This window comes from Phoenix dactylifera, chromosome 5, assembly GCF_051530095.1.
Source record: "Phoenix dactylifera cultivar Ajwa chromosome 5, Ajwa_hap1_PhDact_Kaust_v1.1, whole genome shotgun sequence".
Classification (NCBI taxonomy): domain Eukaryota; kingdom Viridiplantae; phylum Streptophyta; class Magnoliopsida; order Arecales; family Arecaceae; genus Phoenix; species Phoenix dactylifera.
In genome coordinates this window covers 30,113,321-30,171,383 of record NC_143194.1, presented here as the reverse complement: position 1 = coordinate 30,171,383, position 58,063 = coordinate 30,113,321, and the positions used below count along the sequence as shown (strand labels likewise).

Sequence of the window (58,063 nt, the reverse complement as noted above, 5' to 3'; positions counted from 1 at the left end):
CAGTTACTTAATGCTATGATTATTGTTTTGGAAGCCCCATTTTTTATTCCAATAGCTACCGTATGGAATAATCAATTAGGCATATCTTGCTAAAATCATGCGAAATACAAGAGCCCATGTGATCCAGACAATCACCATTAGTTGGTTAGCTAAAGCAGGCCGATCCATCACAATAGCCATCATAGACTATAGTTGGTTCAAAAATCCTTCTTGTAAAATATGTGTTTGGACCTACAATTCAAATTGGGTGGCTTTCCTTTCATTTGCAAACTTGGCTATAATTCTCCACTGCACCCTTACCTTAATTATTATGCAATCCATCTTATTAGTTACAATGTAACTTTTGTAAACCGTCGCACAAAACTTGGACCTTCAAACCGTCAAGGAGGAAGCTGGCCCCGTCTATAACCGGCCAATCGGTTAACCGGCAAGGTCCAAATACCCGTTCTCGTAGTACGAAATCCGTAAAAAAAATCTTTCACATGACGTCATCCGCAGGTACTATCTTCGGCGGCTCGGCTTCTGGCGCCGAACCGAGCCATTTACAATCTCAGACAAGTATCTGATGTACCTGCGGTGTCACCTATAATCATTTAAGTTAACATCGTCCACCCATCGGATCTTCAAAAACTGTAACGCCTAGGGCTAAACTAGTGCAGAACTGCGCGTCCGCGAGACAGCAGAACGCAGAGGAAGTGTAACGCACGCCGGCAGAGAGAGATGACGTCAGCTAGAGGATAGAATATGGGCATGTGGCGAAACGGGTGACCACCTTCTGTAACGTTTTTTTCGTAACGGTCAGATGAGGAAAAACCTGTAACGTGGCGTGACGACACCCCGAGGGGAAGAAAGGGGGTGGTGGGTGGACGAGAAACATTAACTGCATTTAATAGAACTTGGTTTTGGAGTTTTGGAGTTCCACGCCTCAAGCAGTTATACTTCGATCTCCTTGGGTTTTAGTCATTTACAAAGACACCCACTTCATTTAATACGTTTCAATTAGATCATTTAAGTTTCAACGTGAGTCATATGTCACTCAGCTCTCCACATCAAGCATGCATCTTGATACACTACTGTAAGAATGAATGATTATGATCGATGACACATAAAAATGCACATGATGTAGAAAATATTTTTTTTTTGTCTATCCAAATTAACTAGCTAGTAGTAATAAGTTAGCAATAGTGATGTACATATGTTTATAAGATTTAACCATCTCTTTTTTCTTGGGAACCTCTAATTTGATCTTCTCGTCCACCATCGAGGCCTTGGCCATAGCTGAAAAGCAGGAGCACGAGGGCTTCCACGAGCGAGCTCTAGCCTCGACGGGTCAAGAACTCCCTATTCTAGGCGCATAGCCCTTCCACAAGAGCTCCAAGCCCTGAGCCTGGTCCTCAAATCCCTCAAGCAATAATGTATGGACCTCGCTCTTTTAACTCCTTGGAGCCCGTAGAAAGGGCAACTCGGAGTGCTCTAGGCCATGGGAAATCAAATGTGCTTCCGATCTATTAAAATTAATCGAAGCTTCTAAGGTCACATAATACATCACAGCTCTCCACTGGTCCAGCAAAAATACAATCGCATTTTGGATTATCGTTCACAGAGATATCAAGAGGAAGTGGCTAAGAGCGAGCACCGGATTTCACTAGAGAGGTTTGAGAAGTGCTACCCTTTGGGGCACGAATTCCATGAAACTCTAGACAACGATGGCATCACAACCCTAAATTGTCTAATTACCCCGGTAACAAAGAGTGCAGTCGAGCAGAATAGCTAGAGGCTCGAGTTTGACTTGAAAAATATCCAAGCTTAACATTTGACTCGAGATTGATTGAACCTCAATATCCAGCTCAAACTCGACTCGATAAAAAAAACAAAGCGATGCACAATATGAACTTGATTTAACTCGAAAACCAAATAAGTCGTACTTGTGCTCAAGTTCAAATTCGAATTTAGGCTTTAGTCGTAACAAAAAAAATATAGTTAAAACAAAATATAACATAACATGATATTTTTAAATTATTAAAATAATAATATCTATGTCATAAATAAAAATATAATATCGCTATATATATATATATACTCGATTAGGCGTGAAAGTCTTCGAGCCGAATATTTTGCTATTTGAGTTCAACTTGAAAAATCTGTTCAAGCTGTTCAGTTCGATTCGAGCTTGGTCATAATTGGACCTAAGTTGAGCTCGAAACGAGGCTAATATTTCATGCAAGCTTGTTGGCCCACGCATGCGGTGCGAGGATGTGCGGAATGAGGCCCAACCATGCAGCATGCCAAGCAAGCTGGGGTTCACCTGGTTAAATTCGATAGTGATTTGCTCGGGTTTCGCCCTTAAATCGAGCTCCACGATGAGCCAACAGAAGGTGTTAGCCATAGCTCGGATGAGGTAAAGAAAGGCGCATGGCATGGCAAATTGGGAGACGACAGATGGGGCTAAGTAAGGGATAGAGTTGAAGAGGATTGGTCCGTACTCTGGATTCGGTGGACAGTCGGTGATGGCTAGTCGATAGATGTGCTGCATATTACGTAGGTGTTTAATCTTCCTATTCGGATGTGGCCTACTATGGTTGATGCGGAGAGCTCGGGCCTTAGGGCACATGACCTCTTCAGGGCAGAAGAGAGGAGATGGGATGCAGTGAAGGTCTAGCACTTCTTTGGGGATTAGTTGGCGGAGTGGATCCTAGTCGTACCAGTGCCCAGGGGGGAGGACTTGATAGAAGGATCTAGAGTCAGACGAACATATCTAGGGTGAGAGCCAGCGACCTTGGAGAGTTGTATAGAATTGAGACACCTCGGTCGATGGATGGCGGCTGGCTTTGGAGGCTCTGTGTTCGCCCTTTGGTTGCTTTTCTTTAGAAGGTGGCACAGGGCTGCCTCCCAACTTTTTTAGATGGTTTTAAACAGACAGAGTATAAGGCTCCACTTTACCTGTGATATGTGTTGAGACGAAGAGGAGACTATTGAGCACGTACTGTTTGGGTGCCTGAGAGCAATCATGTTTGACAGCTAGCTGGAGGCAACTGGGGTTTTTTTGTAGTCTTTGACCATGGTTGCAACTTTCTTTGCTTACCTAAAGGGGTCATCGGCAAACCTATCACTGTTTATGGGGGAGTTAGCATTGCCTATATTGTTTATTATGTTTGATTGGATAAGATTGCGAGAACTTTTGAAGGATGGAGGCAGAGTCTGGGGGTTGTGGATGATAGGGCGCTTTTTCATGCAGATGAGTTCGCTCAGGCTCAGACTGACAGAGGATCTGGGATTGCTAGGGACATATGGGGCCCCCACTCAACTCTAGGGAGTGTCCTGGAAGATATTCGTCTCTTGGGAGCTCCCATTTTTGAGCTTTTTTAAGGTAAACTTCGATGATAGTATGCATAAGGATGGAGATTTAGAAGATGCTGATTTTGTGATGAGAGACACGGATTCCAAACTAATCACAGTAGAGATAGCCGGCTCTATGATACTTCTATATCTGGAGACGAGCTCAAAGATGCTTGGGAAAGGATCACCCATACGCAAGTCAACTTGGGCTAGAGCGTATCTACCTGAAAGGAGACTTGACGACTGTGATTAGGTGGATTAGGGTAAGCGATGAGCACCCTCTATTGGAGGACATCCGCGACCTTTTGAGGGACTGTGTAGCCTCCTAAGTCACCCATGCTTACCGAGAGGAGAACGGTGCAATTGATTAGGTCGCCTCGTATATTGAGCAACATTCTGGTGGCTGGCTTTGGGTAGTTGCGAGTTAGCTCCACCCCCTTTTCTGATTTTCTATATAGTTATGGTAGAACGGTACGATGCATCTAGCTTGCCAAAAATAATTGAGGGATCAAAGTGTAATTTTCCATTTACACTTTACGTTGTAGCATATTTTGTATGCTTTACGGATACACACTCAGGCTTTGGTTGTAAGAACTTTTGCAGATAACCCCAGCGAATTTCTTGTGTCCTGGCATGAATGACACTGAGGCTTTGCACGTGGTACTCATGGATTGTGAAATGCTGCAATTGTTTGCGCTCGATATGCCGTACATCCACCATGTTTTGTTAAGTTTATACATCTGTGATGAATGGAAGGGATGTACTCAGTCACAGACTCACATCGTAAAGGCTCAAGTCATTAGAAAGCGGGTCGGTTTTGGCTAATAAGCCTACATAGTACCTCTTTTATTAATTAATATTGGATAATAATAATTTTTTTCTTCATTCAATTTGGTAATGCCCTCGTAGTTAGCTCCTATCCAAAACCAAAAAAAAAAAGTTTCATCTATGGTCAGGATCTTATTTGATTCTACTAAGGCCCTGTTTGGGAAAGCTGTTGGCAGTAGAGCTGTTGGAAGTAGAGCTGTCTGAAGTAGAGCTGTTATAAAAAGCTATTTGCTGTTTGGTAACTACATTCGTAAAGTGCTGTGGTATTTTATTTTGTGTTTCGTAAACAAACTGAGAAAGTACTTTTGTATGACAAAATTACCATAAAGAACATTGCATAGTATTATACAACAGAACATAATAAAACATAACATAAATTAATACATAAATATACGATATAGTATAATATTATTGTAATATAAAATAATATTATGTTAATATAGCATAATAGTAATATAATTATTAGAGTAAATTAATATTTGGTAATATAACATAATATTAAATTATTTAACATAACATATTAATGTATTATGATATAATGTAATATATATTATATTTATAGTATAATACAATAATAAAAGTATAAAATATTATAATTATTAGTATAAATTAATTTCTCATAATATAACATAATATTAAATTATTTAAAATAACATATTAATGTATTATAATGTAATGTAATATAATACAATATTTATAGTATAATACAATAATAAAGGTATAAAATATTATAATTATTATTATAAATTAATTTTCCATAATATAACATAATATTAAATTATTTAAAATAACATATTAATGTATTATAATGTAATGTAATATAATATAATATTTATAGTATAATACAATAATAAAGGTATAAAATATTATAATTATTAGTATAAATTAATTTTCCATAATATAACATAATATTAAATTATTTAATATAACATATTAATGTATTATGATATAATATAATATGATATTATATTTATAGTATAATAAAAAATAAAGGTACAAAATATTATAATTATTAGTATAAAATAATTTTCCATAATAATTTTCCATAATTTCTCATAAAATAATTTTTCGCGGTCTAGGGATTCTTCTTCGTGGTCCACGCTCGAGGAGGACCTCAGCGTGGGCCGCGAGGTTGATGATAAAAAAAAATAATATATTGATTTTGGAAGGTATGGAAAAGGATTAAAAAAAATTTTCTTCTAAAATGTGGTTCAAGAGATGCATACAAAAATTGAAAAGAAAAATACCTTTTCTTACAAAAGGGAGTCTGACGGCTAGGGTTCTTGGCTCCAGCAGATTTTTAGGTTTATAAAGGGACAAACTATGTAATTATGTTATTTTAATATGAGCATTTTTGTCAAAAATACAGTTTTCCGAAAAAGCTGAAACAGCTTCCTCCCAAAAGCTCCAAATTGCAGCTTCCTCCCAAAAGCTGTTTTCAGCTTCCCGCAAAAGCTGAAACAGCTTTTTGAAAAATTTACCAAACACAGTTTTTCATCTAAAAGTACTTTTGGAGGGCCAGAAAGTGCTTTCTGGCCCTCCAAAAGCTCCCCTAAACAGGGCCTAAATCCTCCTAGATCTTTGTAATCCTAGGTAAAAGGCTTACATGACTCATAAAAGTTATGACCCACAATGGATATGGCTCTGATACCAGTTGTTGTGGTTCAAATTTGGCCTGAGGGTGACCACGCCAGACGAGTCGAGGGAGCTGCAGCTGGAGCGGAGGAAGGAGAGCTACTTTCGGCGCGAGGGCGTACCTGCACAAACCCTCACCGGTAGTTCCGGTAAGGGCCCTCCGATGCTCAAGTTAGAGTGGATCTTAGTTGGTCCAAAAGTCTCTTAGGTATTACCTGATGGAACTATTTATAGTCCCCGTAGAGGTGCCTAGGTGGCAGAGGTATGGCTCGTCCTTATCATGGGAGGAGATGGGTTTAAGACAGATGGCGCGCAGCTAGAGCTTGTTTGAGACGCACGGCATGGGCCATTCCTGTGAACGGTCAGACGTTGATAGGTGTCACAGGGTATGGCTAGAGCAGCATGGCATTGTCCTTGGTTGTTGTTGGCCAGTAAGCAAAGCATAGCGCAGTGAAGTTGTAATGTACAGCCACGTAGGTGGGCGTGTGCACGCACGTAGATGCGATCGTAGGCGAGGTCGAGCTCGATGAGAGGTCGTATCATATATTCAGCGAGGTCGACTTGGCGGGTGCTAAGGTCGGCTTAGCTTTTCCGATTCCAAGGTTTGCTCGATTGGGTACCCCAGCCTTGAGGGTTGAGGCGCGTTGTTGGATGGGGTGCCCCAAACTTGGCCTGGGCGTGTCGTCGAATATTAAGAACGCCCCGAGCTCGGTCGGGGGGCACTGTCGAATATAAACGCACCCTGAATTCGGGTTGGAGCTTGTCGGCGAATATAAAGGTGCCTCGAGCTCGGCTAGGGCGCGTCGGCAAATATAAAGGCGCCCCGAGCTCGGTCAAGGTGCATCGTCGCATAGTCCTGCAGTCGGAGAAGTTTTTTGGCTTACAGCCGACACAGTAGGACGTTTTAAGCTCGGGCCTGGGACGTCATTATAAGCATTAGAAGAGGTTGCTGCAGATCGTAGCAGTGGAGAGATCCGATCGAGATCAACTGAGCTTTCGGCGGAGTCCGAGATCGAGCTGGTTCTGAGCAGGACTGTAGTCCTATCTGGTCGGTGTTGTGGTCTGCCCGGCTAAAATGGAATGATTCCTTGCCCAGAGCAAGACGATCCATTGTGCCCCCCATCACCAGTAATCACAAATTCACAGTCTAACAGCTTTAGTTGTTAGAAATTCAGATTAATAAACTTACATGGTACACCTTTTATTAGCCAATATGAGACCATCACAGCTCGCAGCATGTGGAGCCAAACACAAAACAATATGATATTCATACAATAAAACTTCAACATGTCAGAAGTGACACAAAATAATAGAATTTTAACCGGGCTCTAACACACAGAGAGAGAGAGAGAGAGAGAGAGAGAGAGAGAGAGTGCAAGGCTTCTTGTCCTGCTCATAAGGATGCACGTTGATCGGGCCTTAGCGTAGCGTTTGCCTAGATTCAATGATAACATTGAGAATTTGGGCCAAGAAATGAAAAATTAGGCCTGAGGGCTGGCCCATGGACACCTGTCCGCCACTGCTTGCGTTTCATGGAGGCACTCGTAGGAACTGGATCGTGGGATTCCCACTTAATTTCTAAAATAACAAAAGTAGCAACATTTTTTACCAATTCTTGACAGCTTCAAATGGACAAACATGCATATTACCTCAACATGGAATTTTTCAAAAAAACGCTCATCATAACAATTCAGGTGGCTTGACATAATACTATATATCTAATAGTAGAAATTGTGTAATGGCTATTATTTAGCTATTGTTCCACAATAACAGTTTTATTTTATCATTTTTCATTGTTACTTCAGATACAATACTATTTTTGAACTCAAATATCCACCATGAGTGGCCAGCTATCCATTATTTTTAATTATAATAACTGTTAACGAGTGTTGCAACAGCCATGATTGTATTTCTGGAGAAACTAATAACCCGAAGCCAAATAACGTAGACAATAGGTGGATATATTGTATATAAAAAAAAGGATCTAAAACGTTAAGGTCATATCTTCTCGAAGTCTATGGATGCATTATGCTAAATGGGCCAAATCCCAAATAAGTCAACCTGGATAGCTGGCATTGTAAGAGGGTACCCAGTTTGCTGCACTAATCGGCTCATCGTAAATATGGACAAACTTAAATGACTCCAAAGTAGAGATCATCTTTCTTAATTTCTCCATAGTGAACTGGAGTCCTTGGAGTAGACCTGCATGTCAGATAACCAAATTAGAGACTTTTAAGATCCGCGACAGAGATGGAGGCCCAAGATGTCCCTTGGCTTCATGTCTGGTTCATGAAACGCCAATGAAAAGAAAAATAATTTTAGGGGAAAGATCTGCCAAACTAATCATCTCCGTATCCCTTACAAGTTAACTAAACGCAACTGTCAGCTTGCGAATCATCCCCGCAGCAAAACTTAGCATCGAAGATGCGATGAGATTTATGTGCCTTTGGGTTCTTAATGGAGCTGGTGGGATCTTCATTGTTTTTTTTTTTAGGGAAAATATATATGTGCCCATAAGAAAGATGGTTTTATTTTATATCATTGGATTGTAATCTGTTGACACGAGACAAGGATGGGCCAGCTTTGTTGTCCCGTCGTAATCCTCATCTAAGGTAGGCTCCTAATGCAATCGTTCTTTCTTAGACAAAGAGCCATCCCTCACCAAGGCACCGTGTGACGTGAGGAAAGGTACAAACGACCAACCTTACTCTGAATCTCTGGCCCTATGCTTGTCTTCGCATAGAAGGAAACACCAGCCACTGATTTGCGAATAAGAACGTAGTACTTATTTCTTCTTACAAAGCCTTACTCATATCTTTTTTTTTTTTGGTTTGGCCGGGTGGGGAGAGCGGATGGGATTGGTGAGAAGAATTTTTAAGCTATTGGATGTGTTGTACGTGTACCATCCGCTGCTCGGGACATCCAAACTATGATTAATGGTGGGATATTTTTTTTTAATAAAAACGGTAATTCATATACTTCTGAGTACATACTGTCAAATCAAAAGAAAGTAAAGAGTACAAGAGAGAAATATGTCAACTATCGATGTCCAAAAAAACTCTTCCGAATGCCGAGCGACGAAAGAGGTGACCTAGTTTACTGTCATGTTCGTCTTCCGAAACACATGTGGTGCCTGAAATACGCTCATCTCCTAAACCAATTTACGTGTCTCACAAATGAGAGGATGTCCATCACCATACATATGCGCTCCTCATATCCAATCGATCACCATGGATGAATCCCCCTCGAGATACATCCGCTCGGAATCAAGTACCCACCTCATATAGAAAATATCCTCCTAAGCAAGCCGCAGCTCTGCCCTAACTACCGTAAGTCCTGGCGTACGTTGACCACCGGCTGTCACCAGATAAAGTACGTGTATCGTAAGGCCAACGGGGCAGCAGATTGAATGGTCTTTTATGTGGCTAACCACTCTGGGAAGACTCTGTGGCTAGGAGAGAGGGGATTATTTGGTGCACTTTTTTTATCTTTTGATCTTTTTGGATATATTCGTACTCGATATATATGATACATCCTCTTCAAGAAAAAGAAAAAAAAAAGTTTTGGAGCATCACTTTTTTTGCGAGTTAGAAAGGTAATTTTTAGGTGGAGCTGCTTTGCCTTTAGGAAAGGGCCCCTTTAGGAAGCTTTATATCCCTCAAGTTGCTGCCACGTTAAATCTCAGGAAGCACCGAACTACTTTTGAGAGCCTCACAAGGGTGAGTAAAAAGAACTGCTGGTTAGATCAAGATCTTATTTTGGACTTCTAGTGTGCTTCCCTCTCACAATATCATGTTCAGGCCGGATATAGGGCATTTGGAATGAAATGGATTATTGAGGAACCTGGTCTTTCAATGAGACTGGAGGACAAGGCCATGGACCTGTTATAAGATCCTACTTATGCGCACCATACGTTTCTTAATGGGCACATAATTTTCCATGGCGCCTGTAAGCTAGCCATGTTTTGCCCATTTTATAATATCATCAATAAAATTTTAAGATGAACTTCTTAATTTCGAGCTCTCAAAAGCTTTGTGCATATATTGGAGCTATTATTTGCCACTAAAAATCAAACTAATAATTTCATTAAATATTTTAGGTTTAATTCTTGCATCGTTCGTCCAAAAATTTTAAACCTAGATAATTATAGTACAGGTCGAATTCTTTCCCTCTCCCTTTCTAAGAAATATATATGTATATATATATATTCCATGTTTTATCCATTTATTGGATACCAATCTTATGTTGATTCAAATTCATAGAAACCAAGCCTATTTGACATGATGCTCAAGATATTACTATCTTTTACATGCACACACTAGCAAAAAAACCTTATTTACATTAAATTTAATTTGATTTTTTTCTCTCTCTGGATTTTCTTTTTTTGTGATTATTGATTGGTAACATGACCTAGATGTTGCTCTTTTCTTTTTTTTCTTGAATGCATTCCAGATATTTTAGTTTGGTGAGTTTAACGTACATATCGGATGCTGGCTATATCTTGTGATGATGCATTGAACTTTAGATACAGCTCCTTACCATGCATCAATCCTATATATTCTTTGCATTAGAAAAGATTGAGCAGGTGGAATTCGAACTTTTACTTTTTCAAACTTTATAATTTGTAATCTCTCTGACATTTTCTCTTGACAATAAATTTAGAATTTGGCTCGGGAAGAAAATTTTACCAATCCATAGCTCATAATTTTATAAGCGGTAAAATTGAAATTTACAATCTACAGCATTATGAAAGCAGCCATGAATATATGAGGGCTCTCAGGGATATTATTTTTTTGTCAGAATATAAATTTATCTTTAGAAGTACAATAAACAATTAATTTCCGTTAAATAATTAGTAAGTCTATCACTGAAGATTGCTGTTAATCAAGAAGGAAAGTGACTTCACAAATACAACCTTATTTTTAATTATTTATTTATTTTTTTGTGTGAAGAGAGTAGTGGTACAGAGCTTACTCCATGCTCAAAGTCAAATCTATTTATCCATTTGCAAAAAAAAACCAACAAGATAAGGAATAATGACTTGTGAGAACGAACATGGCCCTCGTTTATATGGAATAAACGTTTTGTTGGCTTAAGAAGATGCCTTAATTGGATCAATCACATAACGCCACTTGATTCCATCTTTAATTCGCCATTTATGCACCATACCATGTGTTTATCAATGGGATGTGCGGTGATAATCTTCTTCAAAGATTCTAAATTTCAGTTCAGCTTGTACAATGTACTACTGTGAACCAATAAAATCTCTAGCAGCACAACCAATTTATTTCTCTCCATACTTATTATTTTTTGGTATATCGGCTGCTCACGCTAATCTCGTGTGATTAATGCCATCAAAATTTAGAGAAAGAAGACGACATAAAGATGAGAAACAAATACAAACTAGATTTCAAAGAATCTCTCCAAAATGATAGGCAGTGAAGAAAGCAATCCAATTAGTTGTTTTATTCGTAATTCGATATACATGCATAGTCGGAATGATATTGGACTTCCTCAGCATCCCATTTCTATTGGTACATAGAAATACGAAAATTATGACTCATGCAATTATTTAACCTTCCCACCTCCGGATTGGTTGAAGTCCGTGACCTTGTATTGAAAACATGCATGGCATCGACACAGGTCGAAATTTTTTCTTCCTGTAGCGGCACCAATTCCAAGACACCGACACTAATGCAAGCGGTGCACGAGGCAAGCGAACCTAGCCCCTAGTCGTGAGGCCGATTGAACCCCCCATCTCTCTCTATAATCTTTTATCCCGCTTTTCCTTTGGATGGCGGGGATATGGCAAGTAGTCGCGTTCCCGTGACAGACGACAAATACAGTCGGCATTGCACTTATTAGCTCACCCGCACCCCCCCGTCTTTTCACCGCCACCGCATTCCCTCCCCAACTTCTCTCCCCCTCGCTTCCCGTCCTTCCTATATTCGTTGCAACGCACCCGCGATCCCACAGAGTTTGACGCAGAATCGTGACGCCGTGAATCAAAAACCAGCATCGAATGGGGAAGAAGGCCGGCTGGTTCTCAACCGTCAAGAGAGTCTTCAAGCCCTCCTCCTTAAAAGACCTCGACCGAAGGGTCAGTCTCTCCCCTCACCATCCCCACGCTTCCAAATTCGATCTAAAATTGATTTTTTCCGGAATTATTTTTCCCAGAGGCAGAGGGGGAGGGAGGTCGAGGCGGAGGGAAATGACACGCCGGAGATAGTGTCGGTGGAGCATTTCCCGGCGGAGACGTCGCCGGAGGCCACGAACGACGGCGGCGGGTCGTTGGGGGCGGCAGAGGAGGAGGACAGGGAGCACGCGATCGCGGTGGCGGTGGCGACGGCGGCTGCGGCCGAGGCGGCCGCTGCGGCCGCGGAGGCGGCGGCAAAGGTGGTGAGGCTGGCGGGGTACGGCCGGCTCTCTAGGGAGGAGAAGGCCGCGGTTCGCATCCAGTCCTATTACCGCGGATACCTGGTACGTCGCCGATTCCCTTGTCCTACATCGTTTCCCCCTTTTTTTTTCGAATCAAAAAATTCATCTTTATGTGCGATTAACGAATGGAAACCTAGTTACGCAGCCTTTATAAAAAGAAATTAGGGAAAATGAGAAAAAAAATTTCGCTCAAGAGATGCAGGGCTTTTCATGTGAATCCGACGAACAATTGTGTGATATAACGCCACGTTTGCTTGGCACCATCCTCCATTACTTTTCTAAGACCACCCAACGGCCCCCAACACACACACACCAAAAAACCCCATCCTAGGATTTCCTAATTAATAGTTCTATTCTATTTTATTTATTTATTTTCTACTAAAATAATTATTTTATATAGTATGAGTACGAATATATATAATAAAATTAAAAAATAATAAGTCTCAGAGTTTTCCATGCAACTCTTCCTCTCCAAACTACCATAACAACATAATTACAAAAAATGACAATTAACAATGGCGAAAAAACAGCATAGTTATATAATAGAGAAAGTTATTATACTTTGAATTTTTATACAGATGAATATTTGGAAGCATCATATTTTGATGAGAAGGACCTACGGCTGCTTTCTTTTTAATAAAGAATGTGTATAATGGGAGTCTGCAAAATGGTTATTATTGCTATTATAGAAGTTATCATTTAAGATGGATATTATGGTAGTTATAATGTTATTATGACATCCGTTGCTTTAAGAATGGTCCCTGGTTTTCTATCCGCTAGTGGGTTTGGCAGACTTGCCCGACCAACAGGTGGAAAAGCTGTGGACCCAAAGGCTATGATTACTAGGTTTTGGGTTCAGATTGCAAAGGGTCAGGTCTGGTCTTGCAGCACGGATTATTGGAACTTGGAACCACCGTCAGGACATGGACCATACGGACTCGATCCGATCTCAGCCATGCAACACCACACTTGCTTTTAGTTGGTTCCTTGTCTGCTACATTAAGTAATATATAACTCTAATAAATAACCCTTCTACTCTAATAAAATAAGTTTTATACAACTTTTTTCAGCCTTTTGAGTATCAATTCCTTTTCATTATTGTTTTATGTTATTTTATTATAATTCGGTACCATAACCCTGTTGCTCTTCACGGGTTTTATTAATTGGAATGAACCTGACAAGATAAAAGGCCTTGCCTATGCTCAGTCAGGAAGTCCTGTTCGCGAAAATGGGCAGATCCTCTTCACCTAAAGAGCCTACATCGTCGTACGTGTTACGACTCGATTATGTTGCAAAATTCCTGCAGCAAGCACGACATGAGATCCAAAGTAGACTTTGTTAATTTCGCTTGCACCGAAAGCGTTTTGGTGTCAACGTTTTATCATGTTCACGTATAGTAAGAGCCTTATCGGCAAAAAATACGACTTGATTGGTTTGTGGCAGAAAAAAAAAAGAAAAAGAAAAAATATGGTTGACAAAAAAAAGAAGAATTTTTTTTATTTGATTAGAATTTTAAAATAAAAAACAGTATTTTTATGGAAATAAAATTTTTATATTTTATTGAAAAGAAAAATTTGCTAGGAACATGAAAAAGCTTTTCCACGGATAATTGAGATTTTTTTGTCAAAACTATTTTTAAACTATCAAAATCTAAATCTATAAATAAAATCTTTTTTTATTAAATATATAATAAGTATTTCATACAATTATTTAAAAAAATAGATGCTCAATCAAACATAAGTTATTTTAGAATGTACCATTTTTTTAGTTAATTAAATATATCAAATTTTTTTTTCAGGCATCATAATTTTAAGTATCGGCTTTCCAAAATATATATATATATATATTTTTTTTTCCCACAAATCAAACTGAGTTAAATTGTTAAAGTTCAACACTGCAACCACATGATGTACACTGTGTCAACAAATGATGTATGCTTCGGTTCTTTGTTTTTATTTGTTTTTCTTTTATATATCACCCGGCGAAGATCCTTGGAGCGATATTTGCAACCTGTAGGTGGCTGAACTGGAACCTTATTTTACTTATTGCACAAACTGTGAGCCATTTTGAATTTGGTCTTTTGTTTGACTGGTATTCTGGGATTGATCCTTAGCTGCACTGGCTGATTTCTTGTATTCTTTAGATCTTTGTAGACTACAGTTCACGGGTAGCTTCGCCACCCTTTTTTTTAATTTTAAGAGAGAGAGAACAAAGTGTTGAACCATCTTTTGGTTGCAACAGTCGAACCATATTAACATGGGGAACGTGGTACAGGCCCGGAGAGCCCTGCGGGCCTTGAGAGGGCTGGTGCGGCTGCAGGCCCTGTTCCGAGGTCACCACGTCCGGAAGCAGGCCCAGATGACGATGCGCTGCATGCAGGCCCTCGTCCGCGTCCAGGCCCGCGTACGCGCTCGCCGCATCCAGTTCTCCCAGCACTCTCGCAGCTCCCTCTTCCCCCGCCCTCCCTCCACCGCCACCAAAGTCCTGACCCACGAACCCTTCTCCGACTACCTCGACCACATCAAAGGTGGAGGCCGTGACCACCACCGCCACCGCCGCCAAGACTTCGCTATGGAAGAACAATACGAGGACGAAGAAGAAGAACAAGGAAGCCATCCCATCGGTAACAAAAGCCCCTCATCCAAGGACGGCTTTGGCTTTAGAGACTGGGACGCGGGCCACCAAACCTTGGAGACCATGAAGGCCAACTCCCAGCGCAAGCATGACGCCGTCATTCGTCGTGAAAGAGCCCTCGCGTATGCTTACACTTCACAGGTATCCATTTCTATCTTCAGTTGTCTCTAGTATGCAGTTAACACGGTACTACATTGACACACTTCATCTGTACACAATTGGCAGCAGCAGTGGAAGCCTGAGAAGCCCCAGTGGGGTTGGAACTGGCTGGAGCGCTGGATGGCCACCCAGCAGTGGCAGGCCAGGCGCGATGCACCGCCGGTGCCGCCTGAGAGCTCCTACGTCACGGCCACCAACACCGTAGACCTGTCGGAGAAGACCGTCGAGATGGACCTTGGACGAAGCCCATCCAATCCGGTGCACGATCGTCGGGATGAGACTACGGCGGTGCCGAGTTACATGGCTGCGACTCAGTCAGCCAGGGCCAAGGTTCGGAGCCATGTACCGGCGGCCAGGCGGCATGCGGCTCAGTGGAATCCGTCGACTGGGAGGGCGGGGTCGGGGCTCAGCAGGGAGTCGTCGAGCTCGGGAGGACCTGGGAGGAGCCCGAGCCGCGGGGGTGGTGGGCTCCGTGTTCAGACAAGGCGGCACACAGGGTACAGTCCGGATTCCAGCTACGGTGAGGATGACTGGACGCCGCCGGTGGGAGGGGACGGGAGGAGGGGCATATACGTTTGATGGATGCATGGATGCATGCATGCATGGGTCGTGTACTTATATCCGTGCTGTTGTTATCTATCATGCGTGATGATCGATCGAGTCTTGAGTTCTTGTTGGATTTGGATTTGTTATTTATATAATATTTTTGTTTTTTTGGTATATATATATATATATATATAGTTTATGCGCTGCTTGTGATAAAAGACAGAGCATCTTTGGATGCTGGAAAGTCGAAAATATTGTAAATATTTTAAAATAGTGAGGGAATCGGAACTAGTGTGGAGTGGAGTTTTGGGGAATTTTATATAAAATTAAAATGGCGAACGTTTTGTTTTCGTGCGATGTAGAATTTTTTCTATAAAAAATATGTTCCTTACCCGAGTTGCATTTTTGCCAATTGGCACATCCCCTTAAAAATGTCTCAATCTGGTCCATAAAATTGCAATTTTGATCGACAATGACTTAATTTTTATCATCTCCTTAATAAGATGGTTGCATGACTATCACATGATGGTCTAAATGATTCAAAATTTCTAAAATACCTCTCTGAAATCTAAAACCGTCCGGCTACTTCATCCTCTTTGACCACCTTCGATGGCTCCTTTTGCGGCATAGCAAGTGAGAGTGATGAGGCATAGTAGCAGCATCGACCACTTCGAGATGGTGCGAGCAGTGCAAACCTGCAACTTGCTGTTGATAGACAACAGGAAGATCCAAGCTTGGACCGTCGAGAAGAAGCTGAGGGCCATAGGCTTCTCCATCCATCGCGCCCTCATCTCTCACTTCCTCTCTTTGCCATTGCTAATGTCCTTTGCTCCCTCATGGCTCTCGAAACATCTTCATAGAATTGACCAAGTGAGAATGCCCCACACTTCGGTCGGCTTGATCAAAATAAAATTCATCGAATTATGCTCGGACTAGGACACAAATAGTTCAATAAAAATTGTGGTGATCAAATATAACAATGCCTCGCAGGAGCCAAGATGGGAGCTGAAACGTCACCCGACGATCATGGATCAGGATGCTTTACTAGGGTTGACCCAAAATCATGAAGAAAAGTATCCTACTCGTCTATCATCTCTAGAGATAGTAGAAAAAGAAAATCTAGATAGAGAGAGACATTATACAGAGAGAATAAAGAAGAGAGAGAATCTTTGTTCGGGTTCAATCAGGGTTTTGAGTTTGATTGTCAATAGCACGGGTCAACCTAGATTATTCAACATGTCTTGCCATGAATTAAGAGAAAAAACTTTGCAGAGAGAGAAAGCGGGGAAGAGAGAGATCGGAGAGAGGCATAGAGAGCAAGGTCTGTCTCCATCCAAGGGAAGAAAAAAGGAAGAGGGAGAAGGTGGTTGTGGTGGTGCCTCAAGCCAAGGAACTTATGGCTACCCACTATGGGTGGCAATGACTGGTGGCATCAGATCAAAACAAGAGTTTCCGACCCCCTCTTGAATCATGGAACTGAGGTGCCTCGGTGGTCGGAACTCTGGTCAAGGCCATAGCCATCAAGGGAGCCAGAGAGAGATTTAGTGACAAGCGCTGATGACGAAACAAATCAAAATCAATAAGAGAAGCGATCGATCCAATAAAATAGGAAAACATAGCACATCACCCTTTTCCACCAAAAATTCGAAGATTACCGACCTAATTGAGGCTCTCGACGACCCCAGAAGAAGGAGAGAAAGAGTAGCTTAAGAGAGGTCAGGTCCTTATCTGGTTTTCGACGGCGGTTAACCACGACAATGACGTTGACACAGTCGACGACCGCAGAAGAAATTGAAAAGAAATTTGGTGACGGCTGGGTTCTTCGGTGAAGTGGAAGAGGGATGAGTGAGGGAGCTTTAAATAGTGCTTGTCCATGATCAGAATCCGACCTGAAGTCGGATTTCGTCCGACCAACTCAAAGAGGAAGAAGACTCCCGTTAGGAGACCTCTTCTCTCCAGGCACGTGTGTGGCACATGCAATTTTTTTTCTTTTTTTTTTGTTGGGCCAAAGTGAGTGGGCCGGCCAAGTGGACCAGGCCCAATTTGCTGGATTTTACATTATCATTTAGGAGACATAAATAAGGATTCTAGTCATTCGGGAGTTTAATTGGATGAAGAAATAAAATTTAACGTGGCTAAAAGTTTAAAGAAAAAGGTTCAATTTGGAAGAAAAAAGTGTACACAATTCTTAGCGATGAGAAAGGCATGGGGTAATTAAATTAATTTTTTAAAAAATAGAGAAAAATATTCTTGATATAAATATTGATAGATGGACTCGAGAAAAAATATTCATCAACTTCAAAACTGTCATTTTACTATAATATATATATATATATATATATATATATATATATATATATATATATATATATATATATATATATATATATCCCGTGAACATTAAAATAGAAGGTAGAAAACTACAACTATGGAATAGGCAAGATGGCAAAAAGTTAAAGAAAATTTTGTTGAAAAATGAAAAAACGTGACATCTGAAAAAAGGCTCAAAGTTTGGCAAGCAACGAAAAGATAATTTAATGCATAAGGCATTGAAGGAATCAAAATGTCTCCTGTAACCAGGGGAAATTGTCAGGGGGTTGCGGTGGGGATGATCTCACATGAAAATTTATAATTATATATATTTTTGCTTTAAGAAAAAATATATAGAACCGGCCGGACAAATGATAGATGCAAGCCCATATTAATTAACCAGAATTCTCCATGACGCTGCCCCCACACCGCAGTGCTTTGTATCCATGGGTGGCCGCCAGCAGTAGACGAAGGATCACCAAGTAAGCATTGTTTGCTTATAAACTATGGAGTCGTTTGGTATGAGATGATCGTCCCATAATCAAAAATAATATGGATGAAGGTGATGAAATCACCGTATTTGGTTGCACCACGGTGATCTTACATGGCGGTGATCCTAAATCACATCCACTCTTCAAGTCACCGCCCAACTCGATGATGGAATATCTATCCTTGAGGTCGGAAATCTAAGATCACTCCAGGATAGTGATCCTGGATTGAAATTTAAAGACAAAAATACCCCTTAATTTTGTAAAAAAATAAATATATCAATATACCATCAATATATTATATCATTGTTATATATATATTATTATGTTGATATTATATATTATATTAATGATATATATATATATATATTATATTATAATATATTACTAATCATATTGTTATCTTATTATTATAAAAGAATAATTTTAAATTATAGTAGAAATATATTATTATATTTTATATTTATATAAAAATATTAAATATATTACTCCTATCTACCTTATTTTTATAATCAAAATAATTATTAATATTAAAAAATCTATTATAAATATAAATTAAAATATTAATTCTATAATGAAAAATAACATATTTTTATAAGATTAATAATTTATAGGAGTAATAAATATATTTTTATAGAATATATTAATAATTAATATATTGATAAATATATTAATATTTTATATGATTAATAAATATATGATAAGGGTTACTAAAAGTAGAATATGTGACAAAATTATGGCGCTATTATAGGAATTAGCATATTGACTTACATTTTTTATTAATGAAAATTAAAAACATATAAAAGTCTATCTAAGATATATTATAGATATTTATGGTATTATGTGGTCCGTGATCTTGAATCTCCGTAACATACCAAATAAGTTACTCATGGATATCCGGAGATTTTTAATCACTGGATCATGAACTACCGAACATATTGATCTTAAATCATTAGGAATCAAATTATTCTAGCATTTGGATCACTAGGAATCTTAAATAACTGTGGTGACCTTGTTTGTGCCGTACATCCCCCGATCGCGGCCTTCGTCCATTTTTATTTCGTCTTGCAAGCGCGCCACGCATTAATAAGTGGATTTCAGCGCCGCAAAATAGCTTCTGCTTGACTTGGACTCTCTCCTTGACGGATCATAGCCACGTCTGGGTGCCAACTTGGGCGTACCGTACTAAAACTTTTGTATTTGTTTTTGATATCCACGTGTCAAGCAGCAGAGCATGTATTGTGCGTAGTGGAAGGCCTTGTAGCGTCGTTCCCTGGATCCTATAAATGGGGCAAGCTTAGATCGTTTGGGCCGATGCTCTTTTTCGTTCGCTTGGTTTCCGGGTTACGAGAGTAAGCGACTCTCGTTCTGGCCCTCGTCGTTCTTCTATTCGCCCGTGCTTTTGGCTAGGGTTTCTTCGGAGCAGAAGCGGCCGTTCTCGATCGAAGAGGTGAGGGCGTCTTTTCCTCCTCCGTCTCCTCCCTCCCTCTCGTCTCTCCCCTCTGCCTCCTATTTTGGTCCGTCCTCAAATTTTCGGCGGAAAAGGGGTAAAAACTAGGGTTTATGCCTCCCACATCATTCGCCGGAACTGTTTTCTATTTTTCCCTTTTTCTTTTTCTCTCTCTTTCTCGTTCTTTCTCGTTCTCAATCTTTTCGATTTCTACCCTTCCCTTTTTTTTTTTTATTTCACCTCTTGCCCTAGAGTTTTGCGGTCACAATATATCTTCTTGCGCTTTCTGGGAAAATTTCTGGATACACCGGCTTTCATATAATCAGTGCTAAATATTTTTAATTTTTTCGGTAGTTTTCGGGGGCTTGATTCGAAAAGAAACGTTTTTGATTGCCCTTTCTATCATTGAAAATTCGGAAAAGTTGTAAGGGAAGAAATAAAGAAAATCGTGGATTCATTTTACGTGTGATATCTTCAGCTAGTGTGGACCATGACCTGTTGAATTCACAAAAATGTGATGGTTTATCCATGTAGGTAAGTAGTCGCTAATGTCTGATTGGCTGTCACAGAGAATTTTGGTGACCACTGGGTATGCTTTTGTAAACTATCAGGGATGTGCATTTAGGTATCAAAATTACTGCACATGTACTTTTGCCCATCAGAGAAGATTAAAAAATTTACCTTTTATAGGGTAGCCATTCTTTTGCTAGTGTTTGATTTTGTTTTGTTCTAATCACTATATAGTTTTCAAGTTACAACTGTGAATTGATTGATCGAGTAGTTTTTTCTAAATGCCAGATTGTAAGCTTGAATCCGTCTATGTATCAATAAAAGAAAGAAAGTAAGCCTCTATAATTTATTGCATCTATATTAAGTTATGATTCTGCTAAATAATATTTGTTTTCATTCTGGTTTCCGTGCTTTTTTATGGCTTGATGTATTGGTTATTTCTTTCTGTTAATAGTTTTCAACCTATTTTCTTTTCCTGGTGTTCCGAGAGAAGCAGGGAAGGGCATGTTCATTCCACTGATGCCCTATCTTCCCCCCTTCCCGATAGCTATGTTATATGTGTGAGGGTTTTTGCTGTTGAATTTTTTCTGCCATCGCCGCCAAATTCTCCACAAGAAGACTTTATGGCATTATTTTTTTTTCTCTTGAACTGGAATATAATTGCAAGATCTGTAACTAGAATTCATGAATGTGCTTGATAGCATGTGGCATACAGCTGATAACTTCTGAGAACTTGTCACAGTGAAACCTGATGATCATTTGATGAGTTTTGAACCACTAAGGATGCATGTTTTTTGTATGGAGAATTGCTGAAGAAACAAGATTTTTCCTATTTTGTTTTTTTAACAAATAAATGTTTATTCTTGATTGCTTAGTGTTATACTTTGAAGTTGTCTTATTGTGACTGAATCTTTATATAAAATTTTTAATTCATGCAATTCCCTTTCTCAAATGGTGGTGGCGGTGGGGGGTGGGCATATGATGGTTGAATGAATAAAATTTGTTATGCTCTTTGTTAGTTTTTCAAATTTCGTCCTGGTTTTCATGTCTTAATGAAAAACATTTCATTTCCATGTCCCACACAATTGGACCATATTTGTAAGTTTTGATCTTGCCTATCTTTTGGTTGATGTACTGGTTGTTTCTATAGTCACCATCTATTTTTTGTTTTGGTGTTCAAAACAAGGCACGGAGGTTTCATTTACACACTCAAAGAGGCCTTATTGAAGTTTCTTTTTCATGTCCTTTTTTTTGCATTTCAAGTTTGTCATCTTCCACAAACATTGAGCAGCTTAACTCAGCATATGACCTCTTGATTTAGAATTCAGCCAGAGTGTATTAAAAAAGCAGATAATGGGCTTGTAAAGGCTAGATGGTTTTAAAGCAGATAGTGGGTACTATGAACTCAAAGACACCTGTTAAAGCATATCAGTGTTTTCTTACTGAGAATAGATACCAATACATCAACTTCATGCAAAAAAAATGATAAGCTATAAAACATTATCAACCTAACATCAAATACCATATCCACATTCATATGATGTAAAAGGTCCATAATCTAATGACAACTATTATCATCTGCCAAACATAATAAACATATGATGAAGATGTTTATGATCATGTAGCATCAGCCAAAAATAAAGATGTCTGACATGCTAGGTGGTGTGTCTGCTGTGAAGCGGGAGCTCTAGCATTGGATCTTTGGTGGTGCAATGCTTGGAAGGATGCCTTTTTGTTTCTCACTCTTCATTCTTCTCTTCCCTTCTTCTTTCCCACTTTCTGTTCGATTAGAGCACAGAATAAGTGATGCGACCCTTCTTTTAATAGATATCAACATGTCAAATCATTGTCTAATTGCTGAACAAGTCCAATTAGGAACAGTCCAGCACCTGGTATAAAGCAACAATACAGCTTTTCACTCACTATATCGATGCTTTAGGCCCTTGCACTATATGAGGCTGCGGTGACACATGGCATAGCTGCTTAGGTGCGAAATCACTAAAGTGGATGCTGCAGCTGATTTTGAAAACAATGTTCATCTACATGCTGTATAGCTGGTTGCTTGCAAAAACAATGGATTGAGTGTACTAAATATGGGAGAATATTTGTAGGCTTGTTTTTGGGCAGCATGATCACCAAAGTGCATGATTTTTAAACAAAAGATTTAGAATTATGTCCAAACATTCTTATACCCAAGAGTTTCTTTAGAAGATAAGTATAAAAGGCAAATCTTCTTTAAGCTTTTGGTGGTTTACTACAATTAACATTTTGTGTTATTCTATTTTCTTCTTGGATTTAATTTTTGGGCTGTGATTGTTACTTGAGTTATCTAGTTTCTACGTACTTCTTGTTGCTTTGTCTTGGGTTTTGGCTATATTTCTAATGTTGAACCATTTTAATTTTTTTTCTCTTCTTTTATCCCCATCTGGGTTGATCTTGCGATCAGTTCTTCTGCTGATTACTTTCTATTAACTACTTCCTCTATAGTTCTCAACAACTGGAAAGGGCATGGGATTTCTCCCTACGCCTTTGAAGAGTTTATCGTAGTAGCATTTGTCTTCTGGAATTGGATTACAACTAGAATTGGAATACAACTACATGGTTTGTGGCAACAACTCATGGAAATATGTTGAGTTGAATGTAGGTAAATAGTTGATAATGTCTGAGAGCTTGTCATAGGAAAACATGACCTGTGAACCTGACTTTTTAACCATTAGACAAGTAAATGAGGATGATACATTTTAGCATAAGACTTTCATTATTGGGTTAAACGAAAAAAATCTTTATGCATTCAGCATTTTTCTAAGATTTGTGTTCGTCTCATTTTAATTGAGCGGTTATATATATATTTGTGACAATAAAACTATTTGTGGACTAGGCGATATTGTGTATGGGATATTTTGAGATTGATGTGATCCATCAAGCAGAAAAGGAAAGGATAAAATAGCTCAAATCAGTTATTTTTATTGTTATTGTGCTACGAATTTGCCAACTCATATCCTGCTTATGTATGCAGTTTTTTGTGTGTATTTTGTTTTCTGTTTTTGTGTGATTTGGCTGTTTTCTTAAGTGTAGACGTATATTCTTTTGCCCCTCCTTTTTCCGTTGTACTTTTTCTTTCATTGGGTGACTTTCACACTGCTATTTTTATTTCAGGGTTCCAGAATCAGATGTTCACGGCTTTTCTTTGTATTACACGTTCAAGGGGTCCTTATCATAGTTATTTTGTGCGTGTTATGGTTTCTGCTGTTGAGATTAGCCACCATATCCACCAAATCCAGCCAAACCAGAATAACCTATGTAGTTTTTTACTAACTGATTAGACAATGGTTGATGTTACATAGCAAGGTTTTATAGAAATGGGACTGGTTTGTACTTGTTAGAGGGTAGCATGACAACCACATGGTGTGAATTCTACATGACTAAATATCTGATCTCAGGATATCCTGTTAAATATTCTGGTTTTCGTATGTTGCTCTTTTTGTGTCTTTTTTCAGGCAAATCCCAGTGTCCATAATGGTTTTCCTTTTTCCTTGATTGATGTTTTGTTTCTTTATGTTGGTAATCTCTACCTCCTAATTTTTCTTTTGGTGTTCAGTGGCAGAGGGCATGGCTTTTCCATTTACACCTTCAAAGCGACCTTTTGAACGTAGCCTTATAGAACCGAATGGCAGGGGCAAGTTACAAAAGATCACATCTTCCATCACACAGCAGAATCAGTTGAAAGTAGTATCTGGGGCTATTATATTCCGGATGCTTTGCCCTGCTTCCAAATCTGGAAGTGTGATTGGTAAAGGTGGCAGCATTATAGCAAGGATACGCCAGGAGACTGGTGCAAAGATTAGACTTGAAGAAATTGTTCCTGGATGTGATGAGAGGGTAGTTGTTATAATTGGTTCAGAAAAAGATGCAGAAGTTGGTAAAGAGCAAGGTAAGGAAGGTGATGAAGATGCAGAAGCTGCTGATGGTGGTGATGATACCAAGGAAGGTGCAGCTAATGATGAAAGGAAAGAGGAAATTGATGCCATAGAGGACGTGAAATTAGAGAAGACATCTCCGGCGCTTAAGGCTCTCCTGCTTGTTTTTGAGAGGACAATTGAAGGTGAAGTAGAGAGTGATGGTGGCGATGAATCGAGCAACAAGTATTCTTCTGTTACTGTGAGATTACTTGTTCTTTCTAGCCAAGTTGGTTGTCTTCTCGGGAAGGGTGGAAGTGTAATCAAGCAAATGTCAGCTGAAAGTGGGGCCCAGATCAGAATACTTCCAAGAGACAAACTTCCTCTGTGTGCTTCGCCAAATGACGAAATTGTCCAGGTACAAATTTACTTTTTATATCTGAGTGTCTTTATGCATAGAAGGCAAATTAATTTTGAAATTTAATCGCAAAGGTTTCAGAGAGTGTGAATGATTTCTATCGGTCTTTCACTTTAAGGGTTTTCTAATTGGCATTGTTTATTGCATTACTCTCTCTCTGTCTTCTTTCCTTTTTTTTAATTAAAAGAAAATCTTTTCATCATTTGGTTGTTCATGTTCATCCTTGCTTTGTATGCATCCTTGGATTCGAGTCTTTTAAAGAAGCATACCTCAAATCCTTGCTTATAATATTTGTTGAATGATTAGTGTTCCTTTTTAATAATTTTCTGCAGATCACAGGAGCTGTTGATTCAGTGAGGAAAGCGCTCCAATCTGTTTCTCAGCAGCTGCTAGAGAATCCACCTCGTGATCGTGATTCATTTCCTGCAACTGTTCCTTCTGGGCCATCATCTCATTCATTTTCTTCTATTCCTCAGCCAGAAGGTCTTCCACCAGCAAGCTATCATCGTCCGATTCAGGGACCATCTTTTTCCAGTAGACCATATGATATTGCTGATTATCATTCAAGCATTGCTCCCCCTTTTTCTAAATTCCATGGAGGGGCTGCTGTGGCGGGCCAGCCTCCAGTTTCTCTAGAGCTACTAACTTATAGGTTGATGTGTTCCAATGACAAAGTTGGAAGTGTGATTGGAAAAGGAGGGAGCATTATTAAGACTCTTCAACACGAAACAGGCTGCGAAATCAAAATTCTTGAGACTGAACCTGAATCAGATGATCGCATCATAGTCATATCGGGTCCTGCGGTACTGGCCTTATTTTTTTTCTTCCATATTCTACTTTAAAAATCAACAAAATACTATATTTTTCTATTCTGATTTTCCTGTTACTTTTCTGGTTCTTGTTTGTGTATTTGCTGTATCATGGTCAATAGCTAGGAAGGGAACTTGGTATGGAGAGTTTTAGTGAGGTTCAACACTTACTAATAAATAGTTTTTATTGTAGCGAGAAATCTTTCAAACATTTAAAAGTGTACCCTTAGTTGAAAAGACATGGGATTTTGTATCTTCATCTAGTCCTCCTCCTTTGAAAGGAGTAGATTTACTTATATGTGCTATACTTTTTTGTTTTATTGTTACCACTTATTATTATTTTTACCACCACCACCACCACCACTATTGTTGATTGCCAGAAAGTGGTCTCTCTAGTCGTGTACTATGAAACCGTCAAGAACTTTACAGTGATATGCGTTAATCGTGAGGGCATGTGCTTGAGACCTGTTATGTTGCATCATTTTCTGACAACCATATCCAGGTTAGTAGCAGCCTGTACTATTGTTGACGTTAACATGAGTCAGATTTGTGTGTGGATCCATGTTCTTGACTCGACGAAAGGGAAAAAAAAGAAAAGGAGATACAGGGATACATGGAAATAATTTAAATATATTTAAATTAAATATTGTGTACATGAAAATATAAAATATATTATGTTTTAAGGTCTTCCAATATGCATGTTTCTCATTGAAGCTTCCCAATCGTCTTACAAATATTGGAACAACAGCATGTAGCAAATTATTGTAATACCAATATTCTTGACCAATATTGAAAAGAACAAAAGTTCACTTTTGACATTGTTGTAGTGGGTTATTCTCGTTCTTGGAGTTGACCAACTCTAACAATATTTAGAAGCTACAACTAAAATAAAAATTTGGCAGTATCCATGTGTTTTTCTTGGGTATATCCAATTATAGTACTTAACCGACACAAATTCTATGAGCTGGTTTGCATATCCGTGCAACATTGGCCTAAAGTTATTGTTAATTAGAAATATTTGATATGAAGCTAATTTGCCAAACCTTTTGAAAGTGATAGCTGTAGAAACTTTGGTTATTTGTATACTTAGAGTTGGCATATGATAATTGCCATGGATAATGGGAATGAAAGACTTCAATCTTGTCATGCACCCATAAAGGGTGTTTGAACCCGCATTTGTCAGTTACCTTATTTTCCGATGCTTAGATCTGATATTTTTTTCCTGCACAAGTTATCTCAAATTTTTTAGCTTATATATTTTGTGATAAGCTATATTATCTTTTGAGTTCTACATGTTTCCTCTGTCTATTGCCAAAGCGATTCATCCAATGAGTAGTTTCATGACTTCATATTTTGAAGTTAGCTGCTTGATTACATACATCAAACTCCTGCATTTTTTTATCTATGATAAGTTTTACTACAATTAGAGCAAACTCTTGTCCTCCTTGTCGAATCTGTGATTTTACCATGACTGGGGTGTTTGTACATCCTATTCGGTTTTAGGATTGCCCTTGGCTCTAAATTGATACAGTAAGTCAACAAATATGCTAGTACTATTTAAGATTTGCTCGCTATACAGTAGTGACTCTTTTGAAAAAGGGTGAAATTCACAACGATGAAATTATGTGATCTTATATTATTGTATATCACTGGCAGAGGGGATCTTATGGCCTCTTGCGTTTGAATCAACTATTCATATGCTAAATTCAAAGCATGACATGCCTGTGAATGTGTTACATGCCCAACATCATTCGCTAAAATGAGCTCCATTAACTTCCATTTAGTAGTATCATTTTTTTATTGGAATTTTTAATGAACCCACTTTTGGAAACATATGTACTTTTCGTCTAGGTTCACTGGTTGTTTATGCATATCATTAAACAATGCAAGTTGATTTTGCATTCTACTACTAAAGCGAGCATGCTTGCACTGTACTCTTATGTGCTAGAAAAAACACTAAAGAATGTGTTGTTTGTTTTGTTTCCTTTTTCATATGATGCCTTGTGTAAGAGATACCTTCTTATATGGTTGATTTGTATGTTCAGAAGGCTTCTATAGGGTGAGAGCTGTTCCTTTCTTTTTGTTGTTAAAGTAACATGGACCTTTCTGTATAATTGGAGTTTAACCAGGTCTATTTAGGTGTAAGATTTTTTTCCCACGTCAGTCTCTTTTTTTAAGGTTCTTTATTGGGCATAATTACAATCTAATATTTTGGAGTGGTGTAAGTTGAGATTGTGAATCCTTAATCTATATTATTTGGTTAACTTGATGATATGACTTCTTTGTTATAACACCTACCAAAACAATGTCTTGATAGTCACTATGCCTTGGGCGATCTTACGCAGGTTCAGGGCATATTTGCTTTTTTTTTTTTGTTTCTTGCTTGGGTTGCATTTACATTATCTATTCATTTTAATGAATCAATGATTTATATTACTTTGTGATTCTGTTAAACCTTGTAAGAGCATATGTTATGTGTTGTTTTATTTTATTTTTGAAATTATTGAATGGATCCTTTTTCTTGAACTTTTTCTTGCCTTGTTTAAGTGGTGCGATGCTGCTAGGCCAGTTGATATATATTCATGGTGATTTGCTAAGGGTCTTTCTCTTTGGATAAGAGAGGCATGACAACACTTGCTATTTCTTCTTCTTTTTTAGTTTTCTGCAAAAAGGCATGCTTAATGCATCGGATAGACAGTTTGAATTTGAATGAAGACTAATCAAGTATTCCTCTTATCCGAGGTGGAGTTCCATTAGCCTGATTGTGCAGTTTGTTGTTTCTCCTCTTTTTCTTTCTTTTACTTTTTAACTTGTTTATTTGTTATTTATCCAAAGTGACTTTTTATATGACTCCATGTATCTTAAAACTGATTAGTGTTTGAATGTCAACTTAAAATGGATTTAGCATGGGCACGGTCAGTTCGACTCATTGTTTCCAGGAATTTATAGGTGTCTTGGTAATGAATGCTATGCAACTGTATGCATTTTATAATTTTATAATTGTTACAGTGATAAGCAAGCTTCATTAATTTAGTTAATTGGTGTTTGTAGCTCCCAAATGATAGAATTTCGCCAGTGCAAGATGCTGTCCTTCGTGTGCAGCACAGGATCGTGATGGCTGTGCCTGATAATAAAGAGAATGCTCTTTTATCTAGGCTTCTTGTTGCTTCAAACCAGACTGGTTGTCTTCTTGGCAAAGGTGGTGCCATAATAGCAGAAATGAGGAAGCTCTCTGGAGCTCACATTCGTATATTGGGTAAAGATCAGATCCCAAAAGGTGTGCCAGAAAATGATGAAGTCGTTCAGGTCTGTCTTGACTTGTTGCACATATGTTCATGTTTGGTTGCTGTGGACCCTTTTTTGCCCTTTCATATGAGTTGGTCGTGTTTATTTTTCTCCTAGTCATTGTTCCATGCTTTTCCATCTGATATTTTATATGTAATTGCTATGTTTATTTGATTCATTCTTATATCAGCATCATGACATCGGAATTGTTTCATTTCAGATAAATGGTGAATTTGGAGCAGTTCAGGAAGCTTTGCTGCAGATTACTACTAGACTGAAGCATCATATTTTCCGTGATAAATTACCTCCTGGTGGTTATCCTACTTTTGTTGAGCAAATACCTCCGTTTGGTCCATACATGGGAAGGAGGGAATCTTCACCCCCCAGGTTGTTTTCCAATTTGCCTTCATTTCCGAAAGATTCTGTTGGTCGACCCTATGATGAAAGATCTGCATTTCCTCCTGCATTTCATGGTTCGGGTCTTCCTCCTAGTCTTGAAAGAGGTGCACCATGGGGACCACAGGTAATGAGCCCCTTTTTCGGTGTTACTAGGAAATATTCCTTTTAATGATATTTGTATTATTTTTATGTTTAGGAGTGTACTTTTGATGCAGCATGACACATAATGTATTAATAACATTTTTGGTAAGAAATTAATGCTCATAATTGTATGGATAGAAATTACTTTTGCATGAAAACGAAATGCTTAAGCTAGCATATAAACATGTAGGAGCTTGAATAGAAAGAGATTTGGTGTCCTCTAGTGCATGATCTTGTGTAGAGCTCAGCTTCTTGACATTCATTGTCTTCCCAGGTATGAAACTTTACTTTCCTCGTCATATTGTGAAGGATAAGGAATACTCAGTCTTTAGGCATCTATGATTTGGTCAATTTTGCAGCAACAGTTTGGATGACTGCCAGCTGGCAGACAATGGTATGTGTAGTAGAAGTAGTGGCTTGTTTGCTGATTTTCTGGTGGTGTGAGGGGATGGTTAGTAAGTGCATTGGCTGATGCTTTGAAATTGTTTAGATTCGTACTTATGTATATACACGTGCGTACTCAGATGCAAATATGTAGAAGTGATTGCTGATTGCCTAATATATCAAAATGATTTAGTTTTGCTATGGGCATCCTAAGAGGCGAAGCACAGGGTCGCACAAGGTTGTCAAAAGCAAAAAGGTGCCCATAAGATGATAGGACTCCCTTTTTGCCCGAGGCACGAGCGCTATAGGAATGAAAAGGAATACAGATGGCAACCAATGGGAAGGGGAGGCATGGAATTAGAATCGCAATTTTGGTTGCAAGTTTTGGAGATAAAACAAAAGTAAATGCTTGGGCACCCTGAAGTAGCTATAAAGTTCAAACATGAAGCAAAAGACCATTTTTGAAGACATTTTTTTTAAATCAGAACAAAAAAGTAATCACTAGGCATCCTATAGAAGCTTGAAATCTTCAGTCGTTATTGTCATAGTTATTGCTTTCTCTTATCACTTCTATCTTCACTAGGTTTGTAGTCATCATTCACCTTGCCTATCTCCTCCAAATTTACCTCCTCTTCAAGATCTGGTTGTGTAGTTGAAGTTATTGCACTTGCCATTGCTTTTACTTTAGACATAGGACTACTTTAGCCCTCTAATAAGCATTTCAATAGAGACTGAAATGCTCCTTAAAATGAAACACTAACATGTCTTTTGAGCAATTGGCAAAAGGGAACAAGAAGAATATGTTGGACATTAATGAAACACACCTCTCGCTTTGTCTTAGGTGCTTGCTTAGCCATCACCTCAGCAAACTCACCTTGTCTCGGCTGTTGCGGCGCTTTAGGGCTGCTTTGCTTTTTTGAGGGTCTAAACGAGCGCCCAGACCGTCTTTGACAACACCGGGATCACATACCTTTTTTTATCCTCTACTTCATAAGTACGCCTACTTTACTGTGTATAGTAAAGTACGCCTACTTTACTGGAGCCTTTTCATGCCGTAGGCCCTATAGCATTGTTTTTCTTCAGAAGTTACACAAGTGTATAACAAATGAATGCAGAAGTTTTTCAGATGTGGACTGTCATTATCTGTGATTGAAAAATAAAATATTTGACTCATAAAACTCAAATTATCAACTATTGATTGATATTCTGGCATATAAGCAACTAGTATTCAGCAAAATAAAAACACCTATGACATTGAATTTTAATAAACTGAAAATGGACTATCAAGCTCGATGCGGCCAGAATTGTTAGCAGTCAGCCCCTATTCTTTATTTATTTGCTTTTTTTCTTTTGGGAATATCCTTTAAAGAGATTTTCGTTCAAATTTTGACAACTGTTAGCTATTTTACTAGTGCTAAATCATTAGCTTCAGGTGTCGAACCGCTTCTAGTTATATAGTGCATCCCCCCCCAAATTTTTAGATAAGGAGTTCCATTTACTGCTCAATGTTGTCTGTAGGCAACATGTTTTGAAATATTTATGCATTTTTTTATTTTAAACATTTATATTTTTACAAAAGTTTTCCAGTGTTAGGACTCTTAGAGGCTGAAGTTTTGAGCGGGGCAGTGAGGGAACTAATCTTTAACAAATGTCCACAAAAGATGAAGAAATTTGATTATTACACTCATCTGTTTAATTGGTATACTTCTTCAGATTTGCTGTGTCTTGAATGAGGTAATCATGATGGAAATGCATCGATTCGAAAGAAAATTTTTTTATGGGCACTCCTTTTTTTTGACCCAGAAAAGAGGGGGGGTGGGGGCACAAAAAACTGTTCATGATTTTCATCAAGACCCACCAGTAAACAATCTTTTGTGCTGACCCACCAATTAAAAAAAAGCATTCAACAATTAATCTTTGATCAAACCTCGCTGACATAATTCAGGGGCCCTCCCTTAGATAGAACACTCATGGCCAAACACCTTCCCATATTTCCATGTGTTATTGGGATCATTCCCATGCATATGTGGTGCACCCAAAGTAGATAACTGATAGTTCATTCTTTGGTTTTTGAAACGCAAATATTGATTGCAGTATTCTAGTAATATACATAGATTATTCTATTTTGGAGACACATATTTCGTTATGGCATCTGAAATCCATGAATATACATCTCATGTTTAAAACCAAACCTGTGCATGTTGGGTAAATTCTCTTCCAGCGTGTCGACTTTCTCTTCCTTACTACTTCACTCTTCTATGTTAGCATGGCTGGTGTGACTCTTATTTATTGGCTATTTATGTTGGTATATATGACTTAAGACATGATCTGTTTTGCCTAACATCGATGGAAGGTATCTGACTGTAGAACTTTAAAACATGATTATCCACCCTGTGCATACTGTTGGTTTATTTTAAAGTGTTGCATGTGCATTAACATGGGCTACAGATAATTTGAAATCTTTATTTATGTAGCTTCTGTCAGTCCAATTTATGTAGACCCGTTGGAGTTGTCAACTATATTTCGGTAGATAGACAGTTCGGTTTGTTGATATATCCGCTATTTGCCTTGGAATAATTCTCTTTCTGAATGCCGGTAATGGATAGTCTTGTTGTTGCAATTATAGTAAAGTAGTAATGAACTCATGGTTGGGTTAGTGAGAGGAATAATAAGTGTGATGCATCTTGTAAGCCTAATATTTCTTTATTTGTGCAGATACTTTATTTCCTCATAGGAGGATCATGCTTTACCTTAATCTAACCAATTCCTTTTCATTCTTAATGGAATTTCCATTCCGTAAGTGCATGATGCACCTGAAAATTGTTAATAAATTCACTCTACACTTTAGTGACTCGTGAAATAAGGTTAACTGTGATTAAATGAGTATGGTTTTAGAATGGTAGTGGAGCAGCCGAAATATAGAAAAATCAGAAGAATGGCTTTCTTGTTTGGTTGATTGAGTTGTTGAGGTTTAGTTGGTTCACCTGTAGCAGCAAAGCATATCGGGTTGTGGTGCAGAGTTGTGTACCTTTTTTTCAAGCATGATGTATGATAAGGGTAGATGTGTTTGAGCTAGCTTGAGTTCATTAACCTACATACAAGCGATGCTGAGGATATGGTGAGAATTTCTTGAGATGATTTGGGTATTGGCAGCATATCCTATGGATGCTGACAATACTTGTAATTGGATGACTACAAATAATTTAAAGGACCTTTGTATTTCAGAGTAATTTGCTTGGATAGAATAATATGGATCACCAGAGAAGTTTGTTTTGAATAGCTGATATTCTTAGTCAAGCTTCTATAATGTGGGCATTTTGTTAACACATCACTGGCATGTTCCTGCATATATCCTCAAGATGTTTGGTAATTATGTATGACTGTTGATAATTTAGCACACAACCATTTGGCTTCCACAAGAAGATTTTGATATCCTAGTTTAGAAGCTCTTCTGCTAGAGACTTTGGATGGAGGGGGATGTATAGGTTTCATAGTTCTAGTTTTGGCTTGTGAAATGCATGGAGTGGAAGCATTTAATTTGTGGTCCCCATTCTTTTTGAAGACAATTTTTTTATATATGCAACATGATATGGTTGGTGCACTTCTGTTTTCTTCCTCTCTTAAGGGGAAGAGAAGTAACCTAGAAAGGGAAGGTAATGGGTGAACTGGAATGTTTAGGTTCTTTAGGCTGCATTTGGTAGAGGGGTAACTTTTGCAGGTTTATCCCCTTTACTGCACATGGGACAACTCTTTTGGCATCTGGTTGGAGGGATAAGTGAAGGAATAAGTTATTGTGTTGATTTTCATGACTATTTGGATTTTAACACGAGGACAAAATTCTCACTTTTTGTTGTGTTTAACAAATGAGTGGGGGCAAAATTATAATTGAGAGGACTTCCCCCAATTCCATGGAATACTTCTATTCCACCATTTCGGCAGAACAAAATTATTTGAATAAATGGCTTTGTTCGAATAAGGCTATTTTATGGCCTTTTAGGATGTTTGGCAGGATAACCCTACCGATAATCCTCCCAACTGGGGGGGGGGGATAACCCTCACTTATCCTGTCTGCCAAATGCACTCTTAGACTGATATTAACAGGCTGTTGTGCAGGTAAAGGAGTCTGTATTAGAATAGTAGGGATTCAAGGAATTTTGTGTCTTTTATTTTTTAAGGGCACATTGCTTGATTCATTGAAGAATGGTAGGATTAATTACTAACCCGGATGCTTTGCATCTATTTATCTAATTACCTTTCCTCATTCATAGAGTTTGCTTATTATAATTTAGGGCTGATCTGTCAATCTTTATATGTTCCTTGAAATGATATCTAATTCCACATTTTAATTCTGTATGAAGAACAAGTTCTACAAGTAAGACTTTTTTCTGCCTTTTGTCCTTTATTCTAAATCAATCCTGCTGATGGAACTGCCATAGGGTATGAGGGAGAGTGGTGGTCCCATTCCTATGCCTGATTACCGAGGAGGAGCCCCACAAAGAAGAATTGGTGGATTTGCTGGGTAAGTTATTCTCCCCCACTATTTTTTGTTTTGTTAACATTTTAGTATAATTGGACTAACTTATCAATCATGGGATTGCTTGTTTTTTTATGCAGTGGAAGTCAGCCAGCTGTTATTACGAACACAACTGTAGATGTTGTTGTTCCTCGATCTCTTGTACCTTCCATATATGGGGAGGATGGTGGCTGTCTAAGACGAATTCGTGAGGTTTGTCTTGAGATTTCTGCTGATTATGCTTGAAATCATATCTTTGATATTGCAAAATTACATGTGCCACATTTTCAGATTTCAGATGCAAAAATTACCATTACTGAACCTAGACCTGAAGCAAAAGAGACTGTGATTATAATATCTGGAATGCCCGAGCAGACTCATGCTGCCCAGAGTCTTCTCCAAGCCTTTGTACTCAGTGAATCAGGTGCACCTTGATTTGCCAACTGCAGAAGGTGATCTCTTATCCTTCTCACATAACAGGTATTGTTTGTTTTTTCCTCTCAGCTCTGTCTGCTCGCAGGAGACACTTTGAATGCTACATTGTGTTAATATATGAACATGTTGCTGCTGTAATTATGTTACTTATAGTTCTATTATTTTCTGGAGCTTGGGCTGTGTAGGTATCTAATCTGTGTATTTTCATTTGTGCTGTCACATATTTACACCCTCAGCTGAAGGCCAAGAAGCGTGACGAGAGCAAGAACATAATTTTGCAGATTAGAGACTATAAGGTTCAAATTTTCAGTGGGACACTACTAGGATCTTTTTAATTTTTGAAGGCACCAGATCTTTCCAGAAAGGAATCAACCAATTTGAAATGAACACTTAATATAGTTCACCTAGTTGATGTATCTTTTGTGACACACAGTGAACAGACAAACCAGATAATGTTTGAAAGTTGAAACCGTTGTGCAAGAAGCAGCATTGGCATTTGGTTATGTTGAACTTTTATTTTGAGAGATTATATGCTTGTTTCTCTTATTTTCATGGATATTGCATGCATCTAAATTTAAAAATAACATTCTTTCATGAAAGGTTTATTGCGTGACAAATTCTGGTAGGAACGTTGTTCCGTTCCAGATTTTTGAATTAAATAGGAGGCCTACACTGCAGCTATCATCCAGACTGAGTTTGATTTAAGTTATTTTTCTAAGAGCCGAACTGCAAGCATACTGTTGATACTGTTGATTATATTATGTTCTCCATGCTCTTACCCTCTTCTAGAGTTCTGTTCTCTCCAAACCTTTTCAGTGCAATGTTCAAATACTCTTGCTATCTTTATTGGTATGGGGTGGGATATCCATTTGAATAATGTCCCTTTGCTGGAATGGGATTTTGAATGGCTCATGACCTTTGGAGGGAAGGTTTGTTTCTATATTGTCCCAGGAAAATTATCAGAGAGATGCACAGTGTTCCTACCATCCAGGAGGTCTGTTCCCGTATTATTTTTGAGAGGGCCTCTAGGATTGATACTATAATTCTTCAATGTTTCGAGTTAAGTTGGCTATTCTCCATTCTAAAATTTTGAAACCCTACATGGCTTTGATATCGTTGTGCTCAATGACATGAGCTCTGTTGGTGGGTATAAGAGTTACTTCATTTAGGGGTTTCTGGGCCTTTTTCCTTCCTGATCAGAGGTCAGGATTTGACTTTTTATAAGGTGTTTTGAAAGCCTTGCAATCTGATAAGAAGTGCATGTGCTTGCTTGGTTTGTTTTTGTTATTTATTGAATTTTGAAGAAATGTAGTGGTGCCATCATCTTGGGCTGCCATGTAAGCTTGGATTTCTCTCAAATTTTATGACCAGTTGCTTTAATATGGAAATAAGTGTGCTCTTGGTGTCTTTAAATCCAAATGGGATCTCTTTCCTTATTTTATTTGGTGATTTATTTGTGGGAAACAAATTACACTGTTCGCCTGAACAGGCTAAGCTTTGGGCAAATTGCTGAAATTTGGGAGGATTATGTTGTTACATGCCTGGGGCTAGATTAGCACTAAATGCTTCAATGATGTTTTTTTGCTCTTAAGTTTGATGCCATCCTTTGTTATCTTTGTTTTCTCTTTTGTTTTGGATTCCACCTTCTATTGTTATATGCTCATTTTCCGATTCTATTATCTTACAGCTAAAAAAAAGTGTAAGATGCTTTTTCGGCTAATTATTGTCATTTGGATGTATGTAGTTTAATATATGGAGGTATTTCTTGACTTTTTTCTCCCATGTTGAGCAACTTCTTTTGTTAATTATTAGTTCTGTTTTGTTCATTTGGCAGTTCATATACTTTCCAAGCTTCACATAGGGACTAGGAAGCTCACCAGGTTGCAGACTGAATATTTTCTATGTGTCCTCCATGTGAGTGGAGCTCTTCTGCCCCATTAATTTTTGGTTGATAATATTCACAAGCGTTATCTACTATACCAGAAACTGATATCTAACTTAGATGCTTTTTGTCTTGCCTTAATGATATGATCGACTTGCTAAATTTAAGCGATTCACAAGTAAGGAACTTGGTCGATTGTATAAATCAAAAGCTTTGGTTCGCTATGGGGTGGTTTGGCTTGTGTAATAGTGTTTTTATCTACTTGCGATGTCAAGCTTTGGTGCCACTTGAGGTTCTTCAGTTCTATTATGCTGACCATTTTTGAGGAGGAAGAAAAAGAACTCTGGTGATCTTGCTGATTCTTAGAAAGATCTGAACATCTCATACTTAGCTAGCTAGAGTTGGCTTTGCAAACTTATGGGAGTTTTTTGAATTGATAACCCTTGGCAATCTCGGGAACACATTACTGCCTTGATGATTTTAGGATATCAAGGGGCTCTCTGTTACTTAAGCAGGAGAATTAAGTGTCATAAATATGCCGGATTTACGTTACCTAGGTAAATCGCAGAGTTCTCCTGATTTTACACATCCACTTGTCAACATCATCATGTCTCTTATGCTCATTTTGTAGTGCCTTGACAATCATCAAACATTTCAAACTGGCTTTACTAGATCTTAGGTACTGAGCCATTCTATATGAGACTCCAATGTTCCCCAAGATTACTGGAGTAATATTAGCTTTTGGAAATGTATAGATTCATAATCCATTTATCACAGCAAATCCAGTACATTCTAGTTATTCTATAGAATCTATACAGTTATATAATAAGAGGAACCACCCTGAAAGTCCTTGGTTTGGTTCAGCTTTAACTTTTAGTTACTAGGAAATTTCACTGAAGATTAATAACTTGAACTTAGTTCTGATTGTAGAATAATAGTTAATATCCCTATGAATTGTCAGGAGGGCCTCACCACATGCTTTGGCTTGTTTTCCTGCTAAACTGTTAATCTGTGATGAGCACTCATTTTACTGAGAACCCAAAATCTGAACATTATGTAGGTGACAGAACTTTCATCTCATAGATATTTTTCAAAGAATGGTACAATTATTAAGCATTTGGACATTGTTAATACATTTGCATGAAATAAACCAATAGATTGACATGAGATTATGGGGCTATTTACCTTGCTTTAGGATCTTTTGATCATTTCTTCAATTCTACTTTGAATTGCTTTTCTGTCAAGGGTATTTTTTCTGTAGTTTTCCATGTTGCGGTTGTATCCTTATCAGTGCTGCCGTGTCGTTATCCAGAAGTCCTTGTTCTTTGTTATCCAGAAGTCCTTGTTCTTTTATGCGATGTTTCTTATGTGGCAGATAGTAACTCTGGTATTCTGTGATAGCATTGAAGGTGTATTCCCCAGGTTTGTTCTGCATGAAATTTGCTCTAGAGTACTGATAAGTAGTCAATTTTCTTATTTGGAGTAACATAAGCTAAGCAATGATTCATATTCACAATCCAAGAAATTGCATGACAATTTTTAGGTTTATTATATTTACGTTGTTAGATTATTGCATTGCTATTTATGAATCTACTTGGAAAATAATTGAGCATCAACATCAACAAGGACTTTTTAGACATGAAGGGTGGTAGGCGTAACTTCAAGTTCATGTCGCATTTAAACTTTACCTCAATTTTAACCTTTACTTCCATTAGAACTATTACCAAGTGTTAACTTGGTGTTTACATGCGACATCTGAACTCAAACATGTTTACAATCTTTAGGTTTATTATCTTTATGTTGTTAGATTATTGCATTGCTATTTATTAATCAACTCTCAGAAAATAATTGAGCACGAACATCGACAAGGACTTGTTAAACATTAAGGGTGGTGGGTGTAACTTCAAGTTCACGTCACATTTAACCTTTACTTCCATTAGAACTATGACCAAGTGTTAACTGGGGGGACGAGCTTTTTGTTTACATGCATCTGAACTCAAACATGTTTACTTGAGTTTGCATGCAACATCTGAAGTCCAACGTGTTTTCTTCTTTTTCTTCTTCTTCTCTTTTTTTTATTTATTTGGGTCCACTTCTTCTTCTTCTTCTTTTTCTTTTTCTTCTCTCTCTGGTTTGGGTCCACATCTTATGCACACATAAGTCATTCTATTGATGGTCTTATACACCACCAGGCAATAATTTGTAGGCCCCAGCTTTAGATCCTTATGCTATCTTTACCTAGATAAATACTATGGGTGTGTCCACATCTTATGCACACATAAATCGTTCCATTGATGGTCTTATATACTACCGGGCAATAATTTGTAGGCTCTGGCTTTAGATCCTTATGATCTTTACCTAGATAGATACTGTGGATGTGTTTAGCGTTGCCTTAAAAGAAGTGCTTTTATGGCTTTTAAAGCAAAAAAAAACCATCTAAAGAATTAAAAAAAAAACGCTTTTAGGAGAAGCTAGAACATGTACCTTCTGGCCTCTCCTTATCTTTTTATAAAGATGAAGCAACACCAAGCACACTCTACATTGTTCTTTATGTAGAGCTTAACATCCTATTCTCTGCACCATGAGTTTAAAACCATGCAGCATTCATTGCCAAATTATTATGTTAACTACAATATAGGGTGTATAGATGAATAGTGTTACCTTGTTATTAATATTTAATTTATATTGTTTGTTTCTCCCAAAGGTTTGAAAATAGAGGGTGCATTTATTAGTCATAGTACGTGCAAATTGCAATATAGGGCATAGTTATGACTCATAATTGTAATGATTAAATCATGTTTTCTTGAGAGAGAGAAGAAACGAGATCCATCCACATTGATTACCCAGGTACAGACTTTTGAGGATGCACCATCCAAGAATTCAACATTGAATCTCTGGTTACAAATCAGAAGGGTGTGACTGCTGGTGTAAGCCTCAGTTAGTGAAGATGAACTACCTTATTGCTCAAGGGTTTTGTTAAAGTCATGTGAAGTGAATCACGACCTACATGGTACAATATTCAGATCCTTCCAACTTGGACCAATCCAAACTATGATCAATGTTCACCATGTTATTCGTAGTTTCGTACGTACTGCAAATATGAATAGTTCATCACATGGTATGCCTTGATACTTCAAAAAATCTTGGTTACTCTTGATTTAACTTATCATTGCTGTTGAACTTTCATCTTAATTTTCATGGATGTTTATGTCCTCCATTGGTTTTTTAGCCTGATGTTTTTCTTGAATTATACCGAGGTAAATAATGTTCATTATTTTTGATAAATCCTTCTACCTTTGGATTGGGAAGTTGTAATTAGTTGACCGAGAACTTTGATGGGCAACAGTGGTGATGATAGAATCTCATCTTGTAAAGGGAGAACACAATGGATACATAAAAATAAGGGAGGAGACATAGAAGGAAGGAGCAAAAGGGAGGAAAGCCGAAACAGGTAGAGAAGGGGGGATGATGGGAGAAAATAATGAGTTGAAAGAAGTGAGAGGTAGGAAAATGGTAAATGGAGCATTGATTCTGAAATCGTAGAAACACTTTTTCCTTCAAAAATACAACTAAAATTAGTATGTGCTTCCATTAACTCCCTTGTTGGACAATCTCAGGTGAAATACCTAAAACACCTCTGACATTTATTGATCAGTTGGCAATGATGCTTAACATAACCCTTTACCACCTCATAGAAGTTCTGGCCTAGAAATATAGGCGAGTTCTGTAGAACCACAACCATGCTCCCAAATCTTAATTGTGTCATGGTGGAGTTTGGAGTTCCAATTAGTATATTTGAGTATAGTGTTGATATTTTTCGTATACTTTGGAACACCTGTTGTTTCTTCAAAACATGAACTCTATTTCTTTTTTATTCTCTTCTCCCCTCATGGGCACTTCAACTTTGTTACATCGCTTGGTTGAATATGGAAGAATGCAACTCTTTGCTCCTCTTCACAAGCAAGGCTGTTCCCCTTTTTGAAGAATATCAAGTTTTAACAATCAAATTATAGTTATTGTGAAACTCTTCTCTTTGTAACGTATGATATTATATGATGCCAAGTTGCAAACAATTGAGCGGTGTTAGCTGATTGGTTCGTTGATCATTTGAAGAGGAAGATTATGAAGGGGATAAAAAAGAATGATAGAGGAGAATTTTATGAAATCCACCGCAGAAGAATTTAGATCATCAACATTACTCGGTACTTGTTAATTCAGTTGGACCCATATATAAAGATACGTAACCCAGCGACATTTTAAAAATTATGTTTGCTAGTCTGAAAGGACTTTTAACTCGGCGATGATGTCACTGAGACTTCTCAACACTATTAGACTCAAGAAACAATTCCTTGATGAACCTTAACACCATAACAATATAAAATATGTATTTTCTTAATATCTGAACTACCCCCTTGGACTGTACAAACAATTAGAGGACCTTTAGTATTCTCAGAAATTCATCCGTAATCAATATATGTTTAAGAAAAACTCAAAACTGTTCTTCCACTATACTAGACCTTGACCGTAAATTTGATGTAAGAAAACTACAGGGAAAAAGAAATTTACATAACTGAATTTTATGCTATTTGCTTGGGGCTTTTAGTTACCGACATTTAAAAAAGAAATTTAAAGCTTTCTCCACATTTGAATGTGGATAGCAACCACTGTGTCATGGACATATTATGCTGTATTTTTGATGATAATGCCCGTGAATCTATATAGTTTTGTTTGTACCATTCTGATAGACTGCATCAGCATGGTACGAACCTTTGAAAACCACTAGTAATAATGGTTGTGATAGTTTTGTGATCCAATGACCCATGTTTACCTTTTGAAGAACACTTCTACCCTTCACACATTTTTTCATTCATCTGGGAAAGTTAGTCATACTTAGATGAAAATATTAATTTCTTATTCAATTCTTAACCATTGCTGCAGGGAGACTCTTCTGTATTTTTTTCAATTCTTATTGTCTTCATATTAGATTGCACCTTAAAGGGATGGTTTGGTCATAGGTGTGCACTGAAAGACCATGGCATTGTGGTTATTTCATGCATCTCCATTTGAATCTTCTAGGCGCGAGGGTTTTTCATGCACGTGAACTTAGTCTCTTTATTTTGGTATTATGTTCATTGGATTGATTGTTGAAGGCCTTTGTTATATTGTTCATTGATTTTTTTGCCCATCTAGCTTTTGACTGTTATTCATCGGATCTTTAGTAGTTCTTCATGGTCTTACATGCCTGTCTTATATGCCGAAAAGAAAGATTTATGGAGGAAGATGAAGTGATCTAATTGCTTAATGTTATCATAATGCATGGTTCGAACTTAAAGGTGAAGACTAAGCGGAATAGGAGGAGGAGGAGAGTAGGGAGTAAAGCAAATATACATGCAGTCCACTTCACTATTAAAACTAACTCATAATGCCTTCATAATTTGCCAGTCTACAGGGGTTTCTAATTAAGTGCACGCCAAAAATGTACTTATGTTGCTATATGTAAACTTATACATATGATTATGTGATTAGTCTCTTTAACCTGGACGATGAACAAATATTATAAAATTTATGCTTTCTAACATTCATCTAAAAGTTAACACCAATTATATGTAGGAATTTCTTTTATACATTATTCCTCCAATTATCGTGCATTATTTTCAACTGTCAACTTAACTGCATCGATTTGGCCAGTATAAACTTTTTAACATTTGCCTAAAAGTTAATGACGGTAATGGATTATAATTTCTTTTCAACCAACTTTAAAAGTTATGGTTTACATTATTTTCACCTGTTATTGGCATTCACTAGTTTTGGCAGGTGAAGTTTTGTTACTGTTTTTTTGGACTAGTCTGTTGTGCAAATTTGAAATCATGTTGTGCTGCTGGTTAGGAGAATGTTAGATGATTTCAGATTTTGGCAGTTGGTATATTTCCTCTATTTGGATATTTGTGAGATGTTAGTGGGCCCTATGGGGGATCTGGCCTTTGTGACGATGGTTCATTTTAAAATCTTGCTGTGTTTGGTTCGTGAAAACAAATTTCTGATCTGAGAGCCAATCTGCCCCAAATGTGATGAAGATTGCATCTATGTATATGTATTTTGTGCAATTAGGAGTTAGATAAGTAAATTCTTTTCTTCTCTGTTGCTTTGCTTTTCTTTTGTTTTTGGTCAGCATCTTCTGATTTTCATGCCCTTGCAGCCGATTCTAGTCCTCTAAATATTTGCCACTTCCAAATAAAATTCCTGCTGGCTACATGTATTTCCTCTTTGATGCTTGAATCCAGTCATATTGGTCTGAAAGATGTTTGATTCATATTTTGCTGGTTCCATTTATGAAAAATTGTAGGCTTATGTCAATGCAGTCAATACTTGGCCTCTAAATATTTGCAACTTCTGAATAAAATTTCTACTGGCTACACGTGTTTCCACTTTGATGCTCCAATTCGAGTCATATATTGGTCTGAAACATGTATCATTCATATTTGCACTGCTCGAATTCCTCTGATTGCTTATATGCTCTGTAACAATTAACGTGGTAAGTTGGTTGAGTGTTTTTGAGAGCCTCTTGCCTCAAGATTTTTGTTTCTGGAGATATTTGGTTTACTACTGATTCCTTTTTACATTCTTCAGAATTGTCAGCCCTGAGTTTATAATTATGCTATCTAGGCTTTTTATGGTTCTAATACCAGCATGATGATTTTTTCCCTGCAAATCTTCTCTCAGAAAATATGCTGAGACGTCCCTGGCACTATATCCAACTGGGAATATTTCTCAACTTTTTGCATCTGTATTCAAAATGCCCCTATTCTTAAACCCTTGTTCTTGGAAGTAAGTCTACACGAGAATGCCTAGATTTATTTAAATGAGGATTGGATTTAGGACCCAGCTATTTTCATCATGAGTTTATGGGAAAGGAGAAAAAAGCTACGTTTCACATTGAGACAAGTTGAGGACATTGAAACCTTCTTAGACTATGACCCCTAGCAGTATTCTACTTGATTGATTTTATAAATTTATCTTTTGCACAAAATTTGCTATATTGGTTGGTACCGTATTATACCGAACTGGTACCAAATCGGTATGCTGTCTTCTATCTTATTGACACTTGGTATGCCTTGCTTTCTTGCACTGTACCATATACCAACATTATATACCAACATTATATCCAGTATGGGTTCGGTATCAAGATGTTGAACTTTGATTCTATATATCACAAATTAGCATTATTATAAAAAGCAGTAAAACTATTATGTATTCCTCCTCATGCTTTTGCAAATGCATATTTCTTAATGTTGAGTATATGACACCATGCATATTCATGGAGACTGAATGGAAATTTCAAGCTGGAGTCTGGTGATTTAGAATGGGCATTGATGTTTCAGCAAACAGTTATTTGCCACTAGAATACTCGAGCTCTTTTTTCAAATTAAGGGCAATTGTAACTTTACCCACGATCATATCTTTCAAAGATATCTTTTATTATTGCTTAGAGCATTATTTAATAGATACAATCATCAGTAAGATGCTACCGGTAAGACAGCTGAGTTTATATATTTTAGTAGGTAGGATTTAGTTGCACTCATACTATTACCAGCTTGTTAATCAACATTTTGGCTGTTGCTTGAATCCATATCTACACTAGCTACATTAAACCGAATGGAGATTAGGTTTTGAAGTAGATTGTTGTATCTCGTACAAGAAGTTGGATAGGTGTTTTGACTGCTAGATTGATGAGGTGGAACCAGCAGGTAGATCCATATGCGCATGCCTACAAGCTAGCCAATTTAGCAGTATAATTAGTTTCCTGGAATTTATCGAAGGCGCTGAAAAAGTGGAGATTGGTTGTAGCTTGAATATCCAGTTTACTGTTGTGATCTAAACCCCTAAGGGCTCGTTTGGTTCGCAGGAAAAGGAGGGGGGAAAGTGTGGTCAATGGGAAAGTAATGAAATGCCTCTTGTTTGGTTGGAGTTTTCAAAGAAGAGAGATGAGAAAGTTGTATTCCCATGGGAATATGATTCCCACATTTCATGGGAAAGTCTTTCCCATGAGAAACATGGGAAAGTTACTTTTCCATGAGGTGGGAATCACTCTTTTTTTATTTTTTTCCAAAAAGACCCTTCAGCATTAAAGAAGCATTAAAGAGGCATTAAAGACCTAATTTTTATTAAGGGCATAATAGGAATCATACATAACTTTCCTAGGAAAGTGGATGGTCAACCAAACATATGCACTTTGGAAATTTGTCACTTTTCCATGGTTAACAAAACATGCCAAAAGTACTTTCCTAGGTATCCTCTTTCTAGGAATTTGATTCGCAGGAATCATATTTCTAGGAGAGAAAATATTTCCCGCGAACCAAACGAGCCCTAAAGCATAAATTTTGGGCGTTGTATAAATGGCTGCCGTCTACCCCTTTAAAGCACCCAGCATTTCAGAGTTGGGTTTGGAGATGGGGCACAGAAGATTCATGAAATGATCTTGAATCTCCTAATAGGGCCTAACTGTAGTGATTTCTGACAGTGAATCCAGCTCTTCTTGCTTTAGCAAAAAAAAAAAAAAAATCCAGCTCTTCTTTGTCATCTTTAAATGAACCATCAAAATTTACTTCCCCTGCCCACGGGGAGGGGTACTCGATATTACCAAACTTCATTGGGGAGGCTAGGTCAGCCACGTGATGTGGTATGGAAGTTGTCTTGAAAAGCTTTTCGTTCTTGGAATGTAAAGATGGCTGCATAATTTTGTGTTCGCTCACTGCAATTTCAATTCTACAATTCCTGCCAACATTTATATTTTTAATGTTTTTCAATCAATCTAAATATAAATATAGGTTTAAATATATTTTTAAAATGATTGGAATTTTTATTCAAGTTCAATTATTCATTTTTCATATTGTGTCCCTTTCGCATTGCATTCTGTCAGAAGTTCAGGATTGGGGGTCTTTTTTAATTTTGAATTTTTGTTGACGTTTAACTAGGTGGGTACTAAATTGAGTCTTAAAATCCATTAATAATGTGATTTTGGAATTTATTTCTTTTAATTGATCCGAATCTGAATCCAAAGTTGATTTTGTGTTATCAAGTTTGGGTGGGGTGTAGCTTGGATCCGACTTGAATTTCACCCCTTTGCAATCTGAAATGTAAGACTATATTTATTAAAAACCTCTACTTTCGAAAGTTCTGCTACTAACAAGAATCTCGAATTGGGTGTTTGATGGTTTATCTCATTGTTTATCTAGTTCTAAACGTATGTCATTCTAATTTCGTGTAAGTCTTGCGTTTTTATTGGCTATTGTGGGGTTTCAGTAATGGTAATTTGTCAATTGATAAGGGTTTACGCACTGGGTTTGATAGTGGCCGCCAGATTTTAACCTTTTTACATCTGGAAAATTTCCACTTGTTTCGTTGGCTCCCATCCTGTGCGTCGTGTGTGAAGCATGAATGGTGGTTGTATGGTTGCCCTATTGTCTTACGTCTCTTTGAAGATAAAATAAAGGAAAATTAAAAACGAGCGCCGCCTCTGCTTGCGTGGTTACCAGAATAATCTAAGCGGGGTTTTGGTTGAGTTTCCAGCTACAAAAATTGTGGTCCATAAAGATGATATTCTTGTCAAATCCAGTGCGATGCCCGCATGATTGTAGTCCAGAGTGTAACCACCAGCGCGATTTAGATATGTGATTATCTGGTATGTCTGATCAGTTATTGATCACGTAAAATGGAGTAATGATATTTTTTTTATTAAATCTCTTTTGGCATCTTTGAAGCTCTATCCTTGATTCGAATTTTATTTCGTGGACGGGAAGAGGTAAGATGTTGTCTCTGCATCTCACCCTGTGTCTGTATGTGGGCTATTTTGGGGACTTCTCCTGAGGGTGCAGAACTGTCATCGTGGCGCCATCGGCTGTGATGAAAGGCGCAGGATCCAACTGAGGCGGTAGGAGGAGCTCCTTTGATAGCTATGTCTATGGATCTGAGAAATAGGATAAGATTGACGCGTAGGAAATGAAAATTCACTGGCAATCTATGAGAGCCTTTCCATTGCTGTAAGGTTGTGTTTGTTCCGTTTGTTGTTTGTTTGTTTGGTCGTTTATTTTGGTGGTTGGGATTGGGGTAGGGGTTCTGTTAATGGCTAAGGGCAAGTTACCATGTGTAATTATTTTCTTGTACCAAACATACAAAGGCTAAGTTCGCTGCAGTAAAAAAATTTGGAAACATGATGAGTCCTAGATGATGGGATAAATTTTATTTCATAGAAGAGGAGGAAAGTAGTGTGAAAGGATAAATGTATGGTATAACGTTTTGATCTGTTATTACAAGAATTAAATTACCTCCTTAACGCGTTTAAAGAAAAACTAAATAAAATGGCAACTTATGGGTATTTTTTGTTTTTTTTTTTAGCGTAAGGATGAAATCGTCGTTCTCCCACTGTTTGGAGGGGAAATAGTAGTAAAAAGAGAATCCGGCAAAGGGATAATTGGTTCTTCTTCGTTCGTCCACGTGGGATGCCTATGTCCAGAACTAAACTAGAGGCTGCGGGAAGACCATACACTTTATGAGTCACGACGTGTACCATAGAAAGATGAAACAAAAATAATCAAGGTGGAACAAATTCGGTCTCCCTATACTTACCAATCATCAACCGTTACAAGAGGATACTCATGGTCCGTGCGCAGCCGCTCAATTTCTCGCCTCCCCTCTTCACCACAATCTCGCCCATTCCCCGTCTCTCTCTCTCTCTCTCTTTATGTATGTATCTATCTTTCTTCCTTCCTGAAGCCAGCTGCCAGCCTCAAGCTTCGTGGTTGCGATACGGAGAAGGAAAGCATGGGATGTTCGAGCTCGAAGCGCGTGGAAGCGGCTGTCACGGCGGACGTCTATTGCCCTCCTCCCACCAGCATCGCCCTTTTCGATGTCAGCACCATCCAAGAGCCCTGGCTCATCACCACCATAACCGAAGAAGACCCCAAGCAGCAGCAGCAGCAGCAGCAAGAGAAGAAGGCCATCACGCCCCTGCCTCTTCCTCTCCTCGAGAAAATTGAATCATACGAGCTCTCTCCACACTCTTGGTCCGAGGTCAGCAAAGCCTTGGAGGATCTCAAGCCCTCTCTCCGTCAACCTCCCCCTCAACTCCCCCCTCCCTCCTCCGACCACAAGAAACCTCCTCAGAAGACTAGCTCCTTCCACACGCTCGAAGAGCTCGACGCCCCGAAGTCACCATCCTCCCTTCCTCGATCCGGGTCGCCGCCCCGCCTGTCCCCGCCTGAGCTTGCAGGGTTCAAGCCGGTGAAGGAGAACAGCTTCGTAATTCGCGACCGGCAGGAGAGGGAGAGCAGGAAGGCAGGCGGCGACCACGCTGCCGCTGCCCGGTGGCGGCGGCGAGACCCCTTGGAGGGCTATCCCGAGCGCTGCCCTCCGGGGAATGGCAACGGCGTGGTCCTGTACACGACGACGCTGCGTGGGGTGCGGCGGACGTTCGAGGACTGCGAGCGGGCGCGGCGGGCGGTGGAGGCGCACGCCGTGGAGGCCGGGGTGGAGGTGGAGGAACGGGACGTGTCGCTCCACGGGGATTACTTGAAGGAGGTGAGGGAGCTCGTCGGTGAGGGGGCGGCGGTGCCGAGGCTGTTCGTAAGGGGGAGGTACGTGGGAGGGGTGGAGGAGGTGGTGGAGCTCGGGGAGACCGGGAAGCTGAGGGAGATGCTACGTTGGGTGGCGGCGAGAGGGGAGAGGGGGAAAGGAGGGTGGAGGGAGTGCGAGGGGTGCGGTGGGGCGAGGTTCGTGCCGTGCTTGGAGTGCAATGGGAGCTGCAAAGTGGCGGCGGAGGACGGGGAGGGGGTGGTGAGATGCGGCAAGTGCAATGAGAATGGGCTGATGCTGTGCCCACTTTGTCATTAGACCCCGTTGAGATGCATCATGTAATTAATTAAGGGATTGGGGAGGAGGATGGCTTAGCTGCTTAAACATATTAGTTGTTGTAGAAAATATGCACGGTGATATAGATTCTATATATATATATATATATATATAGTTTTGGATCTTTTGCCATGCCTATTTTGCAATATATAAAATACTCTTTGATAGTTGCCACGTCATGCATCTCATGGATGGATAGCTACTGCTCGTGTTGTGTGCCCCGTGTTTGGCAACGGCATAGCACAATTGTTTATTTCCAAAATATATGGTTCAGGGCTATATAACTCTTTATCATGCAAAACATATACTACATATAATTACGACTCATATACATGAAAGTATGTGCTTTTATGAATATTTAGCTTTTCTATGAAATGATTTTTGAGAAAGTATGATAATTGGGCCAATAAGAGAAACAAGGCATGATAAACATGCAATTTACCTGACCAAAGATTTTTTTTTTTAAAAGTTGTTCGTTAGAAATATATATAGGAGCTTGCAGCATAACTATAACTAATTAAAAGTTTGCAATGAACTTCGATCGAGCGGTATGATTAATTTGCAATTTAACTGATTAGAGAATCCTCTTTTTAGCTGATCTTCTGAAGTATATATAAGAGCTATGCAGCATAACTAATGACAAGTTTGCAATAAACTTGGATCAAGGAGCATGACAAATGTGCTATTTAATCGATCAGAGAATCCTTTTTTTTAGTTGCTCTTTAGAAGTATATATAGGTGCCATGCAGCATAACTGATTAAAAGTTTGCAATGAACTTGGAGCAAGTGGCATTGATTAAATCCTATATATAGGATTTATTCAATAAATTCTTATTTGTATTGCTATTGTCGCCTTCCAGCCCGCCTTTGGGTGGCTTCCTACCTTCTATTCCAATAGCCTGTCTTCATCAATAGCAGCTAGCCCTTCTCCCTTGGGGCCGAGAAAATCACAAACGAAGTCTTTTTTTAACAATTTTTTCTTTTATGACTGTTCCTATTTTAAACATTGATATTAAGGATTTTTTCCCACTCATTTAGCTTTAATTCTTCTGCTTGAGATTTAAAATCCTTACAGATATTGTCAAAAATCTTATATTTTATCAAAATAACAGATTATCGTACATCACATGGCTTGTTACTAGGGTACGCGATTTAACCTAGAGAAAACATTTAGCGCACTAGAAGGAGATGCTTGCTTCCAGCTTCAGTAAAATAAAAGGGGGATGGTTGCCCATATTACCATATTCCTTCCTGAGTTACTTTGTGAGTGGCAATGCATTCTATTTAGTAAATGGGATTGAAGGGAAATAATAATTTGGTGAAAGTCATTCTGCTAGTTTAGTTCTGAATTGTCATTGTCTATCATTAAACTTATTACTAGGAAATAACCTTGTTAATTGATCAAATGTTCTGCGAATTCTTATAGGGCTCGTTTGGTTCGCGGAAAGCATTTTTCTTCCTAGGAGTATGATTCCTGAGAAACAAATTACTAAGAAGATGATGCCTAGGAAAGTACTTTTGGCATGCTTGGTTGACCGTGGAAAAATGACAAATTTACAAAGTGCTTATGTTTGGTTGGCCATCCACTTTCCTGGGAAAGTTATGTATAATTTCTATTATGCCCTTAATAAAAATTAGGTCTTTAATGCCTCTTTAATGCTTCTTTAATGCGGAAGGGCCTTTTTGGAAAAAAGTAAAAATGGAGTGATTCCCGCCTCTTCCATGTTTCTCATGGGAAAGACTTTTCCATGAAACGTGGGAATCATATTCCGATGGGAATACAACTTTCCCATCTCTCTCCTTTGAAAACTCCAACCAAACAAGAGGTATCTCATTACTTTTTCGTTGACCACACTTTCCACCTTTTTTTTTCCCGCGAACCAAACGAGCCCATAAGGTCTATTATGATCTACAACAATATCATCCATAAGGCTTTTGTGTATTTGCAGAGGTCAATTTAAGACACCCACATATTTTGGAGCATCCAAACGAAAGCCGCGATGAAGATTTTTGTACTCCATCCAATTAAAGATTCAGAGGCCAGCATTATCTTTTTTGAGGTTAAGAGCACAACTGGATGAGTGCCTTGTGGGGATGAGAAATATCATTGTTTAAGAACAATTTGATGCGAGAAGGAATGGATCAAACAAAGGAATTGCAGGATAAGTTTGGAGAGAATTTGATGGGGGCGAAATGGATCGCTTAGCCCATAGCTAAAAGACTGCCCAGTTTTGGCCTAATAAATGCCAGCACCGACCGGTTGAATCCTCGTCTGGTCTAGAATCAGTTCGACCTTGTACTCCACCAAAAAGCTTCATCAGCCTCGGATATTCACTGACTCGCCTCACCAAGTTCGGGGCGTCTCCAATGATCGCCAACCCACCCCGACCGAGCTCGGGGCACTCCACCGAGCACACCTCGGAACCCGGGAAGCCGAGCTACTCTCAACACCCGTCCATCTGACCTCGCCAAATGCATGATGCGTCCTTTTAATGGGTTCGGCCTCGCCAATAACCCCACCTATGCGTGCGCTCACGCCCTCATACGTGGTCGTACATTACAACGCCACCATGCCACGCCTCGATAGTTGGTCCTCAACAGTCAAAGGACAACACTATGACTACTCCGGGCATATCCTGCTACGTCTGTCAACACTTTATCGTTTTTGAGAACGGACATCACCACAAGCTACTGGCTAGCCTTAGCTGCGCGCCATTCAGCTCAGAGTCACGCCCCCTCTCATGATGAGGGCGGACAATACCTCTGCCACCTAGGCCTCTCCACTGGGATTATAAATAGCTCGGTCAAGTAACTTCTAAGGGACTTTTTGGCCGGATCAAATTTACCCCACTCTAACTTGACCGTCGGAGGGCCTTTATCGGAAACACCAGTAAGACTTTGTGTAGGTCCGCCGTCGCCGCTGTGCAGGAGGTGGCCCTCATCTTCTTCCTCCAATCATCGGCGGCTTCCTCGACACCACCAGCGTGGTCACCCTCGGGCCAAATTCGAACCACAACAGAATTTGTTTCAAAAAAAAAAATAGTGTCAATATTAAAAGAGATACTAACAAAATACCATGATATCTCAAAAAGGAGGGTGAAGAATGAAACTGGAAATATAATTACGACAAATAATGGACATATTGCTGGATCGGTGCTCGCTATCACAAATCAGATCTCATACGAAAGAAGTTGCATGGTTATCATGTTACTCTCTTTTTTTTTCAAAAAGGGGGAAGGAAGGGACAAGCCCACCCCCATGTAGCAATCCTCACTGGGTTCCCATCCCGCCAGGAGAATGTTCGATGCGGGCAGAAATGACCGTATGTTGGGCACCCCGGCCGGTTTTACTCATACTCTCTCCACCTGTGGGCCCGGCTCGGTTATCCCTCTGGGCTCCGGCACGAATACCACGTGTGAGTACGTCACACATGGTACCACCACGGCTACTAGCAGAGCGATACGTCCTTTCAGATCCCATGTCCGAGCAGGGAGCATCCGGTCTTCATAATTTAATCGACGTCCGTACGTTTCGAACTTGGAACTACTTGGTTGGAAGTAAAACCACGCTCCCACTAGGCTACCACCTCAGTGGCGTGTTACTCTCTTCTGAGGAAGCATTTCTCGTCACAACGTTCGTTGAAAGGTTATTGAGGTACAAAAATGGCTTGAAGCTCGGTATACTTGGAATGGTCACAATTTCTCATGTCCGTCTTCCAAGGAAACAAAATGCCCAATCCTGGTTAGGCCTGCCACAAGATGACAACGCCACGTCCACGTGTCTCCAGGAATCCGAGATAGTGCACCGAGTCGCGTACCTTGAATGTTGACGCGGCCCCCACTATCCCATCCTCCCCCCCCTCCTCCTACTTTAAGGCGTATATCCTACGCGAGACTTGCCCAAATCAGAAGTGCCAACAACTGAGGCTCCTTCAAATAATTGGTTAGTTCTTTTCCGTAGTTTTTTGGTCGGGAGCCTGTAAGCATTAGCCTCGTGAAGATATCGCTTTTGAAACTACTCTTCCCGGGAAACTCTCCGGGCTATCTGTCGAAAACCCAAACGAACCAAACAAAAACCCTCCTCCTATTCCAACTCCCAGTCCTTTTCTTTTTCCCTCTTTATTCTTTTTCGCACGGTTCACGTTTCTCCAAGCGCTCACCACTCCATAATTCCTCTCTTTCCCTTCACTGTTCTATCTTCTTTTCTGGTTCCCAGAAATGGCGGCGGCTCTGCGCGTATCCTGCTCCCCCGTCGCCGCCCGCGGCTCCGCGAAGCCCTCGCCGCTGGATCCGGCCATATGTCAGCCCACGGCCGTCGGATTGTCCTGCTGGAAGAGGCGGGCCTGTGGGCCCCTGTTCGCGAGGAGGCGGTGCGTGGCGGAGCGCAGCAAAGAGGACCCGCCGGTCCCCGTCCTTGCAGAAACAGAGGACGAGAAGACGCAGCCTGATGGTAATTTTTTTTCCTTTTTTTTTTAAAGCATCGATCTTGTTTGATGATTACCCTTCGCTTTATTTCAAATTTTTGATTCTTCACACGCTTTTCTTTCAAAAGAAACGACTCTTTTTACTAATCGCAGAGATTCTTGATGGTTGAAGGGAGATTTTCTGGCAACGACGTAAAATTTTCTTGCAAGAAGTTTGATCCGATTTTTTTCGACGATTCAAAGAAACGAGAATCGGCCTCGAATTTTTAGATCTACTTAGTCTGTCGCAATTGTCCAGGTTGATCATTCTTGGAACAATATGTGGACGAAATTCTTTCTTGAAAATATATGCAAGCTTTACGACAACCTTTCAAAGCCTTCTTGCACACAATGAAGTGGAGCAAGTTTCAAAATCTATTGGCTGAATACTATCTTATAACAAGAATCCAGGAGTGTCATATAGGACAGATATCGTGCAAATGTTCTTTCGCGGTTTGACATTAATGTTGTTCTGCCCTCATGCTTCGCGTCCTTCCCCAACTAGAAGCCAAAAAAAAGACTCCTTTAACATATTTAATGATGCAGAAGTAGATCAGCTTTGTATTCGCAAGATTGGATGCAAATGATCACCTCTTGCAATAGCATATATATTGTCTTGGCATTCTTTCAGGCTGTCACCATGTGATGTGCAATGAGTTCGGAAGATATATCTGTATCTTGAGATCATATTTGTGAACTTCTCTTCTTGTCATTGGTGATGTATGATACTTCTATGGTCATTTGTGTTTTCTGTCCATATGACTAAATTTGATAAATGCTGACCCTCTAGATGCTAGATTAAAAGATTCCCAAAGAAACGCTTCAGTGGTGCCATGCATATTACAACTATCATTGATCTTGCCGTCCGATGTCATTTGTTTATATTTTTATAATTTGAGGTTTTCCACAAGTGGATTTTCTAAAATAATTATTAGCATAGCAGCCACGCTGTCTTTCTGACAGAATGTTACTTTCTGATGCTTTGAGATAAGTTTTCTGATCAGAAGTTCGTCAAATTAACATGAAGGTGATGCAGAAGTCTCAGTTTCTAGCGCTGCTGTTATTGATAATAGAGAGGAAGAGGAAGAAGCTGAAGGCACTGAAGAAGAGGAGCAACCACAAACTAGATTAACATATAATATTGTTTTTGTCACCGCTGAGGCTGCACCCTACTCAAAGACGGGAGGACTAGGAGATGTCTGTGGTTCCTTACCTATTGCTCTTGCAACTCGTGGTCATCGTGTGATGGTCGTGTCTCCAAGATATTTAAATGGAGATTCGGATAAAAATTTTGCTAATGCAGTTGATGTTGGAAGGCGCATTAAAATTCCATGCTTTGGTGGAGAGCAGGAAGTTACATTTTTTCATGAATATAGGGCTGGCGTTGATTGGGTATTCACATAACCTTGTAGATCATTATTCTCTAATGAACCTGCTATCTGCCATGGTAACTATTTTTGTAGTGCATGTGCATTGAGTGGATTCTTTTGTATGTTTGTATTGATATCTATGCTGGCATAACTAATTTGAATAACATTATCACCTCCTAATAGCAATTTTCATTCTGGTCGTTTTCTTGGTAATCATCTTTAAGAGACTTTTCTGGGATCAGTTCATGTTCATACAGATTCTCTTCCCTGTTTGATATTTGTGGGTGTGTGCATCTGTGCATATGGGTCTATGTCAGCAAGTATGTGTGCTTTCAGGTGTGGTGTGAATATCATCATATTGTACTACTAATTTTCATTTTCAGGTAGCCTTCTTTAGGCAACCATTGTTATTTTTTTTTTGTTTTAATCAGTTATTTTGTAAGCAGAATAGTTAACCCTAATTTTTTCATTTAGTAGTTTGTTAGTCTTGGTAGTTCTAATATGCACAGTACATCATTATTGGTATTATGATATATAATTAGGTAAAGGCTACTTTGAAACATCATATCACACTCTCTCCCTCTCCCTCCCTCCCTCTCCTCTCTCTCTTCTCATGTGTGTATGTTTATATATATTTTTTCTGTTCTTCTCTCTTTTCTTCCTATATATATATATATATATACACATTTAATCTTTTATCATTTGTTATGCACTTAAATTTTTTATGTATTTATGTACAATAATTCCCAAGAAATCATTGCATCCTTTCATATTTGACATTAATCTTAGCTTCATTATAACTGCTGATCAACCATTTACTACTGGGCTTTTTTCTTGTTTATCTTTTGCGACTAGGTGTTTGTCGATCATTTTTGTTATCATAGAGATGGAAACCCGTATGGTGACAGATATGGAGCTTTTGGTGACAATCAGGTCAGTATATAACTTATCCAATAGATTACAATCAAACAATGAAAAACAGGTTTTTCTTTATGTCAATGAATAAGTTCCATTTTGCAGTTTAGGTTTACATTGCTCTGCTATGCAGCATGTGAGGCTCCGTTAGTACTTCCATTGGGAGGTTACATATATGGCCAGAATTGCTTGTTCCTTGTCAATGATTGGCATGCAAGCCTTGTTCCAGTGTATGTTGTCAACCTCTGCACTCCTACGTTTGATCTATCTTATCCATCCAGTCTTGGTTATTTTTACCTGTACATGCAATGATGCATGCTTCATAATTAGATCATTGTTTGTTAGCACATCTAAGGTTTTAAATTATGTAATAATAGCTTGAGATAGTTCAAAATATTCTCATTTGTTCAGTTATTTTTTGGAGGCATTAATTTGGTCTGGAGTTGGAGCTGTATATCCTAGCGGATGTTAAAACCAAAGATAGCCATTATTTATAGGAGATTTGTATGAGTGGTCTTCCAATCAATCTGCTGACTGTGCTCACTTTATTCATACTGAAACCCAACAAGCAAGTGTTTGTAGTGAAACACGATATTTTGCAAGAGAAATGTCCCAATTATATGTGCCGTTACAAGAACTCATGTCCCAGGAATGAGATAAATACAGAGGTTTAGTCGCTACGATTATATATACAAAATTCCAATGGATGCCCAACCTAATTGGCTTTCAACTGTTCATGTTTGTGGACATTTTGCATTATGATTCTTTGCCAAATGCACCATTTTTTTCACTCTCTTTCCTCTTTTTATTAGTTCATTTATTATATTTCGTGAATTAAAAAAATAATCTCGATATCTAAAATTCATCTTGCTCCTTGTGTGCATTGCACAAGCTCATTGCTACTATACATCAAATCTGTACTTATATACATACTCATGCAAGGAATAAAAAATAAATGATGATCAGCATAATAGGGATGTGTATATTCTGATATATGCTGACATTATGGCTAGCAGACTGTCCCTAACTACCTCAACAAGATCAGTTGTGGGCAGGCAGAGGTTTGGTTTATACTCGAGCAAAGATCGAGATGACTTGAGAAAAGATGTGTGAGAGACTGTTTCTTCAAGTATTAAGTTCCTCGATAATAAACTAAACTTCATGATTTGGTTACTGCTACATTGCTCACCCTATTCAAGTTTCAAGGCTTGATTTTGATCTACCATATATAGAACTCTAAGATTGAGTACCTACATACAAAACTCTATCGTCAATGATTATAAATCAGATAATTATGATTGAGAAATTAGGTAACTGGGGATCCATTAGGTGTAAAAGACTTTCAACTTTCCTGTGCAAGCAAGTACTTAAGTTATCTCTGCTGATGCATCAAGTTGTCAGAACTTCTCATAGACCTAGAACGACCAAATTACCTAGAAATGTGCTGTAAACCTTCTAGAGAGCTGGACATATCAACTAAAAGAGAGTTTATATGATGAACAATTTAAAACAAAAGTTAAAAACAAATGCTGATTGTAAGAAAATATAAATTATATAAATAAATCTATCTCATCCTATCAGCTTAGGTTTTTGGGACAAGTGGTGATTTTAACATAGTATCAGAGCAGAGGTCCTGAGTTCGAACCCTGTCTCCGCACTCTTTAACCCCATTATTAAAAATTTCATATGTTGGGCTCATCCATTAAAGGGACGTCCAGCTGACATGTGAGAGGGAGTGTAAAAAAATATAAAATATATAAATAAATCTACCTCATCCTATCAGTTTAAACTTTTGGGACAAGTGGTGATTTTAACACTGATCTTTACGTAGCATTTTTCAAATTGCCATTTTAAATGGGCATGGTTGATTGCTGCTTTTGTTTGGTATAATGTTGTCAGTCTACCATCTCTTTGTACATAATATTTACTGGTTATTTAAAATAACTAGCTTAGCCTGTTGACATAAATTTGTTGAATTTATTTTTCCTTACTATATGATTTTTTATTTAGCCTTCTAGGGGCAAAATACCGTCCATATGGTGTTTATAAAGATGCACGGAGCATTCTTGTCATACATAACTTGGCACATCAGGTATACGTTGGCTGCATTTTATGACATGCATTCATTTGTTCCGTTATTTGTCTCAAAATCTCAATCTTAATTCTATATATACTGTATTCCTTTAAGGGGGTGGAAGCAGCAACCACATATCAGAACTTGGGATTGCCATCTGAATGGTATGGAGCTCTAGAGTGGGTGTTTCCCCCATGGGCAAGGACACATGCACTTGACAAGGGTGAGGCTGTCAATATTCTGAAGGGTGCAATTGTGACAGCTGATCGTATAGTGACAGTTAGTCAGGTCATTTGCTGCATATTCTATTTATCAGCTTTTAGGTTTTTTCCCCTGACATTTTTTAGAGATTAAAAGGAGCACAAGAAGTAGTGAAACAAAAACATTCTTTTGCATGTTATTGAATTGAAAGCCAACATTCATTGACAGGGTTACTCTTGGGAGATAACAACTGTTGAAGGCGGGCATGGTCTCAATGAGCTTCTTAGTAGTCGAAAGAGTGTACTGAATGGTAATCTCATTTGTTTGAACTTCTGGGCTGTGCTCCAGTAAGCCTTCTGAATAATAATGAAGATCTAAACAACTTGAAATTTTTGTTGCTTACAGGAATCACAAATGGTATTGATGTTGATGACTGGGACCCTGCTTCAGACAAATTTATCCCATTTCATTATTCAATCGATGATCTCTCTGGAAAGGTGTTTAATGGATGTTTAGCATCTGGAATCCACAATTTTCATTAAAACCAGTCTTCACTGCCTTTTCTGCTCCTTGTATTAATTGCCTCAAGATTTATATCTCACATATCAAGTGATTCCTAGGCAGGCTCAATGCAAAGCAGC

General features: G+C 38.7%; 4 protein-coding genes across 21 annotated transcripts in view; all 4 read left to right on the top strand.

Moving 5' to 3' along the window:
- Positions 1 to 11,606: 11,606 nt before the first annotated feature.
- LOC103702505 (protein IQ-DOMAIN 21) lies at positions 11,607 to 15,752 on the top strand. 3 transcript variants are annotated; one of them, XM_089930858.1, is made up of 4 exons: positions 11,607 to 11,899; positions 11,977 to 12,279; positions 14,479 to 15,012; positions 15,100 to 15,752. In XM_089930858.1, exons 1-4 carry the CDS (start codon positions 11,822 to 11,824, stop codon positions 15,607 to 15,609), a joined length of 1,425 nt encoding a protein of 474 aa, XP_089786984.1. In that variant the 5' UTR covers positions 11,607 to 11,821; the 3' UTR covers positions 15,610 to 15,752. The 3 variants fall into 3 exon arrangements, with proteins under 3 accessions (XP_089786984.1, XP_089786983.1, XP_008783186.4); XM_089930857.1 differs by having other exon boundaries at positions 11,611 to 11,899; positions 15,097 to 15,752; XM_008784964.6 differs by having other exon boundaries at positions 11,615 to 11,899; positions 14,512 to 15,012; positions 15,097 to 15,752.
- A 3,928-nt stretch (positions 15,753 to 19,680) lies between these two features.
- On the top strand, positions 19,681 to 47,185 carry LOC103702503 (RNA-binding KH domain-containing protein RCF3-like). 14 transcript variants are annotated; one of them, XR_015987300.1, is made up of 11 exons: positions 19,681 to 19,824; positions 23,933 to 24,648; positions 24,981 to 25,451; positions 28,509 to 28,763; positions 28,963 to 29,265; positions 34,103 to 34,185; positions 34,281 to 34,392; positions 34,471 to 34,631; positions 36,449 to 36,528; positions 37,872 to 37,918; positions 39,344 to 42,935. XR_015987300.1 is itself a non-coding variant. In XM_088722235.2 (9 exons), exons 2-8 carry the CDS (start codon positions 23,944 to 23,946, stop codon positions 34,612 to 34,614), a joined length of 2,073 nt encoding a protein of 690 aa, XP_088578361.1. In that variant the 5' UTR covers positions 19,681 to 19,824; positions 23,933 to 23,943; the 3' UTR covers positions 34,615 to 34,659; positions 46,889 to 47,185. The 14 variants fall into 14 exon arrangements, 8 of the variants coding, with proteins under 8 accessions (XP_088578361.1, XP_026658558.3, XP_008783181.3 ...); XR_005512859.2 differs by having other exon boundaries at positions 34,471 to 34,659; XR_003384768.4 differs by lacking the exons at positions 37,872 to 37,918; positions 39,344 to 42,935 and adding an exon at positions 46,889 to 46,999 and having other exon boundaries at positions 34,471 to 34,659.
- Positions 47,151 to 48,536, top strand: LOC103702504 (uncharacterized). Its single transcript, XM_026802761.4, has one exon. It carries the CDS (start codon positions 47,315 to 47,317, stop codon positions 48,380 to 48,382), a length of 1,068 nt encoding a protein of 355 aa, XP_026658562.4. The 5' UTR covers positions 47,151 to 47,314; the 3' UTR covers positions 48,383 to 48,536.
- Positions 48,537 to 52,516: 3,980 nt separating this feature from the next.
- SS1 (glycogen/starch synthase, ADP-glucose type) overlaps positions 52,517 to 58,063 on the top strand; it is a 10,772-nt gene continuing 5,225 nt past the window's right edge. For 2 of the 3 annotated variants that reach the window (XR_015987301.2, XM_008784956.6), the window contains exons 1-9: positions 52,517 to 52,849; positions 53,890 to 54,254; positions 55,088 to 55,165; positions 55,253 to 55,377; positions 57,158 to 57,239; positions 57,336 to 57,509; positions 57,651 to 57,732; positions 57,828 to 57,919; positions 58,047 to 58,063. The exon at positions 58,047 to 58,063 is cut by the window's right edge and continues 46 nt beyond it. Coding sequence is in view for 2 of the 3 variants with exons in the window: in XM_008784956.6 (XP_008783178.4) it covers positions 52,618 to 52,849; positions 53,890 to 54,254; positions 55,088 to 55,165; positions 55,253 to 55,377; positions 57,158 to 57,239; positions 57,336 to 57,509; positions 57,651 to 57,732; positions 57,828 to 57,919; positions 58,047 to 58,063 (1,247 nt within the window). In the remaining variant the exon portion in view is untranslated. The remainder of the gene's footprint in view (positions 52,850 to 53,889; positions 54,255 to 55,087; positions 55,166 to 55,252; positions 55,378 to 57,157; positions 57,240 to 57,335; positions 57,510 to 57,650; positions 57,733 to 57,827; positions 57,920 to 58,046) is intronic. The other variant, XM_008784957.6, reaches the window with a different exon arrangement.

What these genes read in the sequence shown, in the direction of transcription:
- LOC103702505 (XM_089930857.1), top strand. Translation starts at nt 11,822, where the DNA reads ATGGGGAAGAAGGCCGGCTGGTTCTCAACCGTCAAGAGAGTCTTCAAG. An exon ending in CCTATTACCGCGGATACCTG is followed by an intron (nt 12,280 to 14,478) that starts GTACGTCGCCGA and finishes TGGTTGCAACAG; the next exon opens with TCGAACCATATTAACATGGG. An exon ending in CGTATGCTTACACTTCACAG is followed by an intron (nt 15,013 to 15,096) that starts GTATCCATTTCT and finishes CACAATTGGCAG; the next exon opens with CAGCAGTGGAAGCCTGAGAA.
- LOC103702503 (XM_088722235.2), top strand. Translation starts at nt 23,944, where the DNA reads ATGGCTTTTCCATTTACACCTTCAAAGCGACCTTTTGAACGTAGCCTT. An exon ending in AAAATGATGAAGTCGTTCAG is followed by an intron (nt 28,764 to 28,962) that starts GTCTGTCTTGAC and finishes GTTTCATTTCAG; the next exon opens with ATAAATGGTGAATTTGGAGC. An exon ending in GTGCACCATGGGGACCACAG is followed by an intron (nt 29,266 to 34,102) that starts GTAATGAGCCCC and finishes GAACTGCCATAG; the next exon opens with GGTATGAGGGAGAGTGGTGG.
- LOC103702504 (XM_026802761.4), top strand. Translation starts at nt 47,315, where the DNA reads ATGGGATGTTCGAGCTCGAAGCGCGTGGAAGCGGCTGTCACGGCGGAC.